Source organism: Melanotaenia boesemani, assembly GCF_017639745.1.
Source record: "Melanotaenia boesemani isolate fMelBoe1 chromosome 2 unlocalized genomic scaffold, fMelBoe1.pri SUPER_2_unloc_4, whole genome shotgun sequence".
Lineage (NCBI taxonomy): Eukaryota > Metazoa > Chordata > Actinopteri > Atheriniformes > Melanotaeniidae > Melanotaenia > Melanotaenia boesemani.
The window spans coordinates 170,732-242,820 of NW_024580585.1; the positions used below are offsets into that span (position 1 = coordinate 170,732).

The following is a 72,089-nucleotide window of genomic DNA, read 5'->3' on the forward strand; positions in this document are numbered from 1 at the left end:
AGTAAACGACCAATATCCGAGAGAGATTCTGGACCGACGGAGAGTCCTGTTTCCCATCAGAAGGAAATCTATGGCTAATGGCGCTCGCGCTGTCATCGCGGTGGATAAACTGTTTATTAATGGACAACTGTACCGCGACCCGGACATCACTCCGTGGCTCTTCTGATCCCAGGTGCTGTAAGTCAATCTCTCCAAATGATCACTCTTAACTCGCCATTATAGATCACTGACAGTAGAACACACTGCTCGTCTCACCACAGCCTCTACACCTAGATCGATGTATTTTTTTCTGTTTCACCACTCTTCTCACTTTTCACTTTTCACTATCTTTCTATTTCACGTCTTCACTGTTAATTGTAATCCAGCTCATAATATCAGCAGCGCACGTAACACCGTCAGGACGCACAGCCGCACCATACATGATACATATAAACACTCGCGTTTTATGTATGAGAGAACACGCATTAAGGTAGACTACATATACGGACATTTAACATACGGACAAACGCGCGCAATCAGGCTGCATGCAAACACGCGCGAACACGCAAGAGGGGCGCACAAAGACACACGCGTCAGTAACACGCATGAAGCATTAAACCGTTCACAATAACCATGTTAAAAATCGTCTGTTGGAATGTACATGGAGCCGGTTCCAGGGAGAAGAGGTTGAAGATCTTTAATAAATTACAGGAGCTGCAGGCTGACATTGTCTTACTACAAGAGACTCATTTAACAAACTCAACCATAGATCTTCTTAAAACAGCTCAGTTTCCTCATGTTTACTCAGCCTGTTATAATTCTAGGCAGAGAGGAGTAGCTACTCTTATTAATAAGAGACTAAATTTTGACATAGATAGCACAGTAGTGGATCCGGAAGGCAGATTTCTGATAACTTTATTATCTATTTGTAATAACAAATTATGTATTACCAATGTGTACGGCCCCAATGCAGATGATCCCTCCTTTTTCCACTCCCTGTTTGCTACACTCCAGAATTATTCAGATAACAGAATAGTGCTAGCTGGTGATTTTAATGTAGTCTTGACTGAACAAGATCGCTGCAGCACATCAGGTAGTCATCGAGTCTGGCAGTCGTCAGAAACTATCAAACAGTACATGAAGGATTTTGGTCTTTGCGATGCTTGGCGCTCTCACCATCCTAAACTAAGAGAATACACCTTCTTCTCTTCAGTTCACCACTCCTTCTCTAGAATAGATTATATTTTAAATAGTAATTCACTAATGGGCGACATTTCAGAGACTCAGATACATCCAATCAGCATCAGCGATCACGCACCAGTTTCATTCAGTCTGAGAATCAAAAATAATAAACCGATTGGTAAAAGCTGGAGATTTAACACCTCTTTATTGAAAGATCCTGAGTTTATTGATTATTTTAAAATAGAATGGTCAATTTATATAGAAATAAATGACATGCCTGAAACTTCAGCGTGTCTCCTTTGGGAAGCAGGAAAAGCAGTAATGTGAGGGAAAATAATTTCCTTCTCCTCACATAAGAAGAAGAAGGAAACAGCAAGAGTTTTAGAATTAGAACTCAGGATTAAATCATTGGAGGAGGCTTACCGCATTTCCCCCGAAGAGCACACAATGAATAATATAAGGAAAACTAAATTGCAGCTTAAAGAAATTATAGATAAAAAAACACAGTTTTTAGTGCAAAGACTTCGCTTGGAGAACTTTGAACATAGTAACAAATCTGGAAAGTTTTTAGCAAATCAACTAAAAACAAACAAGGAGAAAACAACAATCTCCTCTGTTAAAGTTTAAGACGGAAACATCAGCCATGACCCAGACAAGATAAATGACACGTTTAGAAGCTTCTATAAAACATTATATGAATCACAGATTAATCCAACAGATGAACATATTGAACCATTTTTAAACAACATTAATCTACCAAAACTAAAAAATGAAAATAAAATAACTTTAGATGCACCTATTACTGTAGATGAACTCCACGAAGCTCTCCAACATATGCCCAACAATAAAGCCCCGGGTCCAGATGGTTACTCAGCAGAATTTTACAAGGAATTCTGGACAACGCTAGCTCCTACATTTTATAATATGTTGTTAGAAATACAGGAAAAACAAAAAACACCGCAAAATATGAACTTAGCTAATATAACACTATTGCTAAAACCAGGCAAAGACCCCACACTTCCATCCAGTTACCGTCCCATATCTTTAATAAATGTAGACCTGAAAATAATTAGTAAAGCTCTTGCCAGAAGGACAGAAAAAATAACCCCTCTTATAATACATCCGGACCAGACAGGTTTTATAAAAGGTCGACATTCATCTACTAACACGCGTAGACTAATTAACCTCATAGATTACTCTACTTTACATAATCTAGAATCCACAATCATTTCTCTAGATGCAGAAAAAGCCTTCGACAGGGTAAACTGGAAGTTTCTATTAGCAACACTAGACAAATTTGGGTTTGGACCTGCTTTCATAGAGTGGATTAAAATATTATATAATAACCCAAATGCATGTGTGAAAACCAACGATCAAACTTCTCCAAGCTTCCGCTTACAGAGAGGCACCAGACAGGGCTGTCCACTCTCCCCCTCACTTTTTGCCATTTTCATAGAGCCGTTAGCAGCTGCTATTAGACAAAATATAGAAATTAAAGGAATCCAGGGCAAAAACATAGAACATAAAATAAGTCTTTATGCAGATGATGTATTACTTTTCCTTCAGAACTCACAAACATCACTCTCTGAGACAATCACAGTTATTAATAAGTTCTCATCAATATCTGATTATTCTATTAACTGGTCTAAGACTACAGCCATGTCCATCAACTGTGACCTACAAAACATCCCTAATATCAAAATACAGACAGGAAACATTAGATATTTAGGTATAAATATTTCCCCCAGATTATCAGATTTAACAAAATTAAACTATGTTCAGCTACTAAAAACAATAGAAGATGATCTCTTACGGTGGAGGCGCTTACCCATCTCACTAATGGGGAGAGTTGCCACCATTAAGATGATGATTCTACCTAAAGTTAATTATTTATTTTCAATGATACCCACTAAACCCTCCACCAGTTGGTTTAAATCTCTGGACTCTTTCATATCCAAGTTTCTTTGGAAAAACAAGCCGTCACGTATCAGTCTTAAAACCTTACAGCAGACTAAAGATAGAGGAGGACTGGATCTACCAAACTTTAATCACTACTTTATAGCTAACAGGCTGCAGTACATCTCAATGTCGCTCAAACCCAGTTATCTGGATGAGCCGTGGCTAGATGGGGAGCAGGCTTTGTGTGAGGACTTAGTCATCTCTGACCTGCCGTTCATCAGCTCAACCATTAAACCATATAAGTGCTTTAAAAGCCTTAACATCCGTTTTTCCTTAATGGCTTGGTGGGAATTCTGTAAGATAACCAGATCTTCCCTCTTTCCATGTAGACTTACACCCATCTGGAACAACCCTGACATCCTGCAGAACAAAAAGATGATAAACTTCACTCAATGGAAGACTAAAGGAATACAACAGTTAGGACAGATAATAGAAAATGGAAACTTTGTATCTTTCAACACAATTGTCTCACAGTATGGAATCAACAGCAATAAATTCTTAGAGTACCACCAACTAAAATCAATTATATGTAAGAAGTATACCCCTGTACAGTTAGACTTGCAGCTTCCTGTCAGAATAGCAGAATTCTTGAATCTTAATACTCCAAAATTATTATCAAAAATATATAGATTACTTGCAAAGCTAGAAGACAGGATATCTCTCCCAACTTCAAAATGGGAAGATGATTTATCTAATAACTTTGATCAGAAAAGATGGTCACAAATATGTTTAAACACATTTAAAATGACTAAGACAATTCAAAATTCTCCATAGAACTCATTATACAGGACACAGGATGTTCAGGATGGGCCTTTCACCATCAGATATCTGCCCACACTGCTCTGAGAACACTTCTGATAGCTACATCCATGCGCTGTGGTCCTGCACACCTGTCCAAAGGTTCTGGATTAAGGTGTGTGAAGATCTCTCAAAATGGTTTAAAATCAGTTTTTCTGCAAACCCCACACTTTGCCTACTGGGCGACCTGGGTGACACTAACATAGGAATACACTCCATAAACTTGGTCCTCGCAGTCTTATGCATCGCAAAGAAAACTATCCTTGTGAACTGGAAAGATAAGAATAATTTGTTTATCTAGCAGTTTAGAAATCTCCTGTTAGATCACATCAGCATTGAGACAATGTCTGCCTCCTCCAGGAACCAATCAGATGACTTTCATTCCCTCTGGTCCCCTGTGACTGGCTACATCACCTAATGTAGGTGGAGGATTGCGGCTTCGCTGGGATGGGGGTGGATATGGGTGGGGGGTCGGGTCTCCGGTTGTCTCCTGGGTGGGGATCTCGGCTGCTCCGCTGCTGGGTCGGCTGGGGGTTCCGGTCTGGGCGGGCGGCATTGGGTGGGCCCCGGGGTGGGACTGCCTCGTGGCGGTGGGGGGTGGCTGCCAGGGTGCCTGGGTCGGTGTCCGTCGGCCCCTGGCCGGGTGGCCGGTCGGGCCCGGGGTGGGCCGGGTGGGGGCCCCGGGCTCTGGGGTGTCGGGTCTCCCCCCGCTCCTGGGGGTGGGGGGTCTGCCGCTGCTGGGGGGGGCTGGGCCCGTCCGGATGTGCCGTGCCGGGGGTTGGTCCATGCCCTGGTGCTTGGTCGCAGCCCCGGAACCTGGGTGGGGGTGTGTTTGTATATAGGTGGGTGTGTGTGTGTGTGTGTGTGTCTGTAGGTATGCGGGTGTGTGGGTGGGTGTAGAGGGATGTGTGTGCTGTATGTGTGTGTGGGTGTGTATGAAGGTCTAGGTGTGTGCGTGTATGTGTGTGTCAGTGGTGTGCGGGTGTGTGTGTGGAGGTCTATGTGGGATGTGTGTGTGGGTGTGTGTGAAGGTGTGTATATATGAGTGTGTGCACGTGGAGGTCGAGGTGTGTGTGGAGGAGTGAAGGAGTGGGTGGAGGCGTGAGTATGTATGGAGGTGCTTGTGTGTATATGCAGGTATGTATGTGAGTGCGTGTGTAGTGGTGTATGTGTATGGAGGGGTATGAGAGTGTGTGTGTATGTGGGCACCGGTGTGTGTGTTTATAGGTATGTGCGTGAAGTGTGTGTGTGGAGGTATGTGCACGTATTGAGGTGTTGGTGTATAGAGGTGTGTGAGAGGGTGTGTGAGTGGCTGGGGGGAAAAAAAAAAAAAAAAAAAAAGTGTGTGCGTTTGCAGGGGGTTAGGACGTGTCCTCTGGGGGGCGCCCTGGCCGGGTGTTGGGGGCGTGGGCCTGGGGTTCCCTTCCTTTGCCTCGCCCCCCTCCCACTCAGAAAGAGGAAAGTGGCCCCTTGGGCTGGTGGCTGGCCCCTGGGGGGGTTCGTGGCGTGCCTGGGTTGGGGTGCCTGCTCCGGGCCTGTGACGCCCTTCGGGGCCGGCGGGGGACGGGGGCGCCCTAAGCCACTGGCGGGTCGTCTTCCAGGGGGGAGGCTTACTCCCCTCTGGACCTACATCTCCTGACCCCTCCCCTCCCCCACTCTTCACTACATACACAGGTAGGGCTGTGGGAGGCGTGCTTGTTGCGCTGGGCGGGGCAGGGGGGTCATCATAGTGGCCCTGTTGCTTCGCCGAGCGGCAGCATGCCTCCCAGCTTTTAATTCCACTTAGTCACTGAGCACAAATAACATTTGCAACATACAAACACGTTTTGGGGGGTGGAACATGCGAGGTCAGGTGGGTGGGACTGCTCAGGTGGCCCCACCCCCTGGGAGGATGGGATAGGTGTGGGAGAGTGTATGGTGGAAGGATGGTGAGTGTGTGGGAGGAAGGATGGTGTGTGTGTGGAAGGATGGATGGTGGAAGGATGGTGTGTGTGTGTGGGAGGACAGAGTATGTGAGGGTTGAATGGTGTATGCGTGGGAGGATAAATGGAGGAGTGGAAGGAGAGTGTGTGTGTTTGTGTGTGCGTGTGTTGGTCTGGGGGGGGGCAGGACTGGTGCTCGGGGTGTGCGGCTGGGCGCTGGGGTGTGGGGCTGGCCTCTGGTGGTGGCCGTCTGGGCGGGCCGGGTCCCCCCGGGTGGCGTGCTGGCCCTCGGCCTGTGGGGATGGGGGGTGTCCCTGCGCTCCTGGGCCCGGGCCCTCTGCCCCGTCTGTCCGGGGCGGCCGGTGCCCGGGGGAGTCGGGGACTGCTGGCCTCGGCCCGCCGGGGCCGGTGCCCTGTGTCCGCGGGGCGGCTCCTGCTGGGGTCTCCTGCTGCTGCCTTCCTGGGCGGGCGAGTGGTCGTCTCTGTGGACCGGTCGGGATCTGTTGCCTGCGGGGGGGCTGGTGGCCTGGGTCTCGGGACCGCTGGCCTGACTCTGGCCTCTGTTCAAGTGAGGTGGCATCTGCATGATCACTCTGCATGGTCACTCCTTCCTGAACGTCTCCACACAGTCTTTGCGTCGCCGTGTGGCCGAGTTCTCCAACACATCCACACAGGTTTCTCTGCGCGTGTTCTTGAATACAGCAGTTTCACTTATATCTATTATCATATTTTGTTTCTTTTTTTAATTATTTCTGTTCTTATTATTATTATTACTCTTACTATTATTATTATTGTTACTATTATCAACTAGTTGTGTAATGACCTACTGGCTAGGATGATCTTAGCTATAGATGTTGTAAGTAGTATGGATTACATGGTCTTCTGTATGATGTTTCAAGTCCCCACCCGCACTCCCCACACCCTTTCTGTCCCTCTCTCTCCCCTCCCTCTTCTCTCTACTTTCTTTTCTCTCTCTCTCTCTCTGTCCCCTCCGGTCGAGTCCAGCATTAAGAGTCTGATTTAATAAAGTTTTTCATCAAGAGGGACTTTATACATGTAGTATAAATCCCTGCTTGATAGAGTAAAATTGCCCAGCACCAGACAGCAGCCAGACAATCATTCTGTTTGCAACGATGCTGGACAAGACAGGTTTAAAAAAAAAAAAAAAAAAAAAAAAAAAAAAAAAAAAAAAAAATAGATGAAGTCCTAACTTTCCTCCTCCATGGTTCCACCTCCAATAAGCAGCTGCAGCTCCTGGTTTCTGGATCTCTGATCAGACAGCTGGCTGCAGAATCTCTGCAAGAAATCAGGAGGGAATGTTGCAGGAATTTGTCTTCTCACCTGCATCCAGAACATTTCTGGAACATTTCAAGGCTGCAGTTCATGTGTGAAAACAGCTTCATTGAACAGCATTAAAGTTCACGTCCAAAGTCAGAAATCTGTGTTTTCTATTTATTTTAGTTCAGCAGAACTTTCCATCAAAATGAGCTAAATCACTTTCCAATGATTTATTCTCTCCACATAGATCTGTTCACATCATCCTGTTAAAGTCCTTTTCTTTCTTTTTAATTCCACTGTTTACCTGCAAACATCAGATGTTCCAGTGTTGCTTGTTTCCAGTGTAGTTTGTCAACTAAAGAGCAGAATTCATCTGATCAACCAACCAGTAAAGACTTTATCAGAGAATTAGAATGAGTGTGTCAGTATGGTTCCAGACTGAACTGAGGCCTTTCAGAGGCTTTTCATCAGCAGCCTGAGCTGGATGTGGATCTCTGATCAGGCTGGAAGAACTTCTGAGTCTGTCATCAACGTCCATCTGGTCTCTTTGACAGCTCCTCTTCATCAGACATGAGCTCCTCTTCATCAGACGTGAGCTCTTCTTCATCAGACATGAGCTCCTCTGAAAACATCTGTTCTGAAATTCAGCAGGTCTCTGATGGGTTTTAGGGTGAACTCTGAGATTTAATAACATTTCTGCTTTTCTATCAGGATCATTCAGAAGCTAGAACCTGGATCTGGACCTGGATATGAAGTTAGACCTGAACCTGAACCCAGCTGTGTATCCATGAAGAGTAACCGGTCTATGGGACATTTAGTTCATTTCCATCAAAGTCGTGGACCTATCAGACAGTAAGTAGTTGTCAGTATTAAAATGTAAAAGTTGAAGCTGAACTCTCAGAATCAGGTTTCACTGTGAATCTTTGCTGCTGCATCATCTGATCTGATTCATCACATCTGAACATCCTGCATCCTCCAATAACTCTAGAAGCACAAACAGCTGCAGTTTGATCCTAAATCCAGTCACATCAGTCTGAATTCATCTGGTTCAGTTCTTTCAAACTCAGCTGTGTTTCAAAGCTTCATGTTTCCAGTGTGTGAGGGAGCCTCCACCTTACTGGTCATACTGGATGTTACATTCGAGTCTGTCTCCTCTGAAGTCCACTGTTTACCTGCAAACATCAGATGTTCCAGTGTTGCTTGTTTCCAGTGTAGTTTGTCAACTAAAGAGCAGAATTCATCTGATCAACCAACCAGTAAAGACTTTATCAGAGAATCAGAATGAGTGTGTCAGTATGGTTCCAGACTGAACTGAGGTCTTTCAGAGGCTTTTCATCAGCAGGCTGAGCTGGATGTGGATCTCTGATCAGGCTGGAAGAACTTCTGAGTCTGTCATCAACGTCCATCTGGTCTCTTTGACAGCTCCTCTTCATCAGACATGAGCTCCTTTGAAAACATCTGTTCCGAACTTCAGCAGGTCTCTGATGGTTTTAGGCTGAACACTGAGATTTAATAACATTTCTGCTTTTCTGTCAGGATCATTCAGAAGCTAGAACCTGGATGTAAACCTATACCTGGATCTGAACCTGGACCTGAACCCAGCTGTGTGTCCATGAAGAGTGACCGGTCTATGGGACATTTAGTTCATTTCCAACAAAGTCTTGGGTCTTTCAGACAGTAAGTAGTTGTCAGTATTAAAATGTAAAAGTCGAAGCTGAACTCTCAGAATTAGGTTTTACTTTGTGAATCTTTTTGCTTCTACAGTATCTGAGAATCATGACATTCAGATGGGCTCAGATGTTAAGACGAGTTGGATCAGATATTTCAACCAGCAAACAGCTGCAGTTTGATCAGTTTGTTCATGCTGTGTGTTACATATGATATCCAGTCCTGACACTGTTAGGAAATAACATGCTGCTCCATGTAGAGCTTCTTTTTCTGGCTGACTTTGTCTCTTTAACAACTTTAGCTGAACGTGTTGCTGCTTCCAATAAAACCTTTGTTTCCATTTCCTAAACACAGTAAAGCTGCTTTGTGAACATGGAGAAAATAATAGTTTGAACTTGATGTTGAGTTGGTTTACTTTTACATTCAGAGGCAGCTTGAAGTTTTTTGGCTTATTTTAGAAAACTTCCAAACATTCCAGGAAACAGAATTCCTGCATGTTCCACATGGAAAGCATATTCCCTGAAACTCCCTTTGACTCACAAACCAAAACTATTTCTGGTTTTAAAACTAACAGTTCCTCTCATGGTTCTCCATCTGACATTGGCTCCCTCCCACTGTTTGAAACATAGTGATGATGATCATCAGAATCAGAATGGTTATGGCTGTGTGGCACGGGTGGAGAGCAAGCAGGGTGAACAAAGGGAAACAACTTCAAATGGTGGTGGAAAGAACTTTTATTCTTTCAACTAAATAAAATTGTAAGTGTAACAAAAGGAAACAAATTAAAATCAGGGAGGCTAAAGTCCTCGAAAAATAATAAACGAAGGCTCAGAGGTCAAGGTGAAGCAGCGCAGTCAAGGTAGTTTCTACAGCCGTTACTTCTGGAAAAAGGAGGGAGATTTCTGCCAGTACTCGGCGTCCGTACCCTCAACCACAACAGGCTTCTTTTGAAGGTGTTGCTAAAGATGCAGTCGATACTTACGCGCCAGGCAGAGCCTCTGTGTGTCTTTCACGTAACAACCCCTTTCTTTTGTTGTGTAGCAGCTTCTCCACCGTACTCCAGTCCCTCATCCACTTCTCGGTCTCCTGCGTACTGCCTCCAGCCTCTTTTACCCACTGTTGTAAAAAAAAAAAGAAGAAAAACCTTTCTCCCGTCACTAGGTGCTCTTTTATTTCCAGGTGCTGCCGTCCGGCTGGCTCCCTCTGTATGCTGATAAGCCCACCACTTTGTCACAGGTGGGAGTCATTTCCCCAATCAGTCCCAAGATGAGTGAACTTGCATCCCATTAAAACCAGATCAAAACCAAGTAAAAACCATGCAATAAGTAAAACCAAACTAGATAAAACCACGCAATAACTACAAATAAATAAATATAAAACACCAAATAAAGGGAAAACCTCCGAACCACATAAAAAACCAGAACGTTCACTTCAACCCTTTGACAGCTGAACCAGTGTCAGAGTCGTAGGGGGGTCCCAGGCCATGTTAATGAGGCCGGATGAGGAGGGGAAAAAACTGTTTTTATGGAGTGAGGTTTTGGTCCTGATGGACCGCAACCTCTTGCCAGAGGGGAGCATCTTGAAGAATTTGTGACCAGGGTGATGAGGGAACAAGTCCTCGAGGGAAGGCAGAATGCAGCCAGTCACCTTCTCTACAGAGCAAATGATACGCTGCAGTCTGCTCTTGTACTTGGCAGTGCCAACAGGGTACCAGATCATAATAGAAGAGGTGAGGATGGACTCAATGATGGAGGTGTAGAAGTGCACCATCACTGTCTATGGCAGGTTGAACGCCTTCAGCTGCCGCAGGAAGTACATTCGCTGCTGAACTGAGGTCCTGGCTGATGATGGTGCCCAGGAAGCAGAAGGACGCACAGTTCTGACTGGGGAGTCACACAGGTGGATGGGGGTGGGTGGAGCTGCATTCTTTCTGAAGTCCACAACCAACTCCACTGTCTTAAGAGCATTAAGCTCTAGGTTGTTCTGACTGCACCAAGACACCAGATGGTCAATCTCCCACCTGTAAGCAGACTCATCCCCAACAGAGGTGAGTCCAATGAGGGTGGTGCCATCCGCAAACTTCAGCAGCTTGACAGGTTGATGACTGGAGGTGCAGCTGTTGGTGTACAGGGGGGAGAGAAGGGGGGAAAGGATGCAGCCTTGACGGGTACCGATGCTGATAGTCTGAGAGTCAGAGACATGTACTCCCAGCTTTACATGCTGCTTCCTGTCCGACAGGAAGTCTGTGATCCACCTGCAGGTGGAGTCAGGCACGTTCAGCTGAGAGAGCTTGTCATGCAGGAGAGCCAGAATGATGGTGTTGATGGCAGAGCTAAAATCCACAAACAGGATCCTTGCATAGGTTCCTGAGAAGTCTAGGTGCTGTAAGATTAAGTGGAAGGCCATGTTCACCTTAGGGCTGCAACTAATGACTATTCTGATGGTTGATTAGTCACAGACTATTAAAATTAGTCGACCAATCGGATTATGTATCTCATGATTATTAGAAATGGCTATTATTTCACTTTCAGCTTTGAAATCTTGCATGAGGTTGTTATGGAAGTCCAACGTGCCTCCTCTTTAAGTGTCTGGGCATTGCAGATGTACTTCCATGGTACGCAAGGTTCGCTTTACAAATCTGACATGTATTTAATTTATTTTATAAGTTTAACGTGAAGTTATGCCAGACTTTTGACATCCTCTGCCGTTGTTTTGCTCCCTGGTCCGCTGCCATATTTTTCTCCTGGCGGACTATGTGCAACTCTCAGCAGAGATAAAAAAAAGAAAACGATGTCTCACTCTGTGGTTTTTTTCCCCCTCTTTGGCATGTGCATTGTGCAACTCTCAGCAGAGATAGGATTAGAAGACGATGTCTCACTCTGTAGGTTTTCTTTTTTTTTTTGTCAAAAATAGTCGACGGCTAAATTCGTTGTCGACTATTTTTATTGTCGGCTATTGCCGACATCGTTGACTAATTGTTGCAGCCCTAGTTCACAGAATCATCCACAGACCTGTTGGCTTTGTAGGCAAACTGCAGTGGGTCCAGGAGAGGGTCAGTGATTGCTTTCAGGTGGGACAACACAAGGCGCTCAAATTACTTCAGACCGGCTTCCGACTTCCTGACAGGTCAGGACAGAATTGAAATGCAGAAATAAATGTGAAAATAAAAGTTGTCTAGGCTGCCCAGCAGGTCCACAGAGCACAGAGCGCAGAACAGCCAAAACTGACAGAGCAGCGGCCAACTCAGACCAGAGCAGAGGGGCCCCCAGACCGGAGCCCCCCAGCATGACGGGGCAGGGGCACCGGGCAGCCCAACCCTCCAAACCACGAAACCACCCAGAAACCCCGAATTTGACTCAGTCAATGTACACTGCAAGCCCTACAAGGCTGAGCAACACCAGTTTCAAGAACATGCACATGCACAAAATGCCAGCAAAAAAGACAAGCATTCAATGTACAAGTATTGCCATTGGACAGAAAGCTATACTTTGAGCTAGAAGACTGAAACTTTCATGAAAGGCCAGTGAGCGTGTGACATCAATTTCAGCTTGATATCTGTAAAAAATGACCAAGTTATGACCTCTGTCCACAAACCCACCCTGACCTCCAATGTTAAAGTATTGGAAGTGGAGACTTTTTTTCAAACCGCCAAAACTCCACCATACTTCATGCTAGAGTGCTCAAATTTGGACCACTTGTCAATTGTGCTTGAAGTTTAAAGCAAATCAGAGAAACTTGAATTTTTCATGCCACGATAGGCTTTACTACTTGGTCAACAAATAGTGAAAAATTCAAGTTTCTCCAATTGTCACCATTTTTGGTCGGTGTGAGTTTGTGGACAGAGGCTATAAGTCAGTCATACTTTGTCCTAAAGAGCTGAAACTTGCTAGTTCTGTTCATCTATGTGCAATGAGTGTGTCCTGTGAGTTTCAGATTGATATCTCCATTTATTTATATTAAATGTAGTTATCCATCTTTCTGGAGTACCAGGGCACAAGCTGGACTTAGTGCTATGCATATCTCAGCCATGTTTTGTCCTAGAAGGCTGAAACGTCTTGGCTGTATTAATCTAAGCCCACTGGGTAGGTCCTGTAAAATTCAATGTCTTCAAAAATGACCGAGTTATGGCCTCTGTCCACAAACCCATACTAACATTCAATGTTAAGTATTGGAAGTGGACATTTTTTTAAAAAGCCATAACTCCAGAATAGTTTATGCTAGAGGGCTGATATTTGGACCAGTTGTCCTTTGTGGCCCACCCTTTTCGCGTTCCAAGTTTAAATCAGATTGGACAAACCTGAATTTTTCACCCTGGCACAATGATGAGTGGACTTGGTCAGCAAAAGGTGAAAAATTCAACTTTGTCCAATTATCATCGGTTTTAGTAGACTTGATGCCAGGGCCTTAGAGAACACACAGTTCAATTTTCAACATGATATCATAAAGTTGACCATTTACAACACATTGGAGGACAGTATGGTTTTGGGTTGAGTTCAGTATGGACAGAGGTCATGCTTAGTCCCAGAGCTGAAACTCACTGGGTCTACTCATCTACGTCCAATGAGTGTGTCCTGCTTGATATCTATAAAAATGACCGAGTTATGACCTCTGTCCACAAACACACATGACCTCCAATGTTACAGTGTTGTAAGTGGACAACACCCTGCTTCTGGGCTGAGGGTGTAACTTTCATACTACAGCTTTGTGCTTTCCCTGGGGACCCCACCTTTCAATTTCAGCATGATGGCTAAAGGTTTATTGAAGTTGGAGGTGAATCAGCCTTTTTGGAATTTTGTCTCAATACTAGAGCATAACATATGCAGTGCATGTTTGGAGTACCAGAGGCACAAATGTTCTGGAGGACCGGGTGTTCAAACTGATAAATAGTTTAATTTTCTCCCCTTTAAATGTTTCAAAGTGTTTCCTTGTGGAGAACCAGGGGGAATAAACTGGACTTTATGCAATTCTCCACTAAATTTACATTATTAAAAGTGTTTTGTTCTGGAGTGCCAGGGGAACAAATGGTACAAGATGCAATTCTTCCCTCTTTTTATTTTTATCAAAATGTTTATTTCTGGAGTACCAGGGGCACAATGAATCTAGAGTATCAGGAACACAAAATGATATTTATAGCAGTAATCCACACACTTGGACTTGGACTTAGTGCTATTCATATCTCAGCCATGCTTTGTCCTAGAAGGCTGAAACTTCGTGGCTGTATTAATCTGAAATGACCGAGTTATGGCTTCTGTCCACAAGCATATACTGACCTCCAATGTTAAAGTATTGTAAGTGGAAACTTTTTATCAAATAGCCATAACACCAGCATAGATCATGCTAGAATAATGAAACTTCTTAGCCATATTCATCTAAGTCTGATGAGTATGTCCTGTGAATCCAGCTTACTATCTGCAGGGATGACCAAGTTATGACCTCTGTCCACTTCCCCACCCAACAGCTTTCAACACTTTCAATACTTGGACGTTGGTGTGGGTTTGTGGACACTGGCCATAACTCAGTCATACTTTGTCCTAGAGAGCTGAAATTAACTGACTCTATTCATCTAAGCCCATTGACTAAGGCCAGTGAATTCCAGCTTGATATGACTGAGTTATGGCCTATGACCAGAAACCCATACTGACTTTCAATGTTAAAGTGTTGTAAGTCGACACTTTTATTCAAACATCCATAACTCCAGCATAGTTCATGAAAGAGGCCTGAAATTTGAACATGGGGATTCTAGTGACATGCCCAAAAAGCGTGCAAAGTTTGGAGTAAGTCAGAGAAGGCACGTAATTCCAGTAAAGGCCAGTAATTCCATGGACGGGGTGAGGAAGGCTGGAACCAAATGTGCAGAAGTTGTTTAAAACACAAAATAAGAAACAAACAACGTGCACCAACACACCAAGGCAGCCTTCGTTGGCGCCATCTTGGACAAATGTTTGATGAGCAGCTTAAAAGCTTCTATCAAAGATAATAAGCTGTATATCTTAGATAAACAGTCAAAGACATTCATTCTGGGAGCTGCCCAGTCAATCCAGTCTGATCTAATCACACAGTGGTTATGAGTGCCTTGCTCCAGAGTACTTCAGCAGGGAGGGAGAGCTTCATGAAGGTGTTGGTGAGAGCTTCCTAAAAGCTGAAAGCAGCTTCTCCATGTGACAGAATGTGATGTGATTCTTCCTGATTCCTCCACAGAGTGGACCAGCAGAGCTCAGAGCTTCCCAGTGGTCAGTCTGCCCAGCAGCATCAAACACAGCTGGACTCCATATTTATGGTTTGTACATGTACAACAACTACTTTTCCATCTCTTCTGTCCACATCATCTCCATGCTGACCTTTGTAGACCAGTGGATTGTCAGTGTGTCCAACATGGATCTGATGTTTGGCTCCATGATTTCAGTCTGATTGTGTCCTTCATATCGTTTCTCTTCCAGCTGCTGGAGGACAACATGATCACTTTCATGAAGAAGGAGCTGAAGAAGTTCCAGAAGCTTCTGAGTCCAGATTACCCAGAATGCTCAGTGTTGGAGGGTGAGGATGAGGAGCAGAGGAAGAGCAGCAGAGAGGCGTTAGTGAAGATCACAGTGGACTTCCTGAGGAGGATGAAGCAGGAGGAGCTGGCTGAGCGTCTTCAGAGCAGTAAGAGGACTTTTCTAAAGATTGAAGCTGCTGGATAAATGACACATTTACTGATGTCTCAACACATGAACATCACATATTCACATCCTCATTCCTCAGAGGCTTCAAATCTTTACTGACTCTTCTTATTTCTTCTTTTCTTTCAGAACTTCTGGCTGCAGCTTGTCAACGTACATTAAAATGTGGTCTGAAGAAGAAGTTCCAGTGTGTGTTTGAGGGGATTGCTAAAGCAGGAAACCCAACCCTTCTGAACCAGATCTACACAGAGCTCTACATCACAGAGGGAGGGACTGCAGAGGTCAATGATGAACATGAGGTCAGACAGATTGAAACAGCATCCAGGAAACCAGGCAGACCAGAAACAACTATCAGACAAGAAGACATCTTTAAAGTCCCACCTGGACGAGATGAACCAATCAGAACAGTGATGACAAAGGGAGTGGCTGGCATTGGGAAAACTGTCTTAACACAGAAGTTCACTCTGGACTGGGCTGAAGACAAAGCCAACCAGGACATCCAGTTGACATTTCCACTGACTTTCAGAGAGCTGAATGTGCTGAAAGAGAAAAAGTTCAGCTTGGTGGAACTTGTTCATCACTTCTTTACTGAAACCAAAGAAGCAGGAATCTGCAGCTTTGAAGAGTTCCAGGTTGTCTTCATCTTGGACGGTCTGGATGAGAGTCGACTTCCTCTGGACTTCCACAACAATGAGACCCTGACTGATGTTACAGAGTCCACCTCAGTGGATGTGCTGCTGACTAACCTCATCAGGGGGAAACTGCTTCCCTCTGCTCGCCTCTGGATAACCACACGACCTGCAGCAGCCAATCAGATCCCTCCTGACTGTGTTGGCATGGTGACAGAGGTCAGAGGGTTCACTGACCCACAGAAGGAGGAGTACTTCAGGAAGAGGTTCAGAGATGCGGAGCAGGCCAGCAGGATCATCTCCCACATGAAGACATCACGAAGCCTCCACATCATGTGCCACATCCCAGTCTTCTGCTGGATCACTGCTACAGTTCTGGAGGATGTGCTGAAAACCAGAGAGGGAGGAGAGCTGCCCAAGACCCTGACTGAGATGTACATCCACTTCCTGGTGGTCCAGACCAAAGTTAAGAAGATCAAGTATGATGGAGGAGCTAAGACAGATCCACACTGGAGTCCAGAGAGCAGGAAGATGATTGAGTCTCTGGGAAAACTGGCTTTTGATCAGCTGCAGAAAGGAAACCTGATCTTCTATGAATCAGACCTGACAGAGTGTGGCATTGATATCACAGCAGCCTCAGTTTACTCAGGAGTGTTCACACAGATCTTTAAAGAGGAGAGAGGACTGTACCAGGAGAAGCTGTTCAGCTTCGTCCATCTGAGTGTTCAGGAGTTTCTGGCTGCTCTTCATGTCCGTCTGACCATCATCAAGTCTGGAGTCAACCTGATGGAAGATGAACAAACAGTATCTGTTTATTTAAATGAACCAGATCTACAAAGTCTCCATCAAAGAGCTGTGGACGAGGCCTTAGAGAGTCCAAATGGACACCTGGACTTGTTCCTCCGCTTCCTCCTGGGTCTTGAACTGCAGGCAAATCAGAGTCTCCTACGAGGCCTGATGACACAGACAGGAAGTAGTTTACAGACCAATCAGGAAACAGTCCAGTACATCAAGAAGAAGATCAGTGAGAATGTGTCTGCAGAGAGAAGCATCAATCTGTTCCACTGTCTGAATGAACTGAATGATCGTTCTCTAGAGGAGGAGATCCATCAGTTCCTGAGATCAGGACGTCTCTCCACAGATGAACTGTCTCCTGCTCAGTGGTCAGCTCTGGCCTTCATCTTACTGTCATCAGAAGAAGATCTGGAGGTGTTTGACCTGCAGAAATACTGTCCTTCAGAGGAGGTTCTTCTGAGGCTGCTGCCAGTGGTCAAAGCCTCCAACAAAGCTCTGTAAGTACATACACACGTGGACAAAATTGTTGGTGCCCTTTGGCTAATGAAAGAAAAATTCACAATGGTCACAAAAATAACTTAAATCTGTCTAAAGTAATATTAAATAAAAATTCTATGAAATTTAACCAATAAAAGCCAGACATTGATTTTTAACCATGCTTCAACATAATTATTTAAAATAATAAACTCATGAAACAGGCCTGAACAAACATGATGGTACGTTTAAGTTAGTATTTAGTTGCATAACCTTTTAAGGCAATCACTGCAAATAAAACGATTCTTGAAACTGTCAATGAGACTTCTGCACCTCTCAGTAGGTATTTTGGACCATTCCTCATAAGCAAACTGCTCCAGCTGTCTCACGTTTGAAGGGTGCCTTTTCCAGATGGCATGTTTCAGTTCCTTCCAAAGATGCTCAATAGGATTTAGGTCAGGGCTCATAGGAGGCCACTTTAGAATAGTCCAGTGTTTTCCTCTTAACCATTCTTGGGTGTTTTTAGTTGTGTGTTTTGTGTCATTGTCCTGTTGCAAGACCTGCGACTGAGACCAAGCTTTCTGACACTGGCCAGCACATTTCTCTGTAGAATCCCTTGATAGTCTCAAGATTTCATTGTACCCTGCACAGATTTAAGACACCCTGTGCCAGATGCAGCAAAGCAGCCCCAGAACATAACAGTGCCTCCTCCATGTTTCACAGTAGGGACGGTATTCTTTTCTTCATATGCTTCATTTTTCCGTCTGGAAACATGGAGCTGATGTGCCTTGGCAAAAAGTTCCATTTTTGTCTCATCTGTCCATAGGACATTCTCCCAGATGCTTGGTGACTTGTCAACATGTAGTTTGGCAAGTTCCAATCTGGCGTTTTTATGATTTTATGATTTCAACAATGGTGTCCTCCTTGGTCGTCTCCAATTAAGTCCATTTTGGCTCAAACAACAACGGATGGTGCGATCTGACACTGATGTTCCTTGAGCTTGAAGTTCTTCTTTAATCTCTTTTTAAGTTTTTCTGGGCTCTTTTGTTACCATTCGTATGATCCGTCTCTTTGATTTGTCATCAATGTCCTCCTGTGGCCACGTCCAGGGAGGTTCGGTACAGTCTCATTAATCTTAAATTTCAGAATAATATGTGCAACTGTAGTCACAGGAATATCAAGCTGCTTGGACATGGTCTTATAGCCTTTACCTTTAACATGCTTGTCTATAATTTTCTTTCTAATCTCCTGAGACAACTCTTTCCTTTGCTTCCTCTGGTCCATGTTGAGTGTGGTACACACCATGTCACCAAACAGCACAGTGACTACCTGTAGCCTATATATAGGCCCACTGACTGATTACAAGATTGTAGAAACCTGTGATGCTAATTAGTGGACACACCTTGGATTAACATAATTTTTGTCCAGGCCTGTTTCATGAGTTTATTTTTTAAATAATTCTGTTTAAACATGGTTGAAAAGCAGTGTCTGGCTTTCATTGGTTAAATTTCATAGAATTTTTATTTATTATTACTTTTGTCAGATTCAAGTTATTTCTGTGACCATTGCAAATTTTGCTTTCATTAACCAAAGGGTACCAACAATTTTGTCCACGTGTGTATATAGCAGGATGTGGATAAATATACTGCTGCTCGTGTAAGGGTACATCATGGGACAAATTATTACTTGTCTTATTATTTCCTCTTCAGACTGAGCAGCTGTTCCCTCTCAGATGAAGGATGTTCAGCTCTTTCCTCAGCTCTCAGCTCTCAGTCCTCCAGACTGAAGGAACTGGACCTGAGAATCAAGGACTCAGGACTGAAGAAGCTGTGTGATGGACTGGAAAACTGGAAACTGGAAACTCTCAGGTCAGGTTTCTCTGCTGCTCGCACATGTTTTTCCTCTATTTCATCTTCAAACATCTCTGTGATGGAATAATCTGCAATGTTTTCAAACCTACTTTGAAATATTCTGAATGAAATATGTAAGGGATAAAGCCTGACGAGGTGTCCATTATCATAAATTAATGCACGACGCAGAGTTTTTACCGGTAAAATCCAACGTTTTTCACAAGAAGTGGCTGAGTGGACTATTTCGTTGTGACACGTTGCCAAGGTAACTGGCTCTGCCACAGAACCTGTAGCTCAGTTGGCCGCAGCTTTTGTATTAGACCTGATCAGTGGAGAGAAGGGAGATGATTGCTAAATGTTATGTTACGTGTCACAAAAAGTCATTTCAGAGGGTGGGTGCAGCTCTTATAGCTTGTGTGTGTCCAGAGGATGATGCGACATGTTGTTTTAAACAGTGATAGTCCACAGATAGTTTCCTAAATCGTTTTTATTGCAAGAAATATTATCCACCATTCACTCTACAATAAATGTGTATCAAGCAAGTAAGTCTATCCTAAATTGTTTTTATTATGTTATCCACCATTCACTCTGTATCAAGTATGTAAGTAAGGTAATCAAAATAGAAAGACAGGCGATGACTTATTTAAAATTAAATGCAACATTGCCATTAATCGTGACATTTCATAAAGATACTGGCATGTCCATAGTAGCGTTTGAAGGACAGATATTTAACGTTTCTGGACCCTGACCACTGCTGGTTAGGATGTTGCAGTACGAAAAAATGTTGCTCCATTCTCGTCTCTCCTGGACTGAAGGAGCCCAATAAGCCTGCACCTGCTTTCACAGCAATGCGACATCACAGACATGATCTGGCGGGTCTGCAGCCCGGCGTCTGAGTTTCTGTTGGCAAGGCAAGGCAGTTTATTTGTATTTCATGTACAGAACAATTCAAAAGTGCTTTACATAAAACAAAGGCATTACAGATATTTAGAAATAGTAAAAATCAACTACACATAATTACAATAAAACATTAAATTACATTAAAATTGTTAAAAGCAAGATAAGTTAAAAAGTTACTGTGCAGATTTCATGCATAGGTGCATGAGTAAAGAATTGTTTTTAACCTGGATTTGTAAATGATCAGAAGGGTTTTAAAATATATTCTGTGACTGACTGGAAGCCAGTGTAAAGATTTTAAAACTGGTGTGATGTGTTCAGATCTCTTAGTCCTGGTTAAAACTCTAGCAGCAGCATTTTGGATGTGCTGCAGATGTTTAATGCTCTTTTTAGGAAGTCCTGTTAAAAGACCATTACAGTCATCCAGCCTACTGGAGACGAATGCATGGATGACTTTCTCTTGGTCTTTCTGGGAGACTAAATTTTTAATTCTGTTGATGTTTCTGAGCTGGTAAAAAGCTTCTTAGTGAAGCTTTGATGTGACTGCTGAACGTCAGGTCTGAGTCTATCAACACTCCAAGGTTACGAACTTGGTCGGTGATTTTAAGAGACCGAGTCTCCAGGTGTTTACCAATGCTGACCTTCTTCTCTTTGCTACCAAACAGAATGATCTCAGTTTTGTCTTCATTTAATTGTAGGAAATTCTCCTTCATCCAGGTGTTTATTTGCTCCAGACACTGACACAATAAGTCTATTGGGCTGCAGTCATCTGGTGACAGAGAAACATAAAGTTTTGTATCATCAGCATAACTTTGATAATTAATGCTATAGTTCTGTAATATTTGACCCAAAGGGAGCATATACAAGTTGAACAGAAGAGGTCCAAGGACTGACCCCTGGGGGACTCCACAAGTCATGGCCACTCGCTCAGATTCATAGCTGCCGATCGTAACAAAATAACTCCGGCCTTCTAAATAGGACCTGAACCAGTTAAGGATCACTCCAGAAAGTCCAACCCAGTTTTCCAGCCTGTGCAACAGGATTCTGTGATCTACAGTATCAAACGCAGCACTGAGGTCCAACAGAACCAGGACTGATACTAGACCAGAATCAGAGTCTGGAAGCCGGACAGGACACCTTGTGGTGGAGATGTGTACTGCAGCCCTGCTCAGTAGTTTTTCCTTAGCTTCAGTAGCAGCAGTAGCAGAGTGAGTTAACAGTTAGTGAGACAATTAAACTTGTGCAGCGTGAATTGACCGTGCGTTCATGAATAACTTTGATGGAGATACCAGACAGATCGAGTGTTCCTTATTTTCTCATAATTATTGTAAATATAACATATATGCGATTCAATGTCCTTTCCGGTATTCTGTAAGCAGCTAATCATGTCCTTGTTAGCAGGCTATTAGCATGTAGCTGTATGCAGGTGTGACGGAAGAAAGTAGCTAATCGCCACGCCTATGTATATTTGAGTTAATATTGTGGATTCCTCCTCTTTAGTTTAGTCCTTCAAGGAACTGTGTAAAGCTTTTTTTAATTCGGTCTCAATATGTGTTCTGTTGCAGACCACACATACATACACCTCCAAGCTCAACTACTTCACGCTCATGTTCTGTACATCTATGTTGGTGAATAAAACGAGTTGACCAATTCATATTGTTACCACCTCAACCAGCGTTACAGCTTAATGTGGAAACCCTTTGCCACAATCAGTATTCAACCTAATGTCATTTAACACTTTGACTAGAGCTGTTTCAGTGCTGTGATGAGGTCAGAAGCTGGACTGAAATTTATCAAGATTTCAACTTTCATTTAAAAAGTCATTAAGCTGGTGAAATACAACTTTTTCAATAATCTTGGAAATAAAAGAGAGGTTAGAGACAGGTCTATAGTTGTTCATTATAGAGGCGTCTAGAGTCCTTTTCTTTAGGAGTGGCTTAATAGCAGCGATCTTTAGTGACTTGGGAAAAATGCCTGATACCAGTGAGCTGTTAACTATCAGTAGGAGATCACTTTCTACTGAGGTAAAAACTGTTTTTAAAAAGTCGGATGGTATCATATCTAGAGTGCATGTTGTTGTTTTCAAATGCCAAACTGTTTCTTGTAGGATTTTTAAATCAACCATTTTAAATTGCGACATAACATCAGAATTATTTCCGGGGTTTAGACACAGACTACTTTTCTTGTGTGACTGTGTGGAATTATTTTTTTGGCTAAAAAAGTTGGCAAATTGATCACATTTCTCAGTGGAAAGGAGCTCTGGGCTTATCTGTATAGGAGGATTAGTAAGTTTTTCAATCATAGCAAACAGAGTGCGAGAATTGTTGACATTCCTGTTAATCATTTCAGATAAATGCAGCTCTCTGGCCTTGCACAGCTCATTGTTATAGTTACGCAGGCTTTGTTTGTACAGCTCATAGTGAATTTAAAGTTTATTTTTCTGCCATTTCCGCTCAGTTTTTCTGCATTCTCTTTTTAGGCTGGTAACCACAGTGGTGTTTCTCCATGGTGTCTTCTGTTTGCTCAAAGTGCTCCTGATTCTTATCGGTGCATCAGCATCCAATACATTCAAGATTTTCAGATTGAAATTATCCAGGAGTCCATCAACTGACTCTGCACTGGTTGTTGGTAACATAGCTATGGCCTCCATAAACTTAGCACTTGTTCTTTCATTTATGTACCTCTTCCTAACCGAGATGCAGGTTGGTTGGACATTCTGAGTGATCAGTAAATCAAACAAAGTACAAAAATGGTCTGACAAGGCCGAGTCAGGACCGCAACAGAAGAAATATCAACACCCTTTGAAATAACCAGGTCCAGAATGTGGCCTCGAATGTGCGTCGGTTCTTTTAGATGTTGCCACAAGCCAAAATCACCAGTTAAGATAAAATGGTTAAAATCAGTAGAGGTAGCCAACAATAATTCAGAAAATTCATCAATAAAATTTACACAGTGTCCTGGACTGTCTGTAGATGATTACAAATAGGATTTTAGGAATGCCCCTTAAAATGAAACTAAGATATTAAAAAGAAGTAAAATCACCAAATGAAATCTTTTACACTGGAATGAATCTTTAAATAAGGCAGCTTCTCCTCCCCCTTTCCTCCCGTTTCAACATTTATTCATAAAACTAAAATGAGGGGGTGCTGTTTCATTAGGAACTGTAGCACTTGTGTCTTCTGTTAACCATGTTTCTGTCAGAAAAAGAAAATCTAAACTGTGAGAAATGATGAAGTCATTAACTAACAGTGACTTGTTGGACAGAGATCTAACATTAGGTACAGCAGCTTTATGAAGTTTACACTGGTCTCTGTTGTTTTCAGAGTTATACAAGGTACAGTTAACAGATTAGATCGATTCACCCCACAAACTGACCACAAACTGACGATTCCTTATTTTATTTAACTAACACAGGAATCCTACTGGGTCCAGGCTTGATCTCAGAACAGCTGTCAGTAGTAGCAAAACTACAGCAAGGACCCTGAACGCATCATGGCATGTTATCTTTGTTGTGAATTCTGCTGCTCTGGGAACCTCCTGCACATCCTCCCGTGCCCTGCTCTGCCAGGACAGATGATCTAAGAGGAAGATGAGGAGGCGGAGCAGGGGGAGCCCTGTATTTCTTGTGTAGATGGTTGGTACTGGGATAGAGACATCCTATGAAAACGTTGGGTGATGTGGAGAAGAGGGTCGGGTGAGGGGGGAGAGCTGGAAGTTGATCGCCTCTCTGCTGTGTCCTTCGCTCTTATCTGTACACTCATGTTTGGGTTTGCTGTCCCAACAGCATGACGCAAGTGTGCACCAAGTAATTTGCATCCAGTTAGATTTGGATGCACACCATCAGGTCTGAATCGCTCCTTATAGTTCCAAAAGATTTTGAAGTTATCAATTAACTTTATCCCATGGGTGATACATGCGTTTGATAACCATGTGTTCAGGCCAAGAAGTCTACTGAAAAGTTCAATTCCTTTACCCCCCTAGGAATGGGTCCTGAAATGTAAACATGGTGTGCTGTTGCCGTGGTTATCAACTACCGTTTATTCGGCACAATAATTTACATCAGTATATATATATATATATATATATATATATATATATATATATATATATATATATATCACAATGTAAAGTGCTTTGGGTACCTTGAAAACACTTTATAAATCTAATCTATTATTATTTTTTCATTAAATTAAGTTAATCATTTTTTTTTTTTTGCAAGATTTCAGGGTTGTTCGAGATGGGTCTAAGCTTAAGCATAAGTGAAGACTTGGTTATTTTTAAAAATTCCCATCCCAAAGAGGAAGTGATGTTGATGCTTTTCAAACACTTATGGGCCAGTTGTTCAAACATAATCCTAGCGAATTTCGGTTATCGGATAGGATCAAATCTTGTTCATTTTTCAAAACGAAAATCCGGATTCGGAAATCCACTTAGATCATGTAATCCAATCCTGGTTGTTATCCAGATAAAACCCTCAGTTTGGGTTGTTCAAAACGTTTGAGTAGAATCCGGATAACTTTGATCCAAAAAAACAGGATTATCCTGATCTCAACAGAGGGCAGGATTACAAGGCGGATTTCAGAAACTGCAGTACAACCTAACAGCTGATCAAATAATAGAACTTATATTTGAACTTATATGCTTATATTTGTATTTTACACCTGACTTAACCATTACAGTGATAAAGAAGTTAACATAGAGATAGGCTGCCAATAAGCATAGTATAACAAAGCATAGTAGAATGAAATGGTAAAAAAAAAAAGAAAAAAGAAAAAAAAAAAAAAAAAAAAACTTACATTATCATGTCTCCATGAAATAAACCCCCAAACAAATTCAATAACAAACACAAATAAAATATTCAATTTTCCTTTTCATCACTGCATAATCAGAGGAGAACCTGTCAAAAAATTTAATTTCTAACAATTGCATCCCTCACTACAAGTTCCGCCTGTCCTTCATTCTGACAGAATGACAGAAGTTGGTCCGGTACTTCCACACGGTGCGTCATTAACATTGTCACAGAGAGGGAGATTCCGCCTGGTCGCAATGTTATGCAGGACAATACATGCACGTATTATGTTACATGCTCCCGGTGGCTCCACTCGCAAAGCATGCAAAACAGCTCTTCTACCTGCTGTTCTTCACATGGCCGGCAGCGAACACTGATCTAGATGCTGGAAATCCGGATTACGTGACCCTGAAAAACAGGATTTTGGATCAGAGTAATCCAATCCTATTTTGCTTTGAACAACCGGGATAAAAGTAAGCCGGATTACGTCATCCGCCGTCTTTTTTGAACAACCGGCCCTATGTAGTTTGATGGCTGAGCTGATGAATGGCAGGTCAGAGATAACAACATCCTCACACAATGCTTGCTCTACATCTAACCATGGTTCATCCAGACTGCTAGGTTTAAGCCATTTGGAGATATATTGCAGCTTGTTGTCTAAGAAATATTGAATAAAGTTGGGTAGGTCCAATCCACCTCTGTCTTTAGTCTGTTTTGAAGGTTTTAGACTGATACGTGATGGCTTGTTTTTCCATGGTGATGTTGATACCTGTGAATCCTGTGTGAATGACTGAAACCAATTAGAGGATGTTTTAGTGGGTATCATTGAAAACAGGTAGCTGACTTTAGGCAGAACCATAATTTTTATTGTGGCAACCCTCCCCGTGAATGATATGGGTAAGTGCCTTCACCATGAGAGATCATCATCTATTGTTAAGTAGCTGGACATAATTTAGCTTTGTTAGTTCTGATAGCTTGGGAAAATGTTTGTGCCTAAACATCTAATGTTTCCAGACTGTATTGTAGGATTGGGTATGCTTTGTAAGTCACAGTTAATGGTCTAGGGAGAGATGTTGGCAAACTCTGGAGGAAAAGTAATACATCATCAGCATAAAGACTTATCTTATGTTCTATATTTTTGGCATGGATTGCTTTAATATCTTTATTTTGTGTTATGGCAGCAGCTAGGGGTTCAATAAAAATAGCAAAGAGAGATGGAGAAAGCGGGCAGCCCTGTCTGGTTCCTCTCTGTAAACAGAAGATTGGAGAAGTTTGATCATTGGTCTTCACACATGCATTTGGGTTCTTATCTAATATTTTTATCCAATCTATGAAAGATGGCCCAAACCCAAATTTGTTTAATGTTGCAAATAAAAATTTCCAGTTTACTCAGTCAAAGGTTTTTTCTGTGTCTAAAGAAATGACTGTGGATTCCATATTATGTAGAGTAGAATAATCTATGATGTTAATTAATCCACACGTTTTAGTAGAGGAATGTCTACCTTTAATAAAGCCTGTTTGGTCAGGATGTATTATTAGAAGGGTTATTTTTTCTATTCTTCTGGCCAAAGCTTTGCTGATTATTTTAAGATCTACATTTATTAATGAAATTGAACGGTAACTGGATGGAAGTGTCTGGTCTTTTCCTGGTTTTAATAGTAGAGTAATATTAGCTAGGTTCACATTTGGAGGTATTTTCTGTTTTTTCTTTATTTTTAATATCATATTGTAGAAAGTGGGTGCCAGTGTTGTCCAGAATTCTTTGTAGAATTCGGCTGGGTAACCATCTGGACCTGGAGCTTTATTGTTGGGCATATGCTGGAGAGCTTCATGGAGTTCATCGACTGAAAGAGGTGAATCCAAGCTTATTTTATTTTCATGTTTTAATTTTGGAAGATTGATGTTACTAAGAAATTGGTCAATGTTCTCATCTGTTGTTTTTAGTTGTGATCTATGTAAACTTTTATAGAATTCTCTAAAAGTGTTATTTACCTTGTTAGGGCTGCGGCTGATATTTCCTTCTGGATCTTTGAGAGAGGAGATGGTTGTTTCCTCCTTGTTTGTTTTTAACTGATTAGCCAGGAACCTTCCAGATTTATTTTCATCTTCAAAGTTCCCCAAACGAAGTCTTTCCACCAAGAATTTGTGTCTGTCCAAGCATCACAAAGACCAAAATCCTTGTAGGAGCCATTTTAAGCACTTGTATTTGTTAAAACAATGGTTGCTTGTGCTCTTAATGACTTTGTGCGAATATGTACTGAGGTAAAATTTATTCATGATTCTGTGATGGAAATGTTGCCAACTGATGACCAGGAAAAACATGATCTATGGTTTAAGGCAAAAATGATGTTTCATAATGAGTTCATCTCAGAGGTACAAAAATGGGTTTCATGTGTTGAACAAAATGTGGCAACAGAGGTTGAAGACAATACATGTGATGGTATTAACCCAGATGACAGTGTTTCAAACGCTGCTGCCAAGTGCACAAGCAGGACTGGAAGCAAAGTTAGTACTGCTTCTTCTGCCAGAATTGTAGCAGAAGCAGATAGGGCTGCACTTCTTGCTCGCATGGCGTCATTAAAGGAGAAACACGCCTTGGAGGAGCAGGAACTACAGTTAAAAAGGAGAAAGGAGCAACTAGAAGTGGAGGCTCTGATAGCGGAGTCTGCAGCTAAACTTGCTGTCTTGCAAACCTTCGACACAAAAAGCCTCTCCAGGACATCTAAAACATCTAACGCTATGAATTCGTACCTGGAAAAGGGAATACTACAACAAACACCTGGAATGAGGAAGGATTCAACTGCAAAGGAGCCAGACTCTGCATGTCGGAGTAAGACACAAAGACAATTCTCTTTACCTGCCAATAGCTTACCCTTATATGGCGCACCTACACAGGATGGTCAGCGGAATGCAACTAAACTAAAAGAGGAAATTGGAGACTTCAGTGGCGGCCATGAAATCTTCTTGGACCCAGATGGATCAACAGCAACATAGGGATATCATCAAAGTGATGCAAACTCAAAATGAAATAACAAATACACTAGTAAAACAAAATCAATTGGCATCATTACCTGCAAGAGAAATTCCTTTCTTCGATGGAGACCCTCTGCAATACTTAACCTTCTTAAAAGCATTTGAACAGGCAGTGGAGGAGAAAACCAGTAAACAGGACTGCCTGTACTACTTGGAACAATTTACCCGAGGTCAGCCAAGAGAGCTTGTGCGTAGTTGTATGCACATGACACCTGAATTCGGCTATGACAAGGCAAAGCAACTTCTTCAGAGGAACTTTGGCAACAAATACAGGATTGCTGTGGCATATATGGAGAAAGCCTTACTTTGGACTGAAATAAAAACTGAAGATGTTCACAATTTACAAGCTTATGCACTCTTCTTATGCAGCTGTTGTAATGTTATGGAAGATTTGGAGTATATGCAAGAACTAGACATGCCAAGTAATATAAGGAGTATTATGGCAAAATTACCATACAAACTTAGGGAACAATGGAGAACTACAGCATATGACATCATGGAACGAACACAAAACAGAGCTTCATTCAAAGACTTGGTGAAGTTTATCGAAAGACACGTCAGAATCTTTCAACACGTATCATCTGGAATAAATAGCCTAAAGAATACTTCCAAACCAAAACCATATTCAGGACCTGGAAAAGGAGGAAAAAGCTTTGCTACAACTATTGCACCTGTGGAAACAATAGAAAGCATCAGCAGCTCAAGATCTACTCCACAATCAACAGCTTGTTTATTCTGCACACAGAATCATTTATTGGAACAGTGTCAACAGTTCACAGAACAGAAACACAGAGACAAGATGGATTTTCTGAAGAACAAGAACCTTTGCTTCGGCTGTTTGTATACCGGACATATTAGTCGGAAATGTGAGAAGCGCTTGATCTGCAGGATCTGTGGTAAAAGTCATCCAACTGCACTTCACGTTGATCAGAAAGCATCTGCAAATCAAGACGAAGAGCGTGGTAAAGAATCTAGAGCACCGCAGCTAACTGCAACTCCTGCAACTTGTGGTCATACAGGGGCCGGAAACTACCGCTGCTTACTGCCAATTCTGCCCGTCAAGGTTAAGGCATCTAAAGGAGACGAGGTAATTCATACATATGCATTCCTAGATCCTGGCAACTCAGCTACATTTTGCACAGAATACCTCATGAGAAAGCTTAACCTGGCTGGAAGGGAAACTCAATTTCTTTTGCATACCATGGGACAGGAAAGCGTGGTACCGACATTTACAGTTTCAGGATTGGAAGTATCTGCAATAAATCATAACACTTTCTATGAACTTCCAGAAACACTCACCCAAAAGAAGATGCCAGTAAATCATGATAACATTGTGACAAAAGAGGATTTGGACAAGTGGCCATATCTGTCAAAGGTCAAAAATCCCACTATTAAAGCTTCAGTGGACTTGGTAATTGGGAGCAATGCACATAAGCTGATGGAACCCTGGGAGATTATTAACAGCCATGGAAAAGGACCATATGCTATTAGGACGACACTTGGATGGGTCGTTAATGTTCCATTACAGAGTGACAGATGCAGCTTGAAGGAAGAGCGCATCACAGCTACAGTTAACAGAATTTCTGTATGCAGATTGGAGAGGATGCTAAGCGAGCAGTACAACCATGACTTCGCAGAAAGGGCGACCGAAGAAAAGGGGCTGTCACAGGAGGATGAAAGGTTTCTGGAATCTATTGGAGGTTCTGTGATACTAAAGGATCATCATTACAGCCTGAGATTACCTCTTAAGGAGGACAATGTGTCACTGCCTAATAACTTTTCCATAGCGAAGCAAAGAGTACTAGGTCTGAAAAAGAAATTCTTGAACAACGAGCAGTTTTTCAGAGAATACAGGGCATGTGTTAAAGAACTGATTGAGAAAGGCTATGCTGAAGAGGTACCTACCCGTCTATCAAGTGGTGGTAATGGAAGGGTATGGTATATACCTCATCATGGTGTTTATCACCCAAAGAAGAGAACATTGAGAGTAGTGTTTGATTGTGCTGCAACATACAAGGGAACGTCATTAAATCAGAACCTCTTACGAGGTCCTGACCTAAACAGTTCATTACTCGGAGTCCTCTTAAGATTTAGGAAGGAACCTGTAGCAGTCATGGGAGACATCCAAGCAATGTTTCACCAAGTAAAGATCCCAGAGGAAGACAGAGACTTCCTGCGGTTTCTGTGGTGGAAGGATGGAGACTTAACCAAGGAAGTTGTGGAATTCCGCATGACAGTCCATCTGTTTGGAGCCGTATCTTCCCCAAGCTGTGCCATCTATGCTTTAAGGAAAACGGCTGATGACAACATGGCGGACTTTTCGACAGAAACGGTCCAGACAGTGAAAGACAACTTCTACGTGGATGATTGCCTGAAAAGTCTATCATCAGAGAGAGAAGCTATCCAACTAATCAAACAACTGACTGCACTTTGTCAGAGGGGTGGATTTACCCTAACAAAATGGGTTAGCAATAGCCGTGTAGTATTACAGTCTCTGCCTGGGAAGCACAGGGCACAAGACTCAAAGACTTTTGACTTGGATAAGGATCAACTGCCCATCGAACGAGCTCTGGGTTTACAGTGGTGCACTGAGCCCAATTCATTCTGCTTTAAAATAGAGGTACATCAAAGATCATTGACTAGACGTGGAATGTTATCAGTGACTAGCTCTGTTTACGACCCATTTGGGTTTATAGCACCCGTCTTGCTACCAGCTAAAATCTTGCTACAGGAACTTAGCAGAAAGAAACTGGGATGGGATGAAGCTATACCTCAGGACATCTTGCAACAGTGGATCAAATGGTTAAGGGAACTGAGTGCCTTATCCAAGTTCAAAGTTGAGAGGTGTGTTAAACCACAAGGATTTGGAAACATTCTGCACGCACAGCTTCATCACTTCTCGGACGCTAGCCAGCTGGGATATGGGACAGCTACATACCTCAGATTAAAAAACAAGAAAGGAGACATCTATGTCGCATTCTTGGTAGGAAAGGCCAGAGTAACACCATTAAAGCCTGTGACCATACCCCGACTGGAATTAACTGCAGCAGTCTTGGCAGTACGTGTCGATCTGATGCTAAAAAGGGAGTTGAGGATCGTACTACAGGAGTCTGTCTTTTGGACTGACAGCACAACAGTGATCAAGTACATTAAGAATGAGGACAAACGTTTTCACACATTCGTAGCAAACAGGATAGCAGCTGTAAGAGAAGCAACCAGTATTCATCAATGGCGATATGTCACCTCTAAGGATAATCCTGCTGATGATGCATCAAGAGGCGTGAGAGCCACTGGCTTCCATAACGACTGCAGGTGGATAAAGGGTCCAAGATTCCTGTATAAGCCAGAGGAGAACTGGCCAGCCAATATAGCTGACACTCCATTGGAAGCCGATGACTTGGAGGTAAAAAGAGAAGTTGTGGTGAATGTGGTCACCACAGAAAGTTTGTCTAATGCTACAGATCATCTTATCTCCTACTTTTCCGACTGGAGGAAGCTAAAAGTAGCTGTGGCATGGTTTCTTAAGATTAAGAGCCTACTTTTGAGCATGGCTCGTCAGAGGAAAGCCTACAAAACTCCTGATAGAACCAAACAGGATATTGTTTTACCAGGAAGACGAGCCCTATCAGTGGAGGACTTAAGAAATTCTGAACTTGCCATTGTACAGTACTGTCAGCAGAAAAGATTTAAGGAGATTGTTGACTTGTCTTCTGCAAAAGGCTGTGTAAGCAGGCAAAGTACTCTCTTGAAGCTGGACCCAAGTTTACAGGATGGGCTTTTGAGAGTTGGAGGGCGACTCACTAAAGGTTCTTTACCAGAAGAAGTCAAACACCCGTTGATCTTATCAAAGGATCAGTACATCGCTACTCTCATCTTAAAGGACATTCATCAAAGGCTCGGTCATAGTGGTCATAACCACATGATATCTACACTAAGAAGGAAATATTGGGTTACAGGTGCCAATTCAGCTGTAAGACAGATCATCAGCAAATGTTGTATTTGCAGGAAGTACAAAGCTCAGACGATGATGCAGAAAATGGCAGACCTACCAAAGGAAAGAATTCTCCCAGATCTCCCGCCGTTTACTAACTTTGGCATGGATTATTTCGGACCTATAGAGATAAAAAGAGGAAGGAGTTTGGTCAAGGGATATGGCGTTATTTTTACCTGCTTGTCCAGTAGGGCGGTTCACCTGGAGGTGGCTGATTCCTTGGATACTGACGCTTGTATCAATGCTGTGCGCAGGTTTATTTCAAGGAGAGGCCAGGTTCTGCATATTCAGTCAGACAATGGAACCAACTTCATAGGAGCAGAACGGGAACTCAGAGAATCCCTGTCGTCCTTGAATCAAGCAAAGATTGCCGGAATGTTGCAACAAAAGGGCATCAAGTGGAGTTTTAATCCTCCAGCAGGATCACATCATGGTGGTGTGTGGGAACGAATAATCAGGATGGTGAAAAGGATCCTTAATTCAGTCTTTAGACAGCAAAGGCTGGATGAGGATGGATTTCATACAGTTATCTGTGAAGCAGAAGCTATTCTGAATGACCAACCCATCACCAAATTATCCGACGACCCCGGAGATCTAGAACCACTTACTCCCAACCATATTCTGCTTTTAAAAAGGAAAACCTTCCTTACCACCAGGGCTGTTTGAAGAAAGCGACTTATACATCAGAAAAAGATGGAGGCAAGTTCAGTATATTTCCGATCTCTTCTGGAAACGTTGGATTCGTGAGTATCTGCCCTTGCTGCAAGAAAGGCAGAAATGGAGTCATAGGAAAAACAATCTAAAACCTGGAGACATTGTGACTATAATGGATCCATCTGCCCCACGGGGATCATGGCCCCTTGGAAGAGTGATCAAGGCACATGCTGACAAAGACGGGCTGGTACGCTCAGTGCGTCTACAAACAAAGACAAGCATTGTTGAGAGACCTGTCACTAAGCTCTGTTTATTACACGAGTCTAATAATCAGTAAATCATTTGTGGTCTAGATATTTGGACATTATGATTATCACTCGTATTCATGTTAATGATTATGTGGCTCCTTATTTTTTCATTTTGAATTATCATGTCTATATGCCATTAACAATTAGGGGCCGGTGTGTAGGAGCCATTTTAAGCACTTGTATTTGTTTGGGCACTAGGTGGCAGCATTGGGTAATCTATGGCGCTGCTTATTTAAGTGGGAACCTTTCTGCAGGTGACAGGTGTTGCTGGTGGGAAGGTGAACACAGTTTTTGACCGTTCACTGTTCATTGATTGTTCACTCAATTCTTACACCTAATGTTGGACAGAAAATGAAAGACGTTGCTGTATGGGAAAGAGCGGTGAGACCCGCAATTTGTGGACTTATTGAGCACTTTTAGTAATAAAAGAACAAAACAAACAAAAGATGGCTTGGACTTGGATTTTGTGCACGAGTGTGACAGCGACGACGACGCGTCAGGAAAGTTCCGATTAGCAATACCTCAGGCGCTTTAAGCAATAGGCTTAGCACCTTTACAATCCTTCATGCTGGTTTGTTACAACACCACAGGGCAGAGACCGTTGATGTTATAAACATAGCTTATTGGGCACAAAATTAAAAAAAACAAAGCAAAAAAAAAAAGCAAAAAAACAGAGGTCATTATTTTTGGTAAATCTGACATGCTGGCAGGATGCAGCAGCATTATTGGTACCCTCGACTTATTTATTCATTCTTTTATTAAAAACCTTGGTGTTTTATTTGATCTTAACCTCAAATTTGACAGGCAGGTTTGTGCAGTAGTCCAGTCTAGCTTTTATCAGCTGAGGCTTATCAGCAGAATTAAACCTTTTTTTTTTTTTTTTTTTTTTTTTTTTTTAAACCTGTCTTGTCCAGCATCGTTGCAAACAGAATGATTGTCTGGCTGCTGTCTGGTGCTGGGCAATTTTACTCTATCAAGCAGGGATTTATACTACATGTATAAAGTCCCTCTTGATGACATGAAAAACTTTATTAAATCAGACTCTTAATGCTGGACTCGACCGGAGGGGACAGAGAGAGAGAGAGATAGAAAAGAAAGTAGAGAGAAGAGGGAGGGGAGAGAGAGGGACAGAAAGGGTGTGGGGAGTGCGGGTGGGGACTTAAAACATTATACAGAAAACCATGTAATCCATACTACTTGCAACATATATAGCTAAGATCATCCTGGCCAGTAGGTCATTACACAACTAGTTGATAATAGTAACAATAATAATAATCACAATAATAGTAATAATAATAATAGTGGTAGTAATAATAATAAGAGTAAGAGTAATAATAATAATAATAACAACAGAAATAATAAAAAAAAAAGAAAAAAAAATATGATAATAGATATAAGTGAAACTGCTGTATTCAAAAACACGCGCAGAGAAACCTGTGTGGATATGCTGGAGAACTCGGCCACATGGCGACGCAAAGACTGTGTGGAGACGTTCAGGAAGGAGTGACCATGCAGAGTGATCATGCAGATGCCACCTCACTTGAACAGAGGCCAGAGTCAGGCCAGCGGTCCCGAGACCCAGGCCACCAGCCCCCCCGTAGGCTACAGATCCCGACCGGTCCACAGAGACGACCACTCGCCCGCCCAGGAAGGCAGCAGCAGGAGACCCCAGCAGGAGCCGCCCCGCGGACACAGGGCACCGGCAGGCCGAGGCCAGCAGTACCCGACCCCCCCGGGCACCGGCCGCCCGGGACAGACGGGGCAGAGGGCCCGGGCCCAGGAGCGCAGGGACACCCCCCCCCCCCCCCCACAGGCCGAGGGCCAGCACGCCACCCGGGGGGACCCGGCCCGCCCAGACGGCCACCGCCAGAGGCCAGCCCCACACCCCAGCGCCCAGCCGCACACCCCGAGAACCAGTCCTGCCCCCCCCCCAGACCAACACACACAAACACACACACTCTCCTTCCACTCCTCCATTCATCCTCCCACACATACACCATCCAACCCTTACATACTCTGTCCTCCCACACACACACACCATCCTTCCACCATCCATCCTTCCACACACACACCATCCTTCCACCATCCATCCTCCCACACACTCACCATCCTTCCACCATACACTCTCCCACACCTACCCCATCCTCCCACACACACATCATCCCTCCACCACTCATCCTCCCACACATACACCATCCTCCACCTTCACACCTCCCACACACACACACACACACCATCCTTCCACTACCCATCCTCCCACACATACATCATTCTCCTACACATACACCGTCCTCCCTCTCCGACACCAAACATCCACCTTCACGTACCCCATCCTCCCACACACACACACACCACCCCTCCATCACCCACTCTCCCAAACATACACCACTCCCCCACACACACACCATCCTCCCTCCCATACACCATCCATCCTCCTGCACACACACCATTCTTCCACCATCCATCCTCCCACACACTCCCCATCCCTGCACCATACATTCTCCCACACATACCCCATCCTCCCCCACATACATCATCCCTCCACCATTCATCCTCCCACACCCACACCGCCCCCCCCTCCCACACACCACACATCCACCTCCACACACCCCACCCTCCCACACACACACACCATCCCTCCACCACCCATCCCCCCACACACACACCACTCTCCCACCCACACACCACCACCCCCCCCCCCCACATACACACACACACACACAAACACCATCCCCCCACCACCATCCTCCCGCCACCCCACGCCGCGGGGGGACAGCCCCAGCCAGGAGGCGAGGAGACACGAGCCAGGCCCCCACCCCCCCCCACCCCGCCCCAGTCCCCCACTCCCCACCCCCAAAACAGCACCTTCCCCCCAGGGCCAGCAGCCAAACCCCCCGGGACAGCCCGCCCACGCCCCGGGCCAACGCGACAGGCCACCCGGCCCGCCCCGCCCCCGGGCCATCCATGGAGACAGGGGCGCTTGAAGACCCCATCGCCCCTCCCTCCCCCACTAGTGAGGGAATATATTATGTGCTGTTTGCAATTAAAAAAAGAGGGTTAAAATTGGGGGGCAGTAACTGCATTGAGGAGGGGGTGGGGCCACCTGAGCAGTCCCACCCACCTGACCTCGCATGTTCCACCCCCCAAAACGTGTTTGTATGTTGCAAATGTTATTTGTGCTCAGTGACTAAGTGGAATTAAAAGCTGGGAGGCATGCTGCCGCTCGGCGAAGCAGCGGGGCCACTATGATGACCCCCCTGCCCCACCCAGCGCAACAAGCACACCCCCCACGACCCTACCTGTGTATGTAGTGAAGAGTGGGGAGGGGAGGGGTCAGGAGATGTAGGTCCAGAGGGGGGTAAGCCTCCCCCCTGGAAGACGACCCGCCAGTGGCTTAGGGTGCCCCCGTCCCCCGCCGGCCCCGAAGGGCGTCACAGGCCCAGAGCAGGCACCCCAACCCAGGCACGCCACGAACCCCCCCAGGGGCCAGCCACCAGCCCAAGGGGCCACTTTCCTCTTTCTGAGTGGGAGGGGGGCGAGGCGAAGGAAGGGAACCCCAGGCCCCCGCCCCCAACACCCGGCCAGGGCGCCCCCCAGAGGACACGTCCTAAGCCCCTGCAAACGCACACACTTTTTTTTTTTTTTTTTTTTCTCCCCAGCCACTCACACACACTCTCACACACCTCTATATACCAACACCTCAATACGTGCACATACCTCCACACACACACGTCACGCACATACCTATAAACACACACACCGGTGCCCACATACACACACACTCTCATACCCCTCCATACACATACACCACTACACACACACTCACATACATACCTGCATATACACACAAGCACCTCCATACATACTCACGCCTCCACCCACTCCTTCACTCCTCCACACACACCTCGACCTCCACGTGCACACACTCATATATACATACCTTCACACACACCCACATCCCACATAGACCTCCACACACACACCCGCACACTACTCACACACACACATACACGCACACACCCAGACCTTCATACACACCCACACACACATACGGCACACACGTCCCTCTACACCCACCCACACACCAGCATACCCACACACACACACACACACACCCACCTATATACAAACACACCCCCACCCAGGTTCCGGGGCTGCGACCAAGCACCAGGGCACGGACCAACCCCCGGCACGGCACATCGGGACGGGCCCAGCCCCCCCCAGCAGCGGCAGACCCCACACCCACAGGAGCGGGGGGAGACCCGACACCCCAGAGCCCGGGGCCCCCACCCGGCCCACCCCGGGCCCGACCGGCCACCCGGCCAGGGGCCGACGGACACCGACCCAGGCACCCCGGCAGCCACCCCCCACCGCCACGAGGCAGCCCCACCCCGGGGCCCACCCAATGCCGCCCGCCCAGACCGGAACCCCCAGCCGACCCAGCAGCGGAGCAGCCTAGATCCCCACCCAGGAGACAACCGGAGACCTGAAGCCACCAGGGACCCCCCACCCACATCCGCCCCCATCCCAGCTAAGCCGCAATCCTCCACCTACATTAAGTGATGTAGCCAGTCACAGGGGACCAGAGGGAATGAAAGTCATCTGACTGGTTCCTGGAGGAGGCAGACATTGTCTCAATGCTGATGTGATCTAACAGGAGATTTCTAAACTGCTGGATAGACAAATTATTCTTATCTTTCCAGTTCACAAGAATAGTTTTCTTTGCGATGCATAAGACTGCGAGGACCAAGTTTATGGAGTGTATTCCTATGTTGGTGTCACCCAGGTCGCCCAGTAGGCAAAGTGTGGGGTTTGCAGGAAAACTAGTTTTAAACCATTTTGAGAGATCTTCACACACCTTAATCCAGAACCTTTGGACAGGTGTGCAGGACCACAGCGCATGGATGTAGCTATCAGAAGTGTTCTCAGAGCAGTGTGGGCAGATATCTGATGGTGAAAGGCCCATCCTGAACATCCTGTGTCCTGTATAATGAGTTCTATGGAGAATTTTGAATTGTCTTAGTTGTATATTTGAATTCTGAGTCATTTTAAACGTGTTTAAACATATTTGTGACCATCTTTTCTGATCAAAGTTATTAGATAAATCATCTTCCCATTTTGAAGTTGGGAGAGATATCCTGTCTTCTAGCTTTGCAAGTAATCTATATATTTTTGATAATAATTTTGGAGTATTAAGATTCAAGAATTCTGCTATTCTGACAGGAAGCTGCAAGTCTAACTGTACAGGGGTATACTTCTTACATATAATTGATTTTAGTTGGTGGTACTCTAAGAATTTATTGCTGTTGATTCCATACTGTGAGACAATTGTGTTGAAAGATACAAAGTTTCCATTTTCTATTATCTGTCCTAACTGTTGTATTCCTTTAGTCTTCCATTGAGTGAAGTTTATCATCTTTTTGTTCTGCAGGATGTCAGGGTTGTTCCAGATGGGTGTAAGTCTACATGGAAAGAGGGAAGATCTGGTTATCTTACAGAATTCCCACCAAGCCATTAAGGAAAAACGGATGTTAAGGCTTTTAAAGCACTTATATGGTTTAATGGTTGAGCTGATGAACGGCAGGTCAGAGATGACTAAGTCCTCACACAAAGCCTGCTCCACATCTAGCCACGGCTCATCCAGATAACTGGGTTTGAGCCACTTGGAGATGTACTGCAGCCTGTTAGCTATAAAGTAGTTATTAAAGTTTGGTAGGTCCAGTCCTCCTCTATGTTTAGTCTGCTGTAAGGTTTTAAGACTGATACGTGACGGCTTGTTTTTCCAAAGAAACTTGGATATGAAAGAGTCCAGAGATTTAAACCAACTGGTGGAGGGTTTAGTGGGTATCATTGCAAATAAATAATTAACTTTAGGTAGGATCATCATCTTAATGGTGGCAACTCTCCCCATTATTGAGATGGGTAAGCGCCTCCACCGTAATAGATCATCTTCTATTGTTTTTAGTAGCTGAACATAGTTTAATTTTGTTAAATCTGATAATCTGGGGGAAATATTTATACCTAAATATCTAATGTTTCCTGTCTGTATTTTGATATTAGGGATGTTTTGTAGGTCACAGTTGATGGACATGGCTGTAGTCTTAGACCAGTTAATAGAATAATCAGATATTGATGAGAACTTATTAATAACTGTGATTGTCTCAGAGAGTGATGTTTGTGAGTTCTGAAGGAAGAGTAATACATCATCTGCATAAAGACTTATTTTATGTTCTATATTTTTGCCCTGGATTCCTTTAATTTCTGTATTTTGTCTAATAGCAGCTGCTAACGGCTCTATGAAAATGGCAAAAAGTGAGGGGGAGAGTGCGCAGCCCTGTCTGGTGCCTCTCTGTAAGCGGAAGCTTGGAGAAGTTTGATCGTTGGTTTTCACACATGCATTTGGGTTATTATATAATATTTTAATCCACTCTATGAAAGAAGGTCCAAACCCAAATTTGTCTAGTGTTGCAAATAGAAACTTCCAGTTTACCCTGTCGAAGGCTTTTTCTGCATCTAGAGAAATGATTGTGGATTCTAGATTATGTAAAGTAGAGTAATCTATGAGGTTAATTAGTCTACGCGTGTTAGTAGATGAATGTCGACCTTTTATAAAACCTGTCTGGTCCGGATGTATTATAAGAGGGGTTATTTTTTCTGTCCTTCTGGCAAGAGCTTTACTAATTATTTTCAGGTCTACATTTATTAAAGATATGGGACGGTAACTGGATGGAAGTGTGGGGTCTTTGCCTGGTTTTAGCAATTAACTAAGTTCATATTTTGCGGTATTTTTTGTTTTTCCTGTATTTCTAGAATTAAACCTTACCTTCCCCGTGATGCCCTAGAAAGGGTTATTCACGCTTTTATTTTCTCTAGACTGGACTACTGCAACTCCCTTTATTCTGGGATTGATCAATCTCTCTGCACCGTCTCCAGCTGATTCAGAACTCAGCTGCCCGCTTACTAACGGGTACTAGATGGCAGGAGCACATTACGCCAGTGCTGCGATCCCTTCACTGGCTGCCTGTTGCTTTTAGAATTTCTTTTAAACTCTTACTCTTGACTTTTAAATGTTTACATGGTCTAGCACCTGTTTATTTGTCCGAGTTGCTTCACCACCACCGTCCTGGTAGGGCACTGAGGTCAGAAAATCAATTCAGGTTAGTAGTCCCAAGGACTCAGTTAGTCACTCGGGGAGACAGAGCTTTCTCCGTGGTGGCTCCAAAACTTTGGAATGGACTTCCTCTCTCTGTGAGGTCTGCCAAAGATTTGAATAATTTTAAATGTCTTTTGAAAACTTATCTCTTTACTTTGGCTTTTAACCCTAGAGAGCGGGATCATTAGGCTAGGTCTTTTAATTATATTTTTATCTGTCTGTTTTACTGTTTTAAACTGCTTGTTTTATTGTGATTTGATGTTTTATTTGTCATCATTTTATCTGTACAGCACGTTGGGTACCCTGGGGTACGAGAAGGTGCTATAGAAATAAAGGTTGATTGATTGATTGATTGATTAAAAAAAAGAAATCACACATAATTAAAAGTATGGGGTTGGGACCAGCAACAGCAGCATCAAACCAAAACAGGAGAAACTCACATGCTGAAGAAAAGCCACCACCAGGATAAGGGAAGCTGCCTCGGGTCCCAGCACCTGCATACAAAATATACAATACAATACCATATATATATATAAACTTTATAAAAATTAAAAATGCCCACAAGATATAAATAAAAGGGCTGTAAATTTGCAATAAAAGGAATCCGGGAGGTCAAGGTGGTACAATGTGCTGGACCTTTACCAGGGACAATCCTGAGACCAAACATATGCACGAGCGCTGGACTGCTCGTGCAGTCTCCTAAAACCAAAACATAATCTCGTAGAGCCAACGCATGGGTTGTCGTAGAGCCAGAACAGCAGGCCACCAAGGCTTAATGGGTCCGACAAAGGATCTGTCCTATCCAGCACCCACCAGTGCAGCGTTAGTGAATCTCGGAGGGGACGGAGGGCAACCAATGACACTCTCCCTCTGCAGCACATAAAAAGCCATGTGCAAGGAACTACACTAAATGCAAAAGGCATTCCAATCAAACTTACCACACACTGGCAGTAGCGCACCTGAGCGCCCCGCACCACAAACATCTCCCCCAACACAGGCGATCACCATGCTACTTCCAAATACGTGTGGTCAAGGCTGCCACGCCAACCTAGCACACAGTCACACTGCCGGGAAGGCAGGGGGAGAAGAGTGCAAGTGTAATGCATAATGTGTGTAATGTGAGCCATGAACTCAATAGCCCAACGCCCCACAGTGGCCTGGAGGGAAACACCTCCTGCCACACATGCATTTATTTATATTAATATTGATGCCAATTCAGATCAAATGTCCTTGTGATGGTAAAATAAAGACAGACAGAACAGCATATTATGTCAACAAATACATACATTGGGATGCAAACTCCTAGAGCAATGATTCCCAAGCTTTTTTAGCTTGGAACCCCATTTAGATATCACAACACTCTGGCGACCCCAGACATTCAAAACACAGACAATTTTACTTACTTTTATACCACATTTTGGCTATTTCATGTATGAAAAGTTGTTTTGAATTAAGTTGTAATGGTGTCTCCCTGAGGACCCGGAAATTCAGCCACACACACAGTGATAGATTCCAAGAAAGTAATTTATTCAGTCTGGGTAATGGAGGAGATGAGCAGGGTTTGGTCCAGTAGGAAGCGGTGGTGCCTTCCTCAGGTAAAGCCGGGGATAATATCCTGAAAGGACTCCAGAAACAGTCAGGATGATCCACAATCCAAACGAGCAGAGATTTAGGAAGCCAAGAGTCATAAACAGGGGTAGGAGGCAGACTACTTAGCTGGGGCAGGCGAATATCCGTAGTCGTTCCAAAACAGGTCAAAATCCAGGAGAGCACAAGGCAGGAGCAGTCCGACAGGGGATGAGGCAAGAGAAGTCCAAGGGCCGTAACTGGGTCAAACACAGGAATCAGAAAACAAGAGTAAACGCTGGACATCAACACGGGAAAACAATGCTGACCATCTGGCAGGGAAGCAAGGACTGGAGTGAGCTTAAGTAGGGAGGGGAGCAGGTGAACAGAGTGAGTAATCAGGGCTGCACCAGGTGGAGCAGATGAGCGTGATGAGGAGCTGTAGGCCCAGCAGAGCAGCAACCATGACATAAGTGTTGTGTATTATTTTATTTTATCTAGATGATTTGTTTTAGTTTTAGTTTTTAGTTTGCATCCATGTGTAGCTGCCCATGTGTTTTGTGTTCACTGTAGTTCACTTGCAGCTCCTGGATTAGTTCATAATTCTGTCTGCTTTAATCAAACTTTCAATCCAACTGAAATAACTGTATAACATATCTAAGTTAGCATAAATTCAACTTCACACACAATTCTATTAATAAGTGGCTATGGTTGCTACATGCTAAGAAGCTAATATAAGATAGCCAGCCACCAAGCCTTTTCTGAGTGCTTTTGGATGGGGGAGGGGTCTGTGCAGCATTGACTCCACATTGAAAAGTCATTCACGTCGGTCTTCAAAGGCTCCTACCAGAAAACTTAGCTAGATTTGTCACTTGTCACTTTTGTGAAAAAAAAAATCGTTAGAGGGGTCTGAAAACTTGCTAAATATAGCGACAAAATCACTAAGTTGGCAACACTGAGGGGGTGTGTCACTGTGTGCAACGGCGGAAGAGCTGAGAAGGAGACAGGATTTGACAAAATCATATCATATAATAATGTAATTTTCGTCCTGTCTTTGCTTGTGAACTTAAATGTCCATAGATTTTAGCCCAGTTTTATTTAGTGAACTACATCTTTGTCTTGTCTTTATTAGTCCATGAAAATGCATTCTGTTGTAGTCCCAGTTATTGTTTTTTAATGGGGGTTTTAGTCTCGTCTAGTCTAGTTTTCGTCCAGTGAAAAATGTGCGTTGATGAAAACTAAAAAATATTTTTTTAGTTTTCGTTAACGAAATTAACACTACAATGCTGAACAGGACAAGTTTTTAAAAAAAAAAAAAAAAAAAAAAAAAAAAAGAGTTTGGATGAAGTTTTTCACCGTGGTCTCGGGGTCCTCTTCTGTCTGCTCTGGAATCCCTGTTCATACCAGATTCTCTCTCATGTTCCGCACCTGCAGATCGATCACTCTTTCTTTTATCTTAATTTCCTCAGAGAGTCGGCTCAAGCTCTAGGTGAGGGATTTTATCAGCTCTCTGAGGCTGGCATTTTCTGCAGCCAGGGTTTCCACCTACTTCTGGCAGAATTGCAGTGATTTGCGTAATGCCTAGGACTCTGTGGAGGATCTCCACAAGGCTCAAACGTGCGTCAAAACTACTAAGTTTCTTATCTATAGAGATAAGAACGTCTGAGTCATTCCCAGGTGATGAAATAGCTCCAGGTGAATCCTCGTTTAGCTGTTTCTTGGCCTTAGATAAGGTGGAGGGGCTTGATGTTTGTTTGGCTTTCCCATGACGATTCTGCGTTGCACCGATATATAAAAGCTGTCAGGCTGGCCGAATCCTCCCTGCTGTGCTCCAGAGTGGACCTTAAAAGACATAATTTGACTGGCAAAAATACAACTAAATGAATTAATGATTGGGCATGCCTTGTTTGAATCTACCATCTCACCAGACCTACATCACTAACAACATCAGCTTTTCTTTATAAATTTCAGTGAATTTTACTTCAATATCCAAAAATGTTGTATAATATGTGAACTCACAAAATTTACATCACAGAAAACTACCACTTTCATCATAAAAAAATCTAAATAAAAATTCAAGGTTTTAAATTAATTTAAATTTGGAGATTTTAAGTAATGTTGTCGACTTAATCACTTTTATTGAAAACAAAAATCAAAGGGCAACTCTGAAATCTGTTCCTACCCTTTTTTAATACTCTTTTTTTTTTTCTTTAATCACAGCATCGTGTTTTAAAATGCACATTGATCCTTGCCATTTTTAATGTTATTGATGCATTAGTTTGGAGAGAAATCATAAAAAGGATTCCTCATGCATTCTCTTGATCATAAATGCTGGGACTGCCAAATCGAACACAAGCATCATTAATGTGTCATCTGTCAAGAGGATGAATGACCTTAAAAATTTGACAATTTGGTTACAGAAGTTACAAAATTAGTCACCCAGTCTGGAGTAAAATGCTCTTGTCTTACTCAGTTCAGTTTTAATTCAGCTTTACTTTCATGTCTATTCACAAAAATATAGCCTCAAAACACTTTTACAGGCACATCATTGCAGTCCAGTTCTCCCTTTCCTCATCCTCATCCTCATCTCTAAATACCACAGTCATCAGGAAACTTCTGAAGTGGCCTCTGTGCAGTAGTTGAAATCCGTGGTGTGGAGGGGGAAGAGCAGGGGAGAGAATACAGTTCCCTGAGGGGCCCCAGTACAGCAGATACTGGTGTCCAAGTCCAGGTTACTAACCGATGAGGATCCAGAAGTGGTCTGAACATGAATCAGAACTGTTCCAGTCTCTCCAGGGTTGTGTTGTGTGTCTGTAGTCCTTTAAGTTACGAGGATATGGAGAGTTTGTTTTACTCGGTGATGTGGTCAACAATGTCTAAGATTGTAATAAATACACTCCAGTGTTTTGTTTGTAAGCAGGCTACAGCAGAGAGGACCAGGTAATCCATCCATCCATCCATTATCTTAACCGCTTAGTCCATTTTTGGGTCGCGGGGGAGCTGGAGCCTATCCCAGCATATTTAGCAGGTGAGAGGCCTGGACAGGTCACCAGTCTGTCGCAGGGCCAACACAGATAGATAAACAACCATTCACACGCACACTCACTTCCATTGAGAATTTAGAATAACCAGTTTACCTGACATGCATGTCTGGCATGCATGTCAGCGAGAGGAAGCCGGGGAACCCAGAAAGAACCCACGCATACACGGGGAGAACGTGCAAACTCCACACAGAAAGGCCACCGCCCCCTGTTCAAACCTCGCCCCAGCCAAGGCTCAAACCAGCGACCTTCTTGCTGTGAGGCTGCAATGCTAACCACCTGGCTGGATATCTCAGTTGGTAGAGCATCCATCTGCCATGTGGGAGAAAAAGCGTCTGCTAAATGAAAGTACTGATGTCAGTAATTTAGTCATTTGTTCTAATTTATTAAATAAACATGTACAGATACATCTGAGATTGGTAGCAGTTTATTTAGTGTTAAATAATATTTCTTTCTAGTTGTTAGGTACTCCAGCTGGGTGGACGGTGCAGAGGGTCACAATCACCACTATTTAGGATGTGAACAAGGAGTTGTGGGGAATAAAGACCGTCTGGACAGACATTGGGACAACAATTAACAAAATCATTGTGTAAGAATAAATAAAAGGAAATCCACCTCTTGTGTGCTTGATTAGCGTTGCATCATTTCTAGACCTCCAGCCTCCAGTCTGCGTCCCGCTCTGCTGGAATGACAGACCAAAGCTTAGAATGTGCATCTTTATTCATTTCTGCAAACAGCTTTAATATATAACACGTGGTTTGAAAGGTAATAGTGCATTGTGTACAAGTGCCTCACATTTCACAGCATTTCCTTGATTTTATTGTGTACCGTTGGTGTCGAGGTTTCCCGTTTCTCTAGATTCTGTGTGTACACCTGGGTCAGAGTTGCCGTGGAAGAAGGAATATTTTCCCATCAAGTTTGGTTTTCATAAATCCCAAAAGTTGACTATATTCGTTGAATGCCGGTTTTTGTTCCTACGCAAGCTTGATAAATAAGACCCCAGGTGATTATTAAGATGGGATTTGCACCAGAAGTTAAAGTGACAGCTTATTGAAAAATCTTTCTGATAAAAAAAAAACAATGCTTAAAACTACAATTGGAATAGACCAAATGAACCTAGTCATGCTAGAAGTTAAACCTCCCCTTTTTGGTAAATCTACATTTTCAAATATTAAATGAGCTAAAACAGGTTGCCAATAAAGTGTCTGATCCATTGCATGTGACAATATTTGGTGCAGATGTAGCAGCCATTTGCTAAGAGTCAGTGAATTCTGGGCTCCATGTATGGACGGGGTTATAGGTTCCTACTAGGGGTCCATATGCAGCGTTTTGTGTTTCCATTTGCAAACCTGTATCAGACCATGGATATGAATAACTAGGATCCTGGTTTTCTCCAGGAATGTTATGTTTCTCCTGGAATGTTATGTTGACGGATGCTCAGTCCCCCAACCCTTTCCCCACCCTCCTCTTGGGCGGTGGACTTTTCCTGGATCAGCTCACAAGGACGCCCCACTATCATCAGGTGGCAGAGACTGGAGAAAGGAACTGGGAGAAAGTTCACAGGCTTACTTATTGCTCACACACGTGCACCACTTTCACAAACACCACTAAAGACACACCTCCTCTGATGATTTACTACCTAGGTTACCCCCCCCCCCCCCCCCCCCCCCTAAAATCCCCCCCACCCCTCCCCCCTCCACTTCCCTCCCAAGCAGCGGGTCAACTGGAGCACCACGAAAACGCACTTCTGGGACGTGCCGCACTTCTGGGACGTGCGGGACACGCACCCGGTATAATTCCGCCTTAACAGCTACAATAAAAAGCAAAATATAGAAAGTGACAATACAAAATAAGCTGTTTAAAAGTTAAAGAAACATCAAAAGCTAAGAGGTGACTGCAGCAGGCTATTCACAGGTTGGTGCATGTACACTAACTGTGTATAAAACTTTCTCCATAATTTTATCTTCCTTTTTCTCTCCAGGCTGAGTGTGTGTGGTCTCTCAGAGAGAAGCTGTGGACCTCTGTCCTCAGTCCTCAGCTCCCTGTCCTCCAGTCTGACAGAACTGGACCTGAGATACAACGACCTGGCGGACTCTTTAATGAAGAAGCTGTGTGATGGACTGAAAAGTCCCAACTGCAAACTGGAAACTCTCAGGTTAGGATTTATCATGAGTTTTTAATTTGCGTGATGTGGAAGGCCAGAGTCGCCATATTAGGCTATTATTGTTTTTTTTTTTTATTTTTATGTCAGTTTTATACCAAGAGGAACATCCGTAGACCAGAGAGAGAAACTGGGTGACACAGCATTAACAAGCTGGGCGGCCGTCTAATCAGTTTCTGGCAGACATTCGATTTATGGCACACCACCGGAAAGCAGTGTTGGCTTCTGGGTAGTGTAGTTCTTTATTTCCTTGGTTACAGTGTAGGTTTATTGAGTGAAAACTACAAAATGGCGGTGCCTGTGTTTTTTTTTGTTTGTTTGTTTTTTCCTTCTTTTGTTTTTCCATTTGCTCCCGTTAACTTTTTATCCTGTACTGTCTCAATCACGTGATTAATAGTAAAATTGACTCCCATCCCATGGGAATCTTATGGGAATCCCGTGAACCATGGGATTCCTGAAAAAATGTCAGCCTCTAGAACAGAACCCCCCCCCCCCCCCCCCACACACACACCACCACCCTGCATTTGAATAATCTGTTATCACAAGAAAACGGTGTTAAAAACATGCAAGCATGACCAGTTTCTGTAGGATAATTCTGTGTATTTTATTTCTCTTTAAAGAAAGCACAGACTTACCGATTTACATTTGTCCACATGGAGAAAGTGACTCAGCAACAATAAAGCATGGTATAAGAAGAAGTGTCTTGGACTGGTGCTGTATACCTCATCTGTTCTGACCGGACCATGTGTGGAGGCTGCACATATATAAATCAGTGCCTAATGCTCATCTCTGAGGTCACAAGTTGGTCCTTCGTAAACTGACACCTCTGTTATATGGTTGGTTTTATTCAGCTACCTTGCTTGGTACAAAATTGCTACTTTGGCACTTAGGGGGTTAAAAGGGTCAGTTTAATATAAAATAATGTGCACAGAAGAAAAGAAAAAAAAACAATACTGACATCTTGTGTGCACAAGAAAGAGAGAGTATGTCATGCTCACTATCTGGTATGCATGAGAAGCTAAATTTCCTTTGCGCACAGAAGTCCATTCCTTACAGTCACCCTCACTAAACTTAGTTAAAAGAAAAGAAAAAAAAAAGGAAAAAAACAAAGAAAGAATAAAACCTCTCTTCTTAGGACAGTTTTAGAGGGTAAAGTGAAATTATTTTACCAACACCTCTTTTACCAATTACATACATGTAAAATGAAACAGTCCACAAACAGTAAGAACACTATGAAACAGGTAAAACACTGTGGAGTTACACCTGATTTTCTCTACAGGTGTTCTTTGAGTCGACATTCAACATGAGTGCTGATTCAGTCTTTTCACGTCTTACATTTTCTCTGTAACTTTCTCTCCAGGCTGAGTGCGTGTGGTCTCTCAGAGACAAGCTGTGGACCTCTGTCCTCAGTCCTCAGCTCCCAGTCCTCCAGTCTGACAGAACTGGACCTGAGTAACAACGACCTGCAGGACTCAGGACTGAAGAAGCTGTGTGGTGGACTGAAGAGTCCAGACTGCAAACTGGAAACTCTCAGGTCAGGATTCATCAAACTAAAAGTTTAAAAGAGTTTTTATTCATGAGTAACAAACTTGTGGAAGATGTTTGTATGAATATCAGATGTTTGTGTGTCTCTGATTTAGGTCTCTTACACCACAACTTTTTTCTTCATAGTACATGTGGGAGGATGTGGATCTGTTTTGATTTTTTTTTTTTTTTTGGAGCGGGGAGGTTTGTTGTGTTTTTTTTTTTTTTTGGCGGGGGGTTGTTTGTTTGTTTTGCTTTTGTTTGTTTGTTTTTGATAGTTTAATGTTAATTGTCCAGATTTCAGAGCATGAAATATGAATGTTTCTGGAACTTCGGTCTCATCCATAATGAAATAGTATCAGGTCATTTATTTATATTTACCCCACTGAGCATGTTGTAAACAGAATAGCCAGCAGAGTAGTGGCTCCCTCTGTTGAAAATTCAAATGCTCTATAATAGTAAGAGAACAAAATGCCAAAAAAAAAAAAAAAAAAAAAATATATATATATATATATATATATATATATATATATATATATATATATATATATATATATATATATATATATGTGTGTTTGTGTGTGTGTGTGTGTGTGTGTGTGTGTGCCCTGTCCCCTGTGCTCTTCTGCATAGGTCTGAACTCCCTCAGCCAAATAATCACCAAGACTTGCTATGGATACCGACTCAGGAATGGGTCCAGCATCAGTCACCTCCTCTACATGGATGACATCAAGCTGTACACCAAGAGTGAGCAAGACATTGACTCACTGATCCACACAACCAGGATCCACAGCAATGACATCGGAATGTCATTCGAACTTGAGAAGTGTGGCGGGATGGTGACTAAGAGAGGGAAGGTAGTCCATACGGAAGATGTCTCACTCCTAGACGGCAGAATAGCAGACACTGAGGACAGCTACAAGTACCTTGGAATCCCACAAGCAAATGGTAACATCGAACACCTCCGAAGGTGGTAGAGAATAACCGAGCTAAGATCCTGTGGGACTTCCAGATCCAGACTGACAAAATGGTAATGGCAAACCAGCTGGACATTGTGGTGATGGACAAACAGCAGAGGTTGCATCGCAATACCAAGCGAGTGCAACATCAGGAAAAAGGAACATGAGAAACTGGAGAAATACCAAGGCCTGAAAGAAGAACTTGAGAAGGCCTGGAAAGTGAAGGCAACAGTGGTGCCCGTGGTCATCGGAGCACTTGGGGCAGTAACCCCCAAGCTGGAAGAGTGGTTACAGCAGATCCCAGGACAAACCTCAAACATCTCGGTCCAGAAGAGTGCAGTCCTAGGAACAGCCAAGATACTGCGCAGAACCCTCAAGCTCCCATGCCTCTGGTAGAGGACCCGAGCTTGGATGGATGAGACCGCCCACGGAGGGCAAGGGGACTATTTATTTATTGATTGATTGATTGATGGATTGATGGATTGATGGATGGATGGATGGATGGATGGATGGATGGATGGATTGATTGATTGATTAATAGATTGATTGATTGTGTTAGAGCAACCTCACACTACCTCCACCAAAAGGATAAAAGATACAAACTCCCCTGAAAACATGATCTGGTGGATCTCTGTAGAAACCTGGAAATTTGACATTTGTCAAACTGAGTCATGAAGTCCTAAACTTGGAGCAAATGAAGACACAAAGCCAATAATGTGAAACAGGTCCACATGTGATGACATTCAGCTTTAGTTTCACAGCAGTTGTCTGAGTTTCTGTCATACGTGTTGTTTTCTGCAGCCTGTCAGGATGTCTGATCACAGAGGAAGGCTGTGCTTCTCTGGCCTCAGCTCTGACCTCCAGCCCCTCCCATCTGAGAGAGCTGGACCTGAGATACAACCATCCAGGAGACTCAGGAGTGAAGCTGCTGATGGTTGCACTGAAGGATCCACACAGACTCAGGTATGGAGAGGCTGCTGCAGCCACACAATGTCAGATAGAGGAGGAAAATCTGCAGACATTTCTCTGTCCTTCACTCAGTCCTGCTTCATGCTGTATAAGAGTGTTATATGAACCATCACACATGTAGGAGCCTTTTTCCTTTGCTCACAGCAGATATGTGAGTAGGAGAGTCTCCAAGGAGAACATCTGCAGGAACAACAGTGATAACTGTCTGTTGCTCAGAGTTTCTTCAGTCTGGAAACATCTCTGCAGGTTAAAGGGACATTCTGTCATAGAAACATCTTTTCTGTCCTCTGACCCTGGATCAGACACAGAGATGATCCAGGAAATGTTAGCTTAGCTTAGCTTAGCACAGATATTTATAAAAGCGTGTGAACAGTCATGTTCTTGTAAAGTTCTCTTTAGAAATCAGTCCATGTGGAAATGTGCACGTGTTGATCAGACCTGTATTCCTATCTCTGTATAGACACATTTAAACACATGATGGATGAAAAGCTTCCCATGAATGATGATGCTCAGTGATTCTCCCACTTACTGGAGGCTCCTGATGCTGAATCACAGCAACAGACCCACAACATGAATTTAGATGAGACACATATAGAGCAGGAAGTATTCTGGTCCCTGAAGACTCGTTCCCTCTAGATTCTTTCATTCATGTTGTTTTCTGTTGGTGCCGGTGCTCCGTGCAACGTCACACATGAGTGTCGTTGCAGTTTTTATCAGTTTCCTTCAATTAGCTGCACACAGCTGATCACAATGATGGAGACAGTCAGTGGAGCCCCTCCCCCTGATCTGATCTGAAAAGAGGAGTTAGACAGGAAAACACAAGTTCTTTACTTCTTCATGCTCCTGAAGTCTGGCTTAGTGTTTGATGATCTGGACTCATAATGAGGACATGAATGAAAATGACTGAGAGAGTCCCTGGATTTATGTCCATACTTTGTCACTTTACACTCAATATTCACTCAGCAGTCACATGACTTAAATGTAGGTTGTTTTACCAGAAAATGCAGCGTCATCCTAAAGATTTCAGACCTGCCGGTGGACTGGATTCCTGTGGGACTGGATCAGGAGTCTTCCTGTATCAGTGCTGCTGATCAGTGGTGTGAATAGATGATAAGGACCTACTGGAGCCACTAGGAGGCGGAGTAGAGCCCTACTGTGTGGAATGGACTGATAACTACTGATAATGCTGGTTCAGTCATGTGATAACAGCTGAATCGGGTGCTGGAGGAGGTGATGAAGATGGCAATGTGTGTGTGTTGTGACAAAGATGATGATGGTTACATCAGGTTTGCTGGTTAACGTGAAAGGACTCAGTATGTTCACAGCTGATGTTGAGGAAGGATGAGACAGACTTTCCTGAATCCTGTCACATCCTGTATTTCAGCAGCTGCAGTTCCATGTCTGACCACCAGAGGCAGTCTAACCTCTCCTCTTCACTCAGGACTTTAGAGCTTTGATGATCCATGGTGCTAATTCATCCATCCATCCATCCATTTTCTGCCGCTTATCCAGAGTTGGGTCGCGGGGGCAGCTGCCTAAGCAGGGAAACCCAGACTTCCCTCTCCCCGGCCACATTCACCAGCTCATCCGGAGGAATCCTGAGGCATTCCCAGGCCAGCCAAGAGATGTAATCCATCCAGAGTGTCCTGGGTCTTCCCCAGGGCCTCTTTCCAGTAGGACGTACCCGGAACACCTCACTAGAGAGGAGGCATCCTAACCAGATGCCCGAGCCAACTCATTTGGCTCCTCTCGATGCGGAGGATCAGCAACTCTACTCTGAGCCCCTCCCGGATCACCGAGCTTCTCAACCCTATCTCTAAGGGAGAGCCTGGCCACCCTGCGGAGAAAACTCTTTTCGGCCGCTTGTATTCGCGATCTTGTTCTTTCGGTCACTACCCACAGCTCATGGCCATAGGTGAGGGTGGGAACGTAGATCGACCAGTAAATCGAGAGATTTGCATTTTGGCTCAGCTCCTTCTTCACCATGACAAACCAATGCAGAGTCCGCATCACTGCAGATGCCGCACCGATCCGCCTGTCGATCTCCCGCTCCATCCTTCCCTCACTTGTGAACAAGACCCCGAGATACATGAACTCCTCCACTTGGGGCAGGACGCTATTGCAGACCTGGAGAGAGCACTCCACCCTTTTCCGGCTGAGGACCATGGTCTCGGATTTGGAGGTGCTGATTCTCATCCCAGCCGCTTCACACTCGGCTGTCAATCGCTCCAGTGAGAGTGGAAGATCACGGCCCAATGAAGCCAACAGAGCCACATCATTTGCAAAGAGGAGAGACCTAATACTGAGGCCACCAAACCAGATCCCTTCAACAACTCGGCTGCACCTAGAAATTCTGTCCATAAAAGTTATGAACAGAATCGGTGACAAATGGCAGCCTTAACGGAGTCCAATCCGCACTGGAAACGATTCTGATTTACTGCCGACACTGCGGACCAAGCTCTGACACTGGTGTTGTTGGAGCACTGCTTTCCCATCCTGAGCCGCCGGATGGTGGACCAGAATCTCCTTAAAGCCATCTGGAAGTCATTCTCCATGGCCTCTCCAAATTTCTCCCATGCCCGAGTTTTTGCCTTAGCGACGGTCGAAGCTGCGCCCCACTTAGCCCGCCGATACCCATCAGCTGCCTCTGGAGTCCCACAGGCCAAAAAGGCTCGATAGGACTCCTTCGTCAGCTTGACAGCATCCCTTACTGCTGGTGTTCACCGACGAGTTTGGGAGTTACCACCACGACAGCCACCGATGACCTTATGGCCACAGCTGCGGCTGGCCACCTCGACAATAGAGGCACGGAACACAGCCCACTTGGACTCAATGTCCCCCACCTCACCCGGGACATGGTTGAAGCTCTGCCCGAGATGGGAGTTGAGACTCTTTCTGACAGGGGACTCTGCCAGAAGTTCCCAGCAGACCCTTACAACACGCTTGGGTCTGCCAGGCCTGTCCAGCATCCTCCCCCACCATCTGAGCCAACTCACCACCAGGTGGTGATCAGTTGACAGCTTCACCCCTCTCTTCACTCGAGTGTCCAGGACATGCGGCCGCAAGTCCGACAATATGACTACAATGTCGATCATCAAACTGCAGCCTAGAGTGTCCTGGTGCCAAGTGCACATGTTTTTTTTTTTTTTTTTAACTTGTCCTGTCCAGCATCATAGCAAGCAAAATGATATTCTGGTTGCTGTATCGTGCTGAACAAATTTGCTCTGCCAAGGGGAGGCCTATGGGTAAGGCTCCTCTTGATAATCTGATTCATTTATTTATTTACTTTGAATCACGGAATCTATGTAATCTTTGCTGGACCTGACAGGAGGGGACAGAAAAAGATGAAAAATAGCAAAAATAGCAAAAGGGAAAGAAGAAAGGAGCCAAAAAGATCACAGACAGAAGGACAACCCTTCAATCCATACCATCACCAGACAACAAACTGTTACACCTGTACATGAACACACCAGAAAATTTCCTACAACTTTTACAAAAGCAGAAACACACACAGAAAAAAACAGGGATGCCAGTCATTAAGAGTTTTTAAATAATAACCAAATCAAAAAGACATAACAGCGACCAGATACAAACTCACAGGAAAAATACAAAAAAAAAAAAATAAATAAATAAATTTAATAATTATCGCTTAATATTAAAAACCCACTAGACAACTCAGTGACTGTGTCAGCATGCAGAGCATGAGAAACAAGGAGTGATCAGATCATGCAAATGCGACCACGCCCCCACGGAGGCCAGAGGCAGACCAGGGCCTGGGCCGGGCCCTCAGCAGCAGACCCGGAGCACCAACCCAAGCCACCTCACCACAAAGACGACTCCAGCCCCACCCGAAGGGCGGCAGAGGAGAGCCCCAGCAAGAGCCCCTCACGGTCTCGGGGCACAGGCCCCAGTGGGCCAAGATCAGCAGCCACCGGCCCCGCCAGGGACCGGCCACCCAGGGCAGCCCAAGCGAAGGGCCCAGGGTCCCAGGAGCCCAGAGGCGGCCGCCCCACCCCCCAAAGGCAGAGGGCCCGCAACATGCCCAGGAGGACCAGGCCCCCCCAGACAGCCACCCGGCGCAGGCCAGCACACACCCCGATGTTCCAGCCGCACTCCCCGGGAACCAAGGTGCTATCGGCCCCCTCCCCCCACTCCCCACCTACTTCAATCTGTACCCCATATAACCCCATACTCACACCCTCCCCCGCGCCGCACCCACAATCACTCACCACCACATAGTCGCGCCACACACAACCCACCCACCATGCCCCGTGGGGGACACCCCAGGCGGACCAGCAGACAGCGAGCCCCAAGCACCCCCCCTTGACCCAACCCCCACAGAGCCAGCAGCCCACCAGCGCAGCCAACCCGGCCCCGGGGCAACCACCCCCACCGCCCGCCCCAGCCATACACAGGGGGAGCAGGGGTGTGAGAGGTCCCCAATACCCTCTCCCTCCCCGCTCCTGACTGTTTATGTAGTGTGTGTTGTGTGTAATTAAAACTGAGGGGCAGTGACTGCAATGAGCCGGGAGCCGGGCCACCTAAGTGGCCCCGCCCGCCATGCCCCGCATGCCATGCCCCCCAGGTGTTGTTTGTGTGTTGTGTTTCTTGTGTTTTGGTGTCTCGGTGCAATTAAAACTGAGAGGCGAGTCGCCACGGGGTGGATCCAAGGAGACCACTGAATGGTCTCCTCCATTCCACCCCGCATGGCTCCACGCCTCCCAACTTCCTACGTGTGTGTGTGTGTAAGACAGAGAGAGCGGGAAGTAAGAGGGGTCCGGGGATGTACGTCCAGAGGGAAACAAACTTCCCTCTGGATGATGAGCCTTTGGTGGCATTAGGCACCCCTGCTCCCCAGCAGGCCCCCCAGGGCAAGACAGGCCAGGAGAGGCCGCCCCCACGACCGGGCCATTCAGGGACCGCAGCCAGTGAGCCGCCACCCACCCCAGAAAATACCCACCCTCCCACACCCCTAACGGGGAATGAGAGGATAAGGACAGCGGCAGACCCATGGCCCACCACCCCCAGGCCCGCCCAGCACCCCCCCCCCCCCCCACATGCACACTTAACCCTGCCCCAACCACACACAGAAACACATGCACACACCTATTCCCTTGCACACTCCCGCTCATCCTAACTCACAGTATGCCCTCTCAGCCCCACCCAAAAAATATAAACACTCACACAGCATCCAACCCTCCCACTCTCACTCCCCAGACACACCCACACTCATCCTAACACATGCATACGCATGCACAGCGCACACAAACATACCCCCACATCCACACAAACATCCTCCAAAGTATAGACACACACACACACACAACATACAAGCATCCCTGTCTCACACCCCAGCACCTCCCCCTATAATCCCCCAAATCCCACTCAGCCCCTCCTTCAAACGACAAGTGCACATGTTGGCACTCTTATGTCTGAACAAGGTGTTCGTTATGGACAGTCCATGACGAGCACAGAAGTCCAGCAACAAAACACCACTCGGATTAAGATCAGGGGGGCCATTCCTCCCAATCGCGCCTCTCGCTGTCAATGCCCACGTGGGCATTGAAGGCCCCCAGCAGAACGGGGGAGTCCCCAGAAGGAGTGCTCTACAACACCCCCTCCAAGGACTCCAAAAAAGGGTGGGGACTCTGAACTGTTGTTTGGTGCATAAGCACAAACAACAGTCAGGACCCGTCCCCCCACCTGAAGGCGGAGGGAGGCTACCCTTTCGTCCACTGGGGTAAACCCCAGCATACAGGCACCAGGTCGGGGGCCAATGAGCATGCCCACACCTGTTTGGCGCCTCTCACCGGGAGCAACTCCAGAATGGAAGAGGGTCCAGCCCCTCTCAAGGATAGTGGCTCCAGAGCCCAAGCCATGTGTCAAGGTGAGTCCAACTATATCTAGCCGGAACCGCTCAACCTCACGCACCAGCTCAGGCTCCTTTTCCACCAGAGAGGTGATGTTCCACATCCATAGAGCTAGCTTTTGCAGCCATGGATCAGAACTCCAGGGTCGCCGCCTCTGGCAGCCACCCAGCTAACACTGCACTTGACCCCTATGGCCCCTCCTGCAGGTGGTGCCCACGGGAGGGGAGGCCCAAGTCACCCTTTCGGGCTGAGCCCAACTGGGCCCCATGGGCAAAGGCCCGGCCACCAAGCACTCGCCTCCATGCCCCACCTCCAGGCCTGGCTCCAGAGAGGGTCCTCGGTGACCCACGCCCGGGCAAGGGAAACCCGGGTCCTTGCTTTGTCATCATTATAGGGGTGATATGAGCCGCACTTCGTCTGGTCCCTCTCCTAGAGACCTGTTTGGGTGACCCTACCAGGAGCATAAAGCCCCCGACAACATAGCCACTAGGATCGTCAGGATGCACAAACTCCTCCACCACGATAAGGTGGCAGCTTAGGGAAGAGGTGCTGATTCAGTAATTACTAATTCAAGAATCCATCAGATGATCAATCAGCTTCAATAACAGTGTAGATGTTGGAGTCAGTAGAAGTTGGTGATGTGGCTGCACTTCAAACTGGAATTAATCAGCAAACTGGATCAGATGTGGAAGAACTGTCGTGAGTTGATGCTGCTGATCCCTCTGATTTGTTCCTGCTTTAGAAAGAAATGTGTTTGTGTCCACACAGCAGCAGGATCTGCAGGAATAATGTGAGGGAACAAATCCTCAGTGTGATGATGAAGCCGCTGTTAGTGGTCAGTAGGAAACAAGCCGTCACAGCTCCAAACACACACATCATGGCCTCAAACAGAGTCTCTGACAGTCATTTAGCTTCATGTGCAGGAAAAGAAGCCACTTTAACATTTCTCAGCTGAGTCACAACAAAGAATCTGAGCCAATCTGCTCTGCAGAGGAGATTATTGTCAGAAGCTGATCAATAAGACTTCAGGGCAGAGAGAAGATGCAGCTTTGTTTGTTGGAGGAGTCTGTACCAGTTTGAGATTGAAAGAGTAGATGAGAGCCAGAAAGTCAGTTGCCTGTGGTGTGCCAATGTGAATGTTCATGTCTGCCATGACAATTAACGGCGTGCCATCATCAGGAATGTCAGAGAGAATCATGTCCATTTCAGAGACAAACTCATCTATACTGCCACCCGGAGGGTGGTAAATGACCAGAATGTATGCAGTAATGGGTGTAGAGCAGGGCTACTCAATTCGGTCCTACGAGGGCCGCAATCCAGCAGGTTTTCCATGTATTCCTTTACCAACACACCTGAGTCAAATTAATGAGTTATTGTGTAGAACCTGATTGGCTGTTAGAGCCACCTAATTTGACTCAGGTGTGTTGGTGCAGGGATACATGGAAAACCTGCTGGATTGCGGCCCTCGTAGGACCGAATTGAGTAGCCCTGGTGTCAAGACCTTTACTGCATGATACTCAAGTGATGAGCAGTTAGCCATAGGACGGACAGAAGTAAAGGTCCACTTTTTAGAAATAAGAATGCCCGTTCCACCTCCTCGTCCAGCTGAGCGAGGTGTTTGCATTGACAGAAAGGGCAACTGGCGTAGCTGTGTTTTCTGGACGGATCCAGGTCTCAGTCAGGGCTAGGACCTGAATATCAAAGAGATTTATCAATGAACTGATAAATTCTGCTTTGTTCACTGCAGTCTGACAGTTCCAGAGATCGAAGGTAACAGAGGATGTGGCTGACATGCATGCCACTGGAAAGGACAGGTTTTGCGGATTGCGGTGTCTACGGGTGAAACGCCTTGTTCTGTACCCATGTCTGACAGGGATGGGTTTTAAGCACATTGTGTGTTGATTTGGTTGTGAGGAGGTTTAAGCTTGTGCCCTTGCTCAGTAGCCTTGCGCAGGTAGACTTGCAGGTTTTTACCCTATTTGGTCTTATCGCAGCATGGGCTGAGACAATGTCTGAAGCCTCGCTGACGCTTCAGCGCACCATGTGTGGTAAAGTACCTGGAGCTGATACAGCTGGTGTCGCTTTGCTTGATTGCAACTGGCTGAAACCGCCTCTATCTGCTTTGCCCTGAGCAGTACACAGTGGGTGGGGCAGCCTCAACTGGTTGTGGAAAGAATGTGCTTAGATCAGGAGTTTCTGCAGAGTTCTTCATCTGTGAAGAGATGAAAAGGAGAAGATGGTTGAAAGAAGAAACTGGGACTTCCACAAAGCAGTTTTGTTGGTGTGGGTGTGGACCAATCAGCTTCCTGATTCTGCTCCTTCTAGTCTGGAGATGCTCCAATCAGGTGGACGTGTCCAGATGTTGGACTGTTCCTTTCTCAGTGTAGAACAAAGTGTGTATGAGAGCCATGTAATGTCCATGTTAGCATGCTCTGACCCCCTCCTCCTTTCAGGGTGGAGCCTGCTGGAGAACCATGGTTGAGACCAGGAGGTCTGAGGAAGTGTAAGTGTGTTTTTCATTGGATTCATCACATTCAACCATCTTCACACTGTCCCATCACTCATTCATCAGTCAACATCAAAGTGTCAATAGATCAATAACTGCAGCTGGATTGTGTTTGTTCTCTCCATCAGATTCCTGTCCACTCACCATCCACATGGACACAGTGAGCAGAAACCTCAAACTGTCTTACAACAACAGGAAGGTGACACATGTAAAGGAGCTTCAGTCATATCCTGATCATCCAGACAGATTTGATGATAGCTGGTGGTCTCAGCTGCTGTGTGAAAATGTTCTGACTGGTCGCTGCTACTGGGAGGTCGAGTGGAGAGGAGGCGTTTCTATATCAGTGAGTTACAGAGAAATCAGAAGGAGAGGAGGCATTGAAGACTGTTGGTTTGGATTCAATCATCAGTCCTGGAGTCTGAGATGCTCTGATGATGGAGGTTACTCTGTCTGGCACAATAACAGAGGAACACCCATCTCCTCCTCCTCCTCTTCTTCTTCCTCCTCCTCCTCCTCCTCTGTCTCTAACAGAGTAGCAGTGTATGTGGACTATCCTGCTGGCTCTCTGTCCTTCTACAGAGTCTCCTCTGACTCACTGATCCACCTCCACACCTTCATCACTACATTCACTCATCCTCTCTATGCTGGATTTGGGTTCTGGTCTGGTTCCTGGTCTGGTTCCTGGGTGTCTCTGTGTTGAGTGTAAAGAGTGTGATGGTAGCAGAGAAACTCTGACTGGTGAACAGATAGTTCAGTCTGTACATGTCTGTCTCTTTCACTCAGAAACATCTTTTCAGATTCATGGATTCAATCAGTTTGTGTGTGAAACTCTTCTAAATGATTCCTTGGAAACTTCTTCCTCTTCCAGTCCTTTAACGATGGAAGCTGTGCTTCTTCCAGGATCCACATGTTGTTTCCAGTCAAAGCTTCACACTGAATATCAGGATGTTGTGTTGACTTCATGTCAGCTGCAGTTAGTTCCACTTCATGATGCTGGAAATGAAAATCCTCCCAGTGTTTCACTCTTAGTTTGTTTGCTTCATTCTGTCTTTATTTGGACTTTCTGACATTTTCACATGTTGAATTAAAGATTCATTTTCACATCACAAATTTCATGTTTTGCTTCATTTTTCACCACAAATGTTTGACTTTCTACTTGAAATGTAGAATTTAAAGAATTTTCATTCAAACTTTCACATATAAATTTTATCTTTATTTTCATTCAGATTATTTTAGACTTTTTGTGAAAATATTTTATGTTTATTGAAAAATAAATATGATGTAATTTTTTTTATTTCTATTCATGTGATTTTTATATTTTATCTCAAATTTAATTTTATTTTTTGTTTCAATCCAGTAACTCATTGGAATTTTTTTTTTTTTTTTTTAATGTTTTCCATAATGTTTAATTTCTTTGTTTTGTTTAATAAACATTTAACATTTATTCTGAGGTTGTTTTCATGAGAAGAAACGTCTTGTTGTACCTCGATGTTCTACCGAATGCTTCAGAAGGTCTTTGGTTTCTGCAGCTGTCAGATTTTTTAATGAACCTGCAGCTTTTTGTCTGTTTTGCTGTTTGTGTTGAACCATGTTTTTAGTATATTTACATATTTAAGGTTTTTATCATGTTTTTCCTCTTTGTTAATGTTTGAGATGTTTGGTGGCAAATAAATTTACTTTTGGGGGATGAAAAAAGCTGATCTTAAATAAATTTTTCTTTCTGTTGTGACTCTTCTTGAATCTATTTCTTTATGATGATGATGATGGTGATGATGATTGTGACAAAGTGGGTGAGCCTGTAGTTCACCACTTGTCCCTATTATTTGGACTTTATTTCTTCTGTTATCTGGTATACTCCTGTTTAACATTTTCTGTGTTTGAACCCATATTACAGGCTAGGAGTTTGGGAGTGGCCAACCCAGCACTTTGGAGCTACAGGTGTGGGTGATTTAAGAAAATGGTTTAGCCTAAATCAGAGCAGGTGTGTTTTTACAGGGGTATATAATCAGTTTGTTGGGGAAGCTCTCGAGAGGGAGGTAACCGCGACGGGACGAGAGGGAGCTCTGAACAGTTTGAGTGGATGGTCAAATCGCTCTTGCGCAATCAGCAACAAAACTCAGTGATTGAATGTGGCGAAAAGGAATGTGGATCACTTGGCGATAGGAGGAGAGGTATTCCTGGTAGAATGAGGAAATCAGGAGAAAAGTCGAGATAGTGGCAGTCAGAGGGTGAAAAGAAGGAGTGAATCCTTTGAAAATAGAAGTAAGAAAGTTAGGCATATTGGAGATGAGAGACCTCAGGATCAGGCAGAAAAATGGAAGATTATACTGTGCTTCGGAGAAGAAAATGGTTTATCTGCCATGAGCCCAGTAAAACTTTCAACAGTGTTGAAAAATCAGGTAGGAGACATTGTTATGGCCAAGGTGCTGAGAGATGGTAATTTATTGATTGTTTGTAAGAATGAGGAGCAGCGGGAGAGGGCAGGTAAGTAGAGGGAAATAGGTAAGTGGAAGGTGACGAGCGTGAGTCGCGTTGAAACGGGGAGGAAATGGGTCAAAGGAGTGATATGGGGAGTCCCGGTTGGAGTGACAGTGGAAGAGATTAAACAAAACCTAAGAGGGGGGAGAGTAAGAGATGCTCGAAGAATTCAGGTAACAAGAAACGGTGAAAGGACAGATAGCGAAGGTGTGGTGATCGAGTTTGAAGATGAAGTACTTCCAAATAACGCAACTCTTGGATTCTTAAACTATCGAGTGCGAGAATATGTACCGAAGCCTATACGGTGCTTTAACTGCCAAAGATTTGGGCATGTTGCCCTAGTTTGTAAGGGTAGGAGAAGATATGCAAGATGTGGAGGCGATCATGACTATGGCAAGTGTGGACAGGGTGTACAACCAAAATGTTGTAACTGTGGGGGGTGTCATAGTGTGGCTTATGGAGGATGTGAGGCAATGAAAAGGGAGGTGGAAATTCAGCGAGTCAGAGTGCAAAATAAAATCGCGTATGCAAAAGCTGTCAGGAGTGTGAAAACACTAGAGGAACAGGTGGGTAGGGGCAGCATCCAAGGATAACACTGTATAGAACAGAGCAGAGAAATGGACGGACAAGTTCTGATTGACTTAAAGAAGCTGGTCACTTTCATTGCAGGAGTCGTAAATGGAACTATGGAGGTAAAATCTAAAACGGAAAGAATACAAATCATTGATTAGGCAGCAATTCACCACCTTGACATCAAGGAATTAACTTGGGAGGAAGTGAGGAATGATCTGAGTGTGCAGGCCAGCTAAGAGCATCTAGGGATAGGTTAGGTATATTAATATGGTCCTTTTGCTACAATGGAATGCTAGAAGTGTGTTTGCTAACGGACATGAATTGAAAATGTTTATTAATGATTTAACAAGGAAACCTGACGTAATCTGTTAGCATGAAACATGGCTGAGACCCAGACTAGATTTTGTAATAGTTGGCTATGTTAGCATCAGACTTGATAGGACGGATGGGGTGGGTGGAGGATGTGCTACTTTTATTCGTGAAGGTTTGCCATTTAGTGAGATAGGTAAAGGTAATGAATTAGAATACATTGGTATTGAATTATGGACGTCTGTAGGAGCGATAACTGTTCTAAATTTCTATAATCCTTGTAAGAAGTTGATTCTTGATAGATTGTGTAGAATAGAAGGAATTGACAGTAACAGGGTAATCCTTTGTGGAGATTTTTATGCATATAGCACCTTATGGGGAGGTGGGAGAACAGATTTAAATGGTGAAGTGATAGAGGAATTGATGGAAGAAAAGGGGCTGGTTTGTTTTAATGATGGAAGGGGCACAAGGATAGAGATGAGCACAGGAAATACGTCAGCACTAGATCTCACTCTGGTGTCTAGTAACCTAGCTGGAATATGTGAATGGCAATTATGGGAACAGTCTGTATTAGGAAGTGATCACTTTCCGATCTTTTGTAACTGTTTGATTAAAGATGTTCAGTATCAGGGAGACAGACCAGGGAGGTGGGTTTTTAGTAGGGCACAATGGGAGAAATTCAGTGATACGTGTGAAAAGAAATGAATGATTTGAACTTAAATGTAGATATTGAGGTAGTGGATAAAAGATTTAGACATATTTTGTTATCAACAGCGTATCAAGTTATTCCTAGGAGTAAAGGTAAAATGAAGAAAAAACGAGTCCCATGGTGGACAGCAGAGTGTGGTGTAGCTTTAAAGGAGAGAAATAAAGCCTTTAAGCAACTCAGGAAAACGCACAATTTCCAGCATTTAATTCAATATAAACAAGCACAAGCAGTTCTTCGCAAAACCGTCAGGAAAGCAAAGAAACATAGCTGGCAGTCCTTTTGTAATAAAATTGGGAGGTCAACACCCGTGGAGGATGTCTGGGGAATGATTAGGAGAATGAGAGGGATTAGAAGGGAATGGCAATATCCTGTATTGAAACATAATGAACAGAATGCAGTGTCTGATGCAGAGAAAGCAGAAATGATAGCAATGGTACTCACTAAAATCCATAGTTCCAATAATTTGACAGAAGAGGGAAAGCGAGGCAGGGAGGAAACTAGTGCTGCTCACCCAGGGGTCCTGGAGCGTAGAGTTAATACCCAGAGTGCAATGGATGTTCCATTTACACTAGAGGAGATAAGGAGAGCTCTTGGGAAGGCTGGAACATCTGCTCCAGGAAAGGATGACATTTGTTACGTCATGAAAAGAATTTAGGAAATATAGCATCACAGAAATTTCTAGGTTTTCACAATAAAGTGTGGGAAGAGGGAGTTTTGCCCAGAAGCTGGAAGGAGGCTGTCGTTATCCCAATCAGAAAGCCGGGTAGGGACCCCACAAATCCCATGAACTACAGACCAATTGCATTAACTTCACATATAGGTAAGATAATGGAGAGAATGATCACAGATAGATTAAATTATTATTTGGAAAGTAGAGGCTGCTTGACTCCTTTTCAAAGTGGATTTAGGAAAGGTAGGGGAGCCATGGATCCAGTTGTGTGGCTAGAAACAGAAGTCAAGAGGGCCCAAATAACTAAAGAAACAGTAATGGCGGTATTTTTTGACATTGAAAAAGCTTATGATATGGTATGGAAGGAGGGCTTAATGATTAAGTTGGATCAGATGGGGGTAACAGGTAGGACATTCAACTGGATTAATGATTTTTTGTTTGATAGAGTCATTCAGGTAAGAATTGGATCTGATTTATCCAGACAGTATAAGGTAGATAACGGCACCCCACAGGGAAGTGTGATCAGCCCGGTATTATTCACAATTATGATTACTGATGTTTTTGATCTTGTGCAAAATGATATAGGGCGCTCTCTGTTTGCGCATGATGGGGCCCTGTGGAAGCGAGGAAGGAATATTAATTATATTAATCAGAGGATGCAAATTGCAATAGAGGTTGTAGAAAAATGGTCGTATTCTTGGGGCTTTCGGTTTTCAGTAGAGAAAACAAAAGTTGTAATATTTAGTAGAAAGAGAAATGTGGTAACAGATTTAAAAATGTATGGAGAAAAACTGGAGCAGGTAAGGTCATTTAAATTCCTCGGAATGTGGATGGATAGCACTTTGACCTGGAAGGAACATATAACAAGAATAGGTACTAAATGTAAAGGGACTTTGAATATCATGAGGTGCCTTACGGGGTGTGAATGGGGGGCTAGTAGAGGAGCATTACGTAAGATATATATAGCACTGATTAGATCTGTCTTGAATTATGGATGCTTTGTTTATGGTTCTGCTGCTAAAACACACTTACAGAAACTGGAGACAGTCCAATCCAAGGCTTTGAGATTATGTTGTGGAGCATTTAAAACATCCCCAGTTGCAGCAGTACAGGTGGAAATGGGGGAATTACCTTTGGGACTAAGGAGACAGCAATTGCTGATGAATTACTGGGTGTATCTTCAAGGTCACACTCTGGACAGACATCCAACAACTAAGGTACTCCTTCCTAGTTGGGAGAGTGAAAGAGACAGAACAAAGTGTTTAATATGGAGCAGTGCACATTTTGCTGATGAAATGGGATTAAATAACCTCCGTTTTATTCCTGCAGTTCCATTATCAGTTACTCCACCATGGTTTTTTCCTGCAGTCTCCATTGACTTCTACTTCTTGGAAAACAGGAATAAGTACGAAGGAAAAGCAAATGCCCAAATATTAGTGAACGATAGACTTGACTTGTTGTATCAGGATTGTGTTGTTATTTATACAGATGGTTCAAAAGATCCCAAAACAGGAAAAACAGGGTTTTCAGTTACAGTTCCTACACTAGCAATAGATATCAAAAGACGAACTCCAGATCACTTAGCAGTTTTTACAGTGGAAATGATGGCAGTGATAACAGCTTTACAGTGGATAGAGGACACCAGGTCTACTAAGGCCATCATCTGCTCTGACTCTCATTCAGTCCTGGCTTCAATTCAGTCTTCTTTCTCACAAACGAGACAAGATATGTTAAATGAGATACTTGCTGCACTTTTTAGATTTAAAAGAAATAATATCCCCGTCACTTTTATGTGGGTTCCAGCACATCGGGGTGTCAATGGGAATGAAAGGGCAGACAAATTAGCAAAGGAGGCATTAGAACTAGATAATATCACGGTGGTGGCACTCAGTAAAACAGAAGCTAAATCTATAATCAAGAGACACATCTTGCAGGAATGGCAAAAGAAATGGGATGAAGAAAGGACAGGCAGACACTTACATTCAATCCAGGGGAAGGTGGGCACAATGAGACCAGCAGGGGGCAGCACGAGGAAAGAACAGGTCATCACTAGACTCAGAATTGGACACACTGGCCTAAATAAAACATTAAACTTAATAGGGAAACACCCGTCAGGTTTGTGTGAAAATTGTGGGGAAGAAGAGACAGTTCAACATGTGCTATGTCAGTGTCCAAAATATTCAGCAGAAAGAATTAAATTCCATGCAGGTTTACAGAAAGCTGGCATCACAGATCTTCAGTTATCAGCTATATTAAGGGGCGAGCCATGGAAGTACTTGTTATGTTTCCTAAAGGACACAGGATTAATTACTAGAATCTAGTCCCCTTTTTTTCTTTTTTTTTTTTTTTTGTCTATTCCGCTCAGACCCACACTCCAGCATAGTAGGTGGCAGTAATGCACCTGATCGGAAGGTGCCACCCACCAAAAATCAAAAAGAAGAAGAAGAAGAAGAAGCTCTCGAGAGGGAAGTAAGGAACCAGAGAATACTTGTGGATACAACTGGATTAATAAACCTTGCTTCATTAAGAAACCCGGACTGCTGATTCTGTTTCTTCCATTTAGTCGACCAGTTTGGCCACTATCTTATAAATGGTGGCAGGGATGGGATCCAGGCCATTAAAGTGCAGCAATGCAGAAATCAACTGAAGGAAGAAAACAGCAGGTACTAATGGAGGAGCCAGTGGAAGATGTTCCAGCTGAAGGGGATCTCCAGGGCGCAGTTAGTGGACAGTCGACTGAGGGCCATAACCTGACTGAACTTTCCAGTTTGATTCGGGGCTTGATCCAGCAGCAAACGGATCGTGAGACAAAATGGGAGCAGGAGAGACAACATAAGGAGGAGCAGTGGAAGAGGATGCAGCACCAGTTCAGCCAGCTCCAGCAGGAGGTACAGTCAGAACGCCGAGAGCGCCAGCAGGCACTAGGGGGAGCAGCTGCTGGGCTTGGCGCCATCCAGAGGCCTACGGCCAGGCAGTTCATTTCTTCTCCAGATCCAGGGAGTACACAGTCATTGGATATTTCAGGAATTTATCAGCCACTTAATGTCATGAGGACCCCCGGCTGGAAAGGTCCCAAAATGCACCCTTATTGGGAGGATGAGGATATTGAACATTACTTAACAACTTTTGAGAGAATTGCTAATGGATGTCAATGGCCAAGGGCAGAGTGGGCGTTGCATCTTGCACCGCTTCTTATGGGTAAGGCACGAGCTGCTTATGTAGCTATGGACACTGCAGAGACAATGGATTATGAAAAGGTGAAAAGTGCTGTGCTGGAAAAGTTTGAGATTAGCGCAGAGACTTACCGGATGAGATTTCGGGATACAACAGTGAAGGACGAGGAGACCCCCAAAGAGTTGCACACCCGTTTGAAGGATCTTTATGAAAAGTGGATCATTCCGAAGGAGAAAACAAAGGAGCAAATAGGAGATGCCATAGTGATGGAGCAGTTCATGAGATGTCTCAGCCCTGATCTTCGGACATGGGTTAAAGAGCGGAACCCCACTTCTTCAAAGCAAGCTGCGGAGATGGCAGATGCTTTTTTGGCAGCGCGGCGTACACCTAAAGGTTTTAGTAGTACATGATCTAGGCCAGCAGTTGGCAATGGGCATAAATTTAGGAATTCAAAATCAGGTTTCCCCACTAGGGATGGACCCCGGATTCAGGAGTTTAAACCCAGAGGTTCCTTGGCATGTCATTTATGTGGTCAAGTAGGTCACTTTAAAGCAGATTGTCCGAGTCAGCATGTGAGTAAACATTGCATATCCCTTTCACCAGATTGTATAAATTTGCAACAAAGTGAGGATAATGTATGTATAACCCCAATGTGAGCCGGAGCGCACTATGTGTGTATTTATAGAGGGAAAGCCTCATGTTGCTCTTTTAGATTCTGGCAGCAGTTGCACCCTGGTGAGAACTGATTGTCTTCCACGGGATGTGACATTCTCAGGTAAAGTTAAAGTTTGGTGTGTACATGGAGATGATGTTGACTATCCAACAGCTAATGTTAATCTACAAGTGGATGGATGCCAGTATGTGCTAGCGGCAGGAGTTATGAATAACCTCCCTTACCAAGTTGTTTTAGGTCGTGACCTCCCTGTTCTGAGGGATTTAATAGCGCGGAAGGAAGATGATCCAGGTGCTTCATGTGCAGGACTGGTAGCGTGATTCAGAGCCAGGTGAGGTTTGGTCTAAGTTACCTTTTGCTAAGAGTGATGCACCTGACATAGATGTTGTTAAGAAATGTGGTGTGAGAAAGAGTAGAATGCAGAAGAGAAAAGATAAGGTGAGGGGAACAAAAGTGGTGGAGCTAATTCCAGAGCCAGAAATTGAGGATTTGACAGTACTGCCAAGTGATTTAGCTCAGCTTCAAAGGTGTGATCCCTCAATATCACCTCTGTTTTCTAGATGTGTAGCTGAATCAACCCCGGTTACTGAAAAAGAACGGGAGATATTCTGAAAGGTGAGCGCTTGTATCGACGTAGTAAAGTGGGAGATCAATTAGTAGTGCCCACAAGTTTGAGATCCACAGTTTTGCAGTTGGCTCATTCAGTACCTTGGGCTGGACATCTAGGTCATCTTAAAACCTTTTCTAGAATGATATCTAGGTTTTATTGGCCATGGCAATATGAAGACACAGTGCAGTTTTGTAAGACGTGTCCACAGTGCCAGTTAACGGCCCCGACTAAGAAGAGTGATCGAGCGCCTCTTATTTCCATGCCCATTATTGATGTTTCCTTTTCCCGGATTGCAATGGACATCATAGGTCCTTTGGAGAGAAGCAGGGCAGGGCATAGGTATATTTTAGTGGTATGTGATTATGCCACTAGATATCCGGAAGCTTTCCTTTTAAGAAAAATTAAAGCCCGACAGATTGCAAACTGTTTAATCCAAATGTTTTCTAGAGTGGGCATTCCTCAGGAAATCCTTACAGATCAAGGAACAAATTTCACCTCCAACCTCTTAAAAGGGGTGTACAAGCTGTTGGGGATTACTGGGATCAAGACTAGCCCCTACCATCCACAGACTGATGGCCTTGTAGAAAGATTCAATAAGACACTTAAATCTATGTTGAGAAAGTTTGTGCGGGACTCTGGTGCCGATTGGGACCAGTGGCTCCCATTCTTACTTTTTGCTTATAGAGAGGTACCACAAGCTTTCACAGGATTTTCGCCATTCCAGCTTTTATATGGACATGCAGTGTGGGGTCCCCTTGATGTGTTAAAGGAAGCTTGGGAGGGGGAAAAGGAGGAGAAACACTGTAATGTTCTCTCATATGTGTTGAAAATGAGGGATAAGCTTGAGCAGTTCCAAGAGTTGGCCCATAGTCATCCTAGTAGTGCACAACAGCATCAAAAGCAGAGCTATGATAAATCAGCTCGGAGGAGGAACTTCAAAGAAGGACAGAAAGTTTTGCTTTTGCTGCCAACTTCTAACAGTGGTCTTTTAGCAAAGTGGCAGGGGCCCTTTGTTATTCAGCGGAAAGTAGGTCCTGTCACATATGAACTGTATATGCCAGATCGCCGTAAAAGGCTGCAGGTATTTCATGTTAACCTGTTAAAGGAGTGGTTTGACAGGTGTGAACCATCGGAGCAGCTTTGGGCACGAGCTGTGGTTGAAGAGGAGGAGCTACGGGAGCAGTTCCTTCCCTCATCAGGTGAGGAGCAGTCATTTCCTGACTTGAGTCATCTGGCAGCCTGACAGCAGGAGGAGCTGTTGGCCATCATACCAAGAGAGCTTTTCAGTGACAAGCCAGGTTATACACAACTTATGCAACATGACATACGGCTTCGCTGCCCGAACCAGCAACCCAGCCAAGCTTGTGCCAGCACAGGAAGTGACCGAGATGCTTGCTATGGGGGTTAGTGAGCCATCCAGAGGTGAGTGGTGTAGTCCTGTGGTGCTAGTGCCAAAAAAGGATGACACCAGACAGAGGTTCTGTATTAATTTCTCAAAACTCAATGCAGTGTTGGTTTTTGATGCCTATCCCATGCCAAGGGTAGATGAACTGATTTAACGTTTGGGAAACGCCAAGTATTTACACTTGACCTATGTAAAGGATATTGGCAGGTGCCTCTGACTGAATCATCAAAAGATCTAACGGCTTTCAGGGTCCCAAGTGGGCTATATCGTTTCAGGACTATGCCTTTTGAACTGCACGGAGCTCCAGCTACCTTTCAAAGACTGGTGGATGCCATGCTGAGAGGAGCGGAGGCCTATGCAGCGGCCTACATTGATGACATTGTGGTGTTCAGTGAAACCTGGGAAGAGCATCTTACACACCTTGCGGATGTCTTCCAACGATTCAAAAAGCAGGATTGGTTATCAACCCACGCAAATGTCACATCGCCAAGGCTGAAGTGGAGTATCTGGGGTATGTGATTGGAGGTGGGGTCATTTGTCCTCAAGTGAGTAAAATCGAGGCAGTTGCTGGTTGTTCTCCACCCACAACTAAGAAGAAGGTAAAATCATTCCTAGGATTGGCTGGATGGTACCGTCGGTTCATCCCCAATTTTTCTGCTAGACCCGCTGTGCTGAGTGACTTGACTTGTAACTCCAGTCCCAACAAAGTAAAGTGGACTCCGGAGTGTGAAGCTGCTTTTACAGATTTAAAAGAATGTTTGTGTCATGATCCTGTGTTGCAGTGTCCTGATTTTACACGTCCCTTCACTGTACAGACGGATGCGTCGGGAATGGGGCTTGGAGCAGTGTTGTTGCAAGGAGAGGGAGAGGACTTGAGACCGGTACAGTACATCAGCCGTAAGCTTTTTCCCAGGGAAATAAAATATTCAACCATTGAGAAGGAGGCTCTGGCAGTGAAATGGGCTCTCGACACCTTGAGGTATTATTTGATGGGTGATGAGTTTGTCCTGGAGACAGATCATCACGCACTGCAATGGATGGAGAAAATGAAAGATACCAATGCAAGGATTACCAGATGGTATCTGTCTCTACAGCCGTATCGGTTCAGGATTCGGTACAGACCTGGAAACAAGGATGTTGTGGCGGATTACCTTTCCCGGACTTTCGAGGAATGACTGACGTAAGGGGGGGGTGACAAAGTGGGTGAGCCTGAAGTTCACCACTTGTCCCTATTATTTGGAGTTTATTTCTTCTGTTATCTGGTATACTCCTGTTTAACATTGTCTGTGTTTGAACCCATATTACAGGCTAGGAGTTTGGGAGTGGCCAACCCAGCACTTCAGAGCTACAGGTGTGGGTGATTTAAGAAAATGGTTTAGCCTAAATCAGAGCAGGTGTGTTTTTACAGGGGTATATAATCAGTTTGTTGAGGAAGCTCTCGAGAGGGAAGTATGGAACCAGAGAATACTTGTGGATACAACTGGATTAATAAACCTTGCTTCATTAAGAAACCCCGGACTACTGATTCTGTTTCTTCCATTTAGTCGACCAGTTTGGCCTCTATCTTATATCTCATCTCCAGTGAACTAGTAGATGAGAGAGATTTTGTACTTTTCCCCCCGAGACATGAAGAAGAAAATAAAACTACCAGCAGCATAATTTCAGGATGAATGTTATTGTGTGAGTTACATCAGCGGCTAATTTCCAATGAACAGGAGATGAATGAAAGTGGCTCCAGTCAGGGCGACGATATTTCTAATCACATCATCAGGGTTTGCTGCCTGTTGACAGGCTGATCTGATCTGCAGTGATTTAATAACTCAACTGTTCAGGAAAAAGGGAGATGATATTAATAAGAACCTCAACCACTAAAACATGTTCATTCATGGTGAAAAACTTCCATGTTTAAAATAGGGGAGACCAGGGATGGTTGTAACACTTTTTGCTACAACACCTGTAACTCATTGAATTTTTCAAATATAGTTCTCAAACTTTTATATGAAAAACCAACATTTGTTCACTAAAAAAGACCCCAGTTCAAAACTCTGCTAGAATATGACAGACGTGGCATGTTAATGTCAAACACACGGTTGTCCTTTGTTACAACCTACCCCACTACCGGGTGTGGTTGTAACACATACTGGGGAGAGTCGTAACAATTACACAAAAGAAGCGTAAACAGATGCCACAACATATAATATGCTTCAAAATGGATTTATTGAAAAGGAAAATCCAAACAAAATCTTTCTCTTTTACTGACTACAGCTCAAACATTCAATGTTTAACTCAGGAGTGTGTGAATGTGTGTGTAAATAAGCCTACTTGAACAAACTTTAATAACAGTGTGGCTGCTTAATGAACAATCTGCACTTGTGTAAAAAGGTACGTGTGTGATATCTAGTTTATATACTTTTTACATATAAAAACAAAGAAAAAAAACAGGGCCAGTGTGTTCATGTTTTGTTTGACTATGTTCTTATTCTGAATCACAATATTGACAAATGAAAGTTGGAAGCCCTGAAGGACGAGCTTGGTGGGTCCAAAGACTACATTGGGGACATTTTACACACACTTCCTTTGGCCTTGAGTTGCAAGACGGCTCCATGCAGATAAAACAAATGTTCTCAACATCTGAGGTCTCAGAATCTTCAGCATTACCTTTCAACACTTTTATTTTTTATTTATTTATTTATTGGTGGTGGGGGGACACAAACACTGCTGCTTCTTCTTCTGCTTTTCTTTATTCTATTGTAGCTTACTCTGGGATGATCACTGGATCCCTGGTCTCTCAGCTTCTGCAGTGATTTGCAGGATCTGTTCAGTGTTACATGAGAGATTCCATGTTCCTTTAAACACATGGTCAGCATTTGGTTT

The 72,089-nt window shown here is 44.2% G+C and overlaps 1 protein-coding gene across 1 annotated transcript; it reads left to right on the top strand.

Annotated features, from left to right (window-relative positions):
• Positions 1–14,850: 14,850 nt before the first annotated feature.
• Positions 14,851–59,269, top strand: LOC121636075 (NLR family CARD domain-containing protein 3-like; the record flags this gene model as incomplete). Its single annotated transcript, XM_041979401.1, has 8 exons — positions 14,851–14,907; positions 15,004–15,063; positions 15,224–15,428; positions 15,575–17,366; positions 46,607–46,780; positions 48,147–48,320; positions 58,562–58,611; positions 58,743–59,269. Coding segments are annotated over exons 1-8 (3,039 nt in total), but the record flags the coding sequence as incomplete, so codon positions are not given.
• Positions 59,270–72,089: the final 12,820 nt, after the last annotated feature.